The sequence below is a fragment of the Dipodomys merriami genome, unplaced genomic scaffold (genome assembly GCF_024711535.1).
Source record: "Dipodomys merriami isolate MVZ:Mamm:240054 unplaced genomic scaffold, mDipMer1.0.p SCAF_40, whole genome shotgun sequence".
Classification (NCBI taxonomy): Eukaryota; Metazoa; Chordata; class Mammalia; order Rodentia; family Heteromyidae; genus Dipodomys; species Dipodomys merriami.
Window position 1 is genome coordinate 2432162 of NW_027205604.1, and position 66502 is coordinate 2498663.

The window sequence follows — 66502 nt, forward strand, 5'->3', positions numbered from 1 at the left end:
GGTTAGGGTTAGGGTGAGGGATCGGGTGAGGGGTACATTTAGGGTTAGGTTTAGGCTGAGGGTAAAGGTTAGGATGAGTTTTAGGGTGAGGATGAGGTTTAGGGAGAGGAATAGGGTTAGGTTGAAGGTTAGGGTTAGGATTAGGGTGAGGGTATGTTTTAGGGTGAGGGTTAGGGTGAGGGTGAGGGTTAGGGTGAGGGTTAGGAATACGGTTAGGGTTATGGTTAGAGTGACAGTGAGAGTGAGGGTTAGTTTTAAGGTTAGGGTTAGGATTAGGGTTAGGGTGAGGGATACGGTTAGGTTTAGGGTTAGGGTGACAGTGAGGGTTAGGGTTAGGGTTAGGGTTATGGTGAGGGTAAGGTCTAGGGTGAGGTTTAGGGTGAGGGTGAGGTTTAGGGTGAAGGTTAGGGTGAGGGTTAAGGTGAGGGTGTGTTTATGTGTTAGATTGAGGGTTAGGTTGAGGGTTAGGGTTAGGGTGAGGTTTAGTGATAGATTTACGGTTAGGGTTAGGGTGAGGGTGAGTGTCAGTGTTAGGGTTAGGGTTAGGTTCAGGGTGAGGGTGAGGTTCAGGGTTAGGATTAGGGTTAGGTTTAGGGTTAGGCTGAAGGTGAGGGTGTGAGTGAGGGTTAGGGTTCGGGTGAGGGTGAGGATTAGGGTGAGTTGTAGTGTGTGGGTTAGTGTTAGGGTTAGTGTGAGGATTAGGGTTAGGGTTATGGTGAGGGTAAGGGTTAGGTTTAGGTTTAGGGTAAGGTTTAGTGTTAGGGTTATGGTGAGAGTGAGGGTTAAGTTTAGTGTGAGTGTTAGGGTGAGGGTTAGGTTTAGCGTTAGCTTTAGGGTGAGAGTGAGGGTTAGGTTGAGTGTGAGGGTTAGGGTTTGGGTGAGGGTTAGGGTGAAGGTGAAGGTTAGGGTGAGGGTGAGACTTAGAGTTTGGGTTAGGGTTAGGGTGAGGGTTAGTGTGAGGATAAGGGTTAGGGTTAGGTTTAGGTTTAGTGTGAGGATTAGGTTTAGGGTGAGAGAGTTATGGTGAGGGTGAGGGTTAAGTTTAAGGTTGTGTGAGGGTTAGGGTTAGGGTCAGGTTTAGGGTTAGGTTTTGGGTTAGGGTGAGGGTGAAGGTGAGGGTGAGGATGAAGTTGAGGGTGATGGTGAGGGTTAGGGTTAGGGTTAGGTTGAGTTTTAGGCTTAGTGTGAGGGTTGGGTGAGGGTTAAGTTGAGGGTGAGAGTTAAGGTTAGGGTTAGGGTTAGGTTGAGGGTTCGTGTGAGGGTTAGGGTTAGGGTTAGGTTTAGGGTTAGTGTGAGGTTTAGGGTTAGGGTGAGGGTAAGTGTTAGGGTGAGGGTTAGGATTAGGGTGAGGGTTATGGTTAGGGTGAGGGTTTGGGTCAGGGTTATTGTTAGGGTTAGGTTTAGGTTTACAGTTAAGGTGAGTGTGAGGGTGAGAGTTAGGGTTAGGGTTAGGGTGAAGTTTAGTGTTAGGGTTAAGATTAGAGTTAGGGTTAAGATGAGGGTGAGGTTTAGGGGTAGAGTTAGGATTAGGGTGAGGATTAGGGTGAGGGTTAGTGTTAGGTTGCGGGTTAGGGTGGGGTTGAAGGTAAGGGTAAATTTGAGGGTTAGGCTGAGGGTGAGGGTTACAGTTAGGTTGAGGGTTAGGGTTAGGGTGAGCGTTAGTGTTAGCATTAGGGTTTATGTTAGGGTGAGGGTAAGTGTTAGGGTGAGGGTTAGGGTTAGGGTGAGGGTTATGGTTAGGGTGAGTGTGAGGGTTAGGGTTATATTATTGTTAGGGTTAGGGTTAAGGTTAGGGTTATGCTTAAGGTTAGGGTTAGGGTTAGGGTTAGGATGAAGTTTAGTTTTAGGGTTAGGATTAGAGTTAAGGTTAGAGTGAGGGTGAGATTTAGGGTTAGAGTTAGGGTTAGTGTTAGTGTTAGGGTGAGGGTTAGGTTTAAGCTTAGGCTTAGGCTTAGGCTTAGGCTGAGCATGAGGATGAGTTTTAGGGTTCGGGGTAAGGTTCGGGTTAGTCCGAAGGTTAGATTGAGGTTTAAGGTTAGGATTAGGGTAAGGGTGAGGGCTAGGGTTAAGGTTAGGGTGAGGGCTAGGATAAGGGATAGCGTTAGGTTTAGGATTAGGGTTAGGGTGAGGGTGAGTGTGAGGTTTAGTGTTAGGGTTAGGCTTAGAGTTAGGGTGAGGGTTAGGGTTAGAGTTTGGGTTCATGTGAGGGTGAGGCTGAGGATTAGGGTTAGGTTTAGGGTTAGGTTTAGCGATAGGGTTAGTTTTAGTGTTAGGGATAGGTTTAGGGTTAGGATTACGGTGAGGGTATGATTTAGGGTGAGGTTTAGGGTGAGGGTTAGGGATACGGTTAGGGTTATGTTTAGAGTGACGATGAGAGTGAGTGTTAGTTTTAAGTTTAGGGTTAGGGTTAGGGCTAGGGTTAAGGATACGTTTAGGGTTAGGGTTAGGGTGATGGTGAGGTTTAGGGTTAGGGTTAGGGTTAGGGTGAGGGTAAGGTTTAGGGTGAGGTTTAGGGTGAGGGTGAGGTTTAGGGTGAGGGTTAAGGTGAGGGTTAGGTTGAGGGTGAGGGTATGTGTTAGATTGAGGTTTAGGTTGAGGGTTAGGGTTAGGGTGAGGTTAGTGATAGGTTTACGGTAAGGGTTAGGGTGAGGGTGAGGGTGAGGTTTAGGGTTAGGGTTAGGTTCAGAGTGAGGGTGAGGTTCAGGGTTAGGATTAGGGTTAGAGTTAGGGTTCGGCTGAAGGTGAGGGTGTGGGTGAGGGTTAGGGTTAGGGTGAGGGTGAGGGTTAGGGTGAGTTTCAGTGTGTGGGTTAGTTTAGGGTTAGTGTGAGGATTAGGGTTAGGGTTATGGTGAGGGTAAGGGTTAGGGTAAGGCTTAGGGTAAGGTTTAGTGTTAGGGTTATGGTGAGAGTGAGGGTTAGGTTTAGTGTGAGTGTTAGGGTGAGGTTTAGGTTTAGTGTTAGCTTTAGGGTGAGGGTGAGGTTTAGGGTGAGTGTGAGGGTTAGGGTTTGGGTGAGAGTTAGGGTGAAGGTGAAGGCTAGGGTGAGCGTGAGACTTAGAGTTAGGGTGAGGGTTAGTGTGAGGATAAGGGTTAGGGTTAGGTTTAGGGTTAGTGTGAGGATTAGGGTTAGGGTGAGGGTTAGAGTTAGGGTGAGGGTGAGGGTTAAGTTTAAGGTTGTGTGAGGGTTAGGGTTAGGGTCAGGGTTAGGGTTAGGTTTTGGTTTAGGGTGAGGGTGAGGGTGAGGTGGAGGGTTAGGGTGAGGGTGAAGTTGAGTGTGATTGTGAGGGTTAGGGTTAGGGTTAGGTTGAGTTTTAGGCTTAGTGTGAGGGTTGGGTGAGCATGAGGTTAAGGGATAGGGTGATGGTTAGGGTTAGGGTGAGGGTTATGGTTAGGGTGAGTGTGAGTTTTAGGGTTATTGTTAGCGTTAGGGTTAGTGTTAGGGTTATGGTTATGGTTAGGGTGAGGGTTACGGTTAGAATGAAGTTTAGTTTTAGGGTTTGGGTTAGAGTTAAGGTTAGGGTGAGGGTGAGATTTAGGGTTAGAGTTAGGGTTAGTGCTAGTGTTAGGGTTAGGGTGAGGGTTAGGGTTAGGCTTAGGCTTAGGCGTAGGCTTAGGCAGAGCATGTGGGTGAGTGGTAGGGTTCTGGTTAGGGTTTGGGTTAGGGTAAAGGTTAGATTGAGTTTTAGGGTTAGGGTTAGGGTTAGGGTGAGGGCTAGGGTTAGGGATAGGTTTAGGTTTAGGATTAGGGTTAGGGTGAGGGTGAGTGTGAGGTTTAGGCTTAGAATTAGGGTGAGGGTTAGGGTTAGATTTTGGGTTAGTGTGAGGGTGAGGCTGAGGATTAGGATTATTTTTAGGGTTACGTTTATTGTTAGGGTTAGTGTAGGGTTAGGGTTAGGGTTATGGTGAGAGGGTTAGAGTTAGGACTAGGCTTAGGGTTAGGATGAGGGTGAGGGTGGGTTGGAGGATTAGAGTTAGGATTAGGGTTAGGCATAGGGTTAGGCTTATTGTTTGTGTTATGCTTAGGGTTAAGTTTGCGGTGAGCATGACGCTGAAGGTGAGGGTTATGCTTATGGTTAGGTTTAGGGTTAGTGTTATTCTTAGGGTTAGGGTTAGAGATACGGTGAGGCTGAGGTTGAGGTTGAGGGTTAGGGTTAGGGTGCGGTTTAGGGATAGGTTTAGAGTAAGGGTTAGGGTGAGGGTGAGGTTTAGAATTAGAGTTATTGTTAGGGGGAGGGTTAGGGTTAGGGTTTGGGTTAGGGTTAGGGTGGGGGTGAGGATTAGGGTTAGGTTTAGGGTTAGAGTTAGGGTTAGGTTTTTAAGATAGGGTTAGGGTTAGGGTTACGGTGAGGGTTAGGGTTAGGGTTAGGCTTAGGGTTAGGCTGAGGGTGAGAGTGGGTGTGAGGATTAGGGTTAGGGTTAGGGTTAGTGTTAGGGTTATTGTTAGTGTTATGGTTAGGGTTAGGTTTGCTGTGAGGGTGAGTCTGAGGGCGAGGGTTTTGGTTATGGTTATGGTTAGGGTTAGGGTTAGAGGTATTGTTAGGGTTAGGGTTAGAGTTACCGTGAGGGTGAGGGTGAGGGTGAGGTTTAGGGTTCAGATTAGGGTTCGGGTTAGAGTGAAGGTTAGATTGAGGTTTAGGGTTAGGATTAGGGTAAGTGTGAGGGCTAGGGTTAGGGTTAGGGTGAGGGCTAGGGTTAGGGATAGGGTTTTGTTTTGGATTACTGTTAGGGTGAGGGTGAGTGTGAGGTTTAGGGTTAGGGTTAGGCTTAGAGTTAGGATGAGGGTTAGGGTTTGGGTTTGGGTTAGTGTGAGGGTGAGGCTGAGGATTAGGGTTAGGTTTAGGGTTAGGTTCAGGGTTAGGGTTAGTGTTAGGTTTAGGGTTAGGTTTAGGGTTATGGTGAGGTTTAGGGTTAGAGTTAGGATTAGGCTTAGGGTTAGGATGAGGGTGAGGGTGGGTTTGAGGATTAGAGTTAGGGTTAGGGTTAGGCTTAGTGTTAGGCTTATTTTTAGTGTTATGCTTAGGGTTAAGTGAACATGAGGTGAGCATGAGCCTGAAGGTGAGGGTTATGGTAAGGGTTATGGTTAGGGTTAGGGTTAGTGTTATTCTTAGAGTTAAGGTTAGAGATATGGTGAGGATGAGGTTGAGGGTGAGGGTTAGGGTTAGGGTGCGGTTTAGGGATAGGTTTAGGCTAAGGGTTAGGGTGAGGGTGAGGTTTAGAATTAGAGTTATTGTTAGGGGGAGGGTTAGGGTTAGGGTTTGTGTTAGGGTGAGGGTGGGGCTGAGGATTAGGGTTAGGTTTAGGGTTAGGGTTAGGGTTAGGTTTTTAGGTTAGGGTTAGGGTTAGGGTTACGGTGAGGGTTAGGGTTAGGGTTAGGCTTAGGGTTAGGCTGAGGGTGAGGGTGGGTGTGAGGATTAGGTTTAGCGTAAGGGTAAGTGTTAGGGTTATTGTTAGTGTTATGGTTAGGGTTAAGTTTGCTGTGAGGGTGAGTCTGAGGTTGAGGGTTATGGTTATGGTTAGGGTTATTGTTAGAGTTATTGTTAGGGTTAGGTTTAGAGTTATGGTGAGGGTGAGGGTGAGGGTGAGGGTTAGGGTTCGGGTTACGGTGAAAGTTAACTTGCGGTTTAGGGTTAGGATTAGGGTAAGGGTGAGGGCTAGGGTTAGGGTTAGAGTTAGGGTTATGGGGAGGGATAGGGTTAGGTTTAGGGTTAGGGTTAGGATTACGGTGAGGGTTAGGGTTAGGATTAGGCTTAGGCTTACAGTTAGGCTGAGGTTGAGGCTGAGGGTGAGGGTTATGGTGATGGTTAGGGTTAGGATTAGGGTTAGGGTAAGTGTTATTGTTAGGGTTAGGGTTAGAGTTATTGTGAGGTTCAGGGTGAGGTTGAGGGTTAGGGTTAGGTTGAGGTTTAGGGTTAGGTTTAGTGTTAGGGATAGTGTTAGGGTGAGGGTATCGGTAAGGTTAAAGTTGAGTGTTAGGCTGAGCATGAGGGTTACGGTAAGGGTGAGGGTTAGGCTTAGGGTGATGGTTAGGGTTAGGGTTGGGGTGAGAGTTAGGGTTCGGGTTCAATTTAGGGTTAGGTTGAGGGTTAGGGTAAGGGTTACGGTGACGGTGAGGGTTAGGTTTAGGTTGAGGGTTAGTGTTAGGATTAGGGTTAGTGTGAGGTGAAGGTTAAGTTTAGTGTTAGGGTGAGGGTCAGGATGAGGGTTAGGGATAGGATTAGGATTAGGGTGAGGGCTAGTTTGAGGTTGAGGTTTAGGGTTAGCGTTAGGGTGAGGTTTAGGGTTAGGGTTAGGGTTCGGGTTAGGGTGAGGGTGAGGTTTACGATTAGAGTTATGGTTAGGGTGAGACTGAAATTGAGGGTTAGGGTTAGGGTTAGTGTTAGAGTTAGGGTTAGGGTGAGGGTTAGGTTGAGGGTGAGGGTTAGGCTAAAGGTTAGGATTAGGATTAGCATAAGGGTTAGGGTGAGTGTGAGGGTTAGAGTTAGGCTTATGCTTAGGGTTAGGCTGAGGGTGAGGTTGAGAGTGAGGGTTTGGGTTAGGTTTACTGTGAGAGTTAGGGTTCGGGTAAATTTAGAGTTAGGGTGAGGGTTAGGGTTAGGTTTATGGTGAGCTTGAGTTTTAGGGTAAGGTTGAGGCTTAGGGTTAGGATTATGGTTAGGGAAAGGGTTAAGGTTAGGCTTAGGGTGAGGTTAAGAATGAAGTTTAGGAATAGGGTGAGGGCTAGGTTGAGGGTGAGCTTTAGGGTTAGTGTTAGATTAAGGTTTAGGGTTAGAGTTAGGGTTAGGGTGAGGGTTAGGTTGAGGGTTAGATTTACGGTGAGGGTGAGGGTTAGGGTTAGGGTGAGGATGATGGTAAGGGTAAAGGTGAGGTTTAGGCTGAGGTTGAGTGTTAGGGTGAAGGTTAGGGTTAGGTTTAGGGTTAGGGTAAGGGATAGGGTTAGGTTCAGGGTGAGTGTTAGATTGAGGATTAGGGTTACGGTTAGTGTGAGGTTTAGGGTGAGGATGTGGGTTAGGGTTAGGGTGAAGGTGAGTGTTAAAATTAGGGTTATGTTGAGGGCTAGGGTGCGGGTGAGTGTTAGGGTTAGGGTTAGGGTTATGGTGAGGTTTAGGATTAGGTTGAGGGTTAGCGTTAGTGTGAGGGTTAGTGTTCGGGTTAGGGTCAGTGTTAGGGTGAGGGTAAGTGTTAGGGTGAGGGTTAGGTTTAGGGTGAGGGTTAGGGTTAGGGTTATTGTTAGGGTAAGGGTTAGGGATACGGTTACGGTGAGTGTGAGTGTGAGAGTTAGGGTTAGGTTTAGGGTGAAGTTTAGTGTTAGGGTTAGGGTTAGGGTTAAGGTGAGGGTGAGGTTTAGGGGAAGAGTTAGGTTTAGGGTGAGGGTTAGGGTCAAGGTTAGGGTTAGGGTGCGGGTTAGGGTGGGGTTGAAGGTAAGGGTAAATTTGAGGGTTAGGCTGAGGGTGAGGGTTACAGTAATGGTGAGGGTTAGGGTTAGGGTGAGGGTTAGTGTTAGGGTTAGAATGAGGGTAAGGGTTAGATTGAGGATTAGTGTTAGGGTTAGTGTGAGGTTTAGGGTGAGCTTGAGGGTTAGGGTTAGTGTTAGGATGAGTTTTATGGTTAGGGTGATGCTTAGGGTTAGTGTGAGCATTGGTGTTAGCGTTAGGGTTTATGTTAGGGTGAGGGTAAGTGTTAGGGTGAGGGTTAGGTTTAGGGTGAGAGTTATGGTTAGGGTGAGTGTGAGGGTTAGGGTTAGGGTTATTGTTAGGGTTAGGGTTAGGATGAGGTTTAGTTTTAGTCTTAGGATTAGAGTTAAGGTTAGGGTGAGAGTGAGATTTAGGGTTAGAGATAGGTTTAGTGCTAGTGTTAGTGTTAGGGTGAGGGTTAGGGTTAGGTTTAGGCTTAAGCTTAGGCTTGGGCTAGGCCCAGCATGAGGGTGAGGGTTAGGGTTCGGGTTAGGGTTCGGGTTAGTGTGAAGTTTAGATTGAGGTTTAGGGTTAGGATTAGGGTAAGGGTGAGGGCCAGGGTTAGGGTTAGGGTATGGGCTAGGGTTAGGGATAGGGTTTGGTTTAGTATTAGGGTTAGGGTGAGGGTGAGTGTGAAGTTTAGGGTTAGGGTTAGGCTTAGAATTAGGGTGAGGGTTAGGGTTAGGGTTTGGATTAGTGTGAGGGTGAGGCTGAGGATTAGGCTTAGTTTTAGGGTTAGGTTTAGGGTTAGAGTTAGGGTTAGGATTAGGCTTAGGATGAGGGTGAAGGTGGGGTTGAGGATTAGAGTTAGGGTTTGGGTTAGGCTTAGGGTTAGGTTTATTGTTAGTGTTATGATTAGGGTTAAGTTTGCGGTGAGCATGAGGCTGAAGGTGAGGGTTATGGGTAGGGTTAGGGTTAGGGGGAGGGATAGGGTGAGGTTTAGGGTTAGGGTTAGTGTTAGGGTAAGTGTGAGGGTGAGGGTTAGGTTGAGCTTTAGGGATAGGGTTAGGTTTAGGATTAGGGTTAGGGTGAGACTGAGTTTGAGGTTTAGGGTGAGGATTAGGCTTAGGCTTATGGTTAGGCTAAGAGTGAGGGTGGGGTGAGGATTAGGGTTAGGGCTAGGCTATGGCTTAGGCTGAGGGTGAGGATGGATGTGAGGATTAGGGTTAGTGTGATCGTTAGGATTAGGGTAAGGGTGAGGGCTCGGGTGAGGGTAAATGTTAGGGTCAGGCTTTGGCTTAGTCTTCCAGTTAGACTGAGGGTGAGTTTGAGGGTGAGGGTTAGGGTTAGCGTGATGGTTAGGTTTATTGTTAGGGTGAGGGTTAGAATGAGGTTCGGTGAGGTTAGGGTGAGGATGATGGTAAGGGTAAAGGTGAGGTTTACGCTGAGGGTAAGGGTTAAGACGAGGGTGAGGGTTAAGGTAAGGGTGAGGGTTAGGGTTAGGGTGAGGCTGAGTGTGAGGTTTAGGGTGAGGATTAGGCTTAGGTTTACAGTTAGGCTAAGGGTGAGGGTGGGGGTGAGGGTGGGGGTGAGGATTAGTGTTATGGTGATGGTTAGGGTTAGGGTTAGTGTTATTGTTAGGGTTAGGGTTAGAGTTATGTTGAGTGTGAGGGTGCGGGTGAGGGTTAGGGTTAGATATAGTGTTAGGGGTAGGGTTAGGGTGAGGGTCAGGGATAGGGTTATTGTTACTGTTAGGGTGAGTGTGAGGGTTAGGTTGAGGTTTAGGGTTATGGTTAGGATTAGGGTTAGTGTGAGGGTTAATGTTATGGTTAGGGTTAGTTTTAGGGTGAGGGTTGTTGTTAGGGTTTGGGTTATTGTGAGGGTTATCGTTGGGATGAGGGTTAGGATAAGGGTTAGGGTTATTGTTAGGGTTAGGTTTAGTGTTTCGGTTACGGTGAGGGTGAGGGTTAGGGTTAGGTTTAGGGCGAGGTTTAGGGTTTGGTTTAGGGTTAGAGTGAGGGTTAGGGTGAGTGTGAGGATTAGGGTTAGAGTTAGGATTAGGGTGAAGGTTAGGTTGACCTTTAGGGTTAGGGTTAGTGTTAGGGTTAGGGTTAGGCTGAGAGTTAGGGGGAGGGTTAGGATTACAGTTAGGGTTAGGTTTATGGTTAGGGTTATCCTTAGTGATAGGGTGAGGGTGAGGTTTAGAGTTAGAATTAGGGTTAGGGTGAGGCTGAGGCTGAGGGTGAGGGTTAGGATTACGGTTAGCATTAGGATTAGGGTTTGGGTTAGGGTGAGTGTGAGGGTTAGGGTTAGGGTTAGGGTTAGCCTTAGGTTTAGGCTGAGGGTGAGGGTGAGGGTGAGGGTTAGGGTTAGTTTAAGGGTTAGGGTTAGGGTTAGGGTGAGGTTTAGTGTTAGGGTTAGTGTTAGAGTTAGGGTTAGAGTGAGGGTGAGGTTTAGGGGTAAAGTTAGGGTTAGGGTGAAGGTTAGGTTGAGAGTTAGGGTTAGGGTGAGGGTTAGGATGGGGGTGAAGGTAAGGGTAAACGTGACAGTTAGGCTGAGTGTGAGGGTTATGGCAAGGGTGGGGATTAGGGTTAGGGTGAGATTTAGGGTTAGGGTTAGTGTGAGAGTTAGGGTTCGGGTTAAGTTTAGGGTTAGGGTTAGGCTAAGAGTTTCGGTGAGGGTGAGGGTTAGTGTCAGTTTGAGAGTTAGGGTTAGGATTAGGGATAGGGTGAGGGTTAGTGTTAGGGTTAGTGTTACGGTGAGGGTTAGGATGAGGGTTAGGGTTAGGATTAGGGTTAGGGTGAGGGCTAGTGGCAGGTGAGGTTTACGGTTAGTGTTAGGGTGAGGTTTACGGTTAGGGTTAGGGTTAAGGTTAGGGTGAAGTTGAGTTTAGGGTTAGAGTTAGGGTTAGGGTGAGGCTGAGGTTGAGGGTTAGGGTTAGGGTGAGGTTTAGTGTTAGGATTAGTGTTAGAGTTAGGGTTAGAGCAAGGGTTAGGTTGGGGGTGAGGGTTAGGCTTAGCGTTAGGATTAGGTTTAGGCTGAGGGTGAGGGTGAGTTTGAGGGTTATGGTTAGGTTGAGGGTTCGGGTTAGGTTGAGGGTTAGGTTTAGGATTAGGGTTAGGGTGAGGGTTAAGTTTAGGGTTAGGGTGAGGGTAAGAATGAGGATTAGGGTTAGGATTAGGGTTATGGTGAGGGCTAGGGTGAGTGTGAGGGTTAGGGTTAGTGTTAGATTAAGGTTTAGGGTTAGGGATAGCTTTAGGGTGAGGGTTCAGTTGTGGTTAGGGTTACAGTGAGTGTGAGGGTTAGTGTTAGGGTGAGGGTTAGGGTTAGGATTAGGGTTAGGTGAGAGTGAATGTTAGGATTAGGGTTAGGTTTAGGGTTAGGGTTAGGTTTAGGGTTAGGGTGAGGGTTAGGGTTAGGATGATGGTAAGGGTAAAGGTGAGGTTTAGGGTTAGGCTGAAGGTTAAGATAAGGGTGAGGGTTAGGTTTAGGCTTAGGTTTAGAGTAAGGGGTAGGATTAGGGTCAGGGTGATTGTTAGATTGAGGATTAGGGTTAGGGTTAGTGTGAACTTTAGGGTGAGGATGAGGGTTAGGGTTAGGGTGAGGGTGAGGGTTAGAATTAGGTTTAGGGTGAGGGCTAGGGTGAGGGTGAGGGTTAGGGTAAGGGTTAGGCTTAGGATTAGGATTAGGCTGACCGTGAGATTGAGGGTGAGGGTTAGGGTTAGTGTGATGGTTAAGTTTACAGTTAGGGTTAAAATGAGGTTTAGGGTTAGGGTGAGGGTTAGGATGAGGTTTAGTGTTAGGGTTAGGGTTAGACTTAGGGTTATGGTGAGGGTGAGGTTCTGGGGTACAGTTAGGGTTAGGATGAGGGTTACGGTTAGGGTGCAGGTTAGCCTGAGGGTGACGGTTAGGGTAAAGGTGAGGGTTAGGCTGAGGGTGAGGGTTCCGGTAAGGGTGAAGGTTAGGGTTAGGGTGAGGGTTAGTGTTAACATTAGGGTGAGGGTGAGGGTTAGATTGAGGATTAGTGTTAGGGTTAGTGTGAGGTTTAGGGTGAGGATGAGGGTTAGGGTTAGGGTGAAGGCTAGGGCAAGTATGAGGGTTCGGGTTAGGGTTAGGGTGAGGGTAAGTGTTAGGGTGAGGGTTAAGGTTAGAGTGAGGGTTATGGATAGGGTGAGGGTTAGGGTTAGGTTTAGGTTTATTGTTAGGTTTAGGGGTAGGGTTACTGTTACTGTGAGGGTGAGCATGAGGATTATGGTTAGGGTTAGGATGAGGTTTAGGTTTAGGGTTAGGGTTAGAGTCAGGGTTAGGGTGAGGGTTAGGCTTAGGCTTAGGCTTAGCCTTAGGTTTTGGTCGAGCATGAGGTTGAAGGTTCAGGTTTTAGTTCGGGTTTGGTTTAGGGTTAGGTTTAGGGTTAGGTTGAGAATTAGGTTGAGGTTTAGGGTTAGGATAAGTTTAAGGGTGAGGGCTAGGCTGAGGTTTAGGGTGAGGGTTAGGGTTAGGGATAGGGTTATGTTTAGGATTAGGGTTTGGGTGAGGATGAGTGTGAGGGTTAGGATTAGGGTTAGGATTAGGGTTAGGGTTAGGCTTAGAGTTAGGATGAGTGTTAAGGTTAGGGTTTGGGTTAGGGTGAGGTTGAGGCTGAGGATTAGGGTTAGGTTTAGGCTTACTGTTAGTGTTAGGGTTAGGTTTAGGGTGAGGGTGAGGTTTAGATATAGGGTTAGGGGGTGGGTTAGGGTGAGGGTTAGGGTTAGGGGTAGTGTTTGGTTTAGGTTGAGGGTGAGTGTTAGATTGAGGTTTAGGGTTAGGGTTAGGGTTAGGGTCAGTGTGAGGGTTAGTGTTAGTGTTAGGGTTAGTGTTAGGGTGAGGGTAAGTGTTCGGGTGAGGTTATGGGTTAGGTTGACGGTTATGGATAGGATGAGGTTTAGAGTTAGGGTTAGAGTTATTGTTAGGTTTAGGTTTAGGGTTACGGTTACGGTGAGGGTGAGTGTGAGGGTTAGGGTTAGTGTTAGGTTGAGGTTTAGGGTTTGGGTTAGGGTTAGAGTTAGGGTTAGGGTGAGGGTGAGGTTTAGTGTAAGAGTTAAGGTTAGGGTGACGGTTAGGGTTAGGTTAGGGTGAGAGTTAAGGGGAGGGTAAGGCTTAGTGTTAGGTTTAGGGATAGGATTAGGGTTAGGGTTAGGGTGAGGGTCCGTGTGTTTGTTAGGGTTAGTTCTGGGGTTAGGCTTAGATTTAGGCTGAAGGTGAGGGTGTTGGTTAGGGTGAGGGTTAGGGTTAGTGTTAGGGTTAGGGGGAGGGTTAGGATGAGGGTTAAGGTTAGGATTAGGGTTAGGGCAAGGGCTAGGGTGAGGTTGAGGTTTAGGGTTAGAGTTAGGGTGAGGTTTATGGTTAGGGTAAGGTTTAAGGTGAGGGTGAGGTTTAGGGTTAAAGTTAGGGTTAGGGTCAGGCTGAGGGTGAGGGTTAGGGTTAGGGTTAGTGTTAGGGTTAGGGTTAGGGTTAGGGTGAGGGTTAGGGTGAGTGTTAGGGTTAGGTTTAGGGTTAGGTTTAGGCTGAGGGTGAGGATGAGGGTGAGGGTTTGGGTGAGGATAAGGATTAGGGTTAGGATGAGGGCTAGGGTTGGATGAGGGTTAGGGATAGGGTTATCGTGAGGTTTAGGGTTAGGGTGATGGCTAGGGTTAGTGTGAGGGTTAGTGTTAGGGTTAGGGTTATTGTTAGGGTTGGGCTAAGTGTTAGGGTGAGGTTTAGGGTTAGGGTGAGGGTTATAGTTAGGGTGAGGGTTAGGATTATGGTTAAGGTTATTGTTAGGGTTAGGGTTAGGATTATGGTGAGCGTGAGGGTGAGGGTTACGGTTAGGGTTAGGATGAGGTTTAGGTTTAGGGTTAAGGATAGAATTAGGGTTCGGGGGACAGTGAGGTTTAGGGTTAGAGTTAGGGTTTTTGATAGGTTTAGGATTAGGGTGAGGGTTATGGTTAGGCTTAGGCTTAGGCTTAGGCTGAGCATGAGGGTGAGGGTGAGGGTTAGGTTTAGGGTGATGGTTCTGGTTTGGATTATTGTTATTGTTAGAGTTAGGGTTAGAGTTACAGTGAGGGTGAGGTGCAGGTGAGGGTTAGGGTTAGGGTTAGGGTGGGGTTTACCGTTAGGGTTAGGGTTAGGGTTAGGTTGAGGGTGAGGTTTAGGGTTAGATTTAGGGTTAGTGTTAGGGTGAGGTTTAGTGTTAGAGTTAGGGTTAGGGTGAGGCTGAGGGTGAGGGTTACTGTTCGGATTAGGTGTTGGGTTAGGTTGACGGTGAGCGTTAAGTTTAGTGTTAGGGTGAAGGTTAGGATGAGGGTTAGGGTTAGGATTAGGGTTACGGTGAGGGCTAGGGTGAGGGTGAGGTTTAGGGTTAGAGTTATGGTGAGGTTTAGGATTAGGGTTAATGTTAGGGTTAGGGTGAGTGTAAGGTTTAGGGTTAGTGTTAGGTTTAGGGTGAGGCTGAGTTTGAGGGTTAGGGTTAGTGTTAGTGTTAGATTTAGGGTTAGGGTGAGGGTTAAGTTGAATGTGAGGGTTAGGCTTAGGGATAGGATTAGGTTTAGGGTAAGTGTTAGGGTGAGTGTGAGCGATATGGTTAGGGTTAGGGTTAGGCTTAGGGTTAGACTGAGGGTGAGGGCTGGGGTGAGGGTTAGGTTAAGGGTGAGTGTGAGGGTTAGGGTTAGGGTGAGGGTTAGGGTTAGGGTTACTGTGAGAGTGAGGGTTAGGGTAGGTTGAGAGTTAGGGTTAGTGTTAGAGTTAGGGTGAGGGTTCAGGTTAGGGTTAGGGTGAGGGTAAGGATGAGGATTAGGGTTAGGATTAGGGTTAGGGTGAGGGCTAGGGTGAGGTTGAGGGTTAGGGTTCGTGTAAGATTAAGGTTTAGGTTTAGGGTTAGGGTTAGGGTGAGGATTAGGTTGAGGATTAGGGTTACAGTGAGGGTGAGGATAAGGGTTAGGGTTAGGGTTAGGGTTAGGATTAAGGTTAGCTTGAGGGTGAGTATTAGCATTAGTGTTAGGGTTAGGTTTAGGGTTAGGATTAGTGTTATTGGTAGGGTTAGGGTTAGAGTTATTGTGAGGGTGAGGGTGTGGGTGAGGGTTAGGGTTAATGTTAGGTTGAGGTTTAGGGTTAGAGATTAGGATTAGGGTAAGTGTGAGGGTGAGGTTTAGGGTTAGATTTAGGGTTAGTTGGAGGATTAGGTCGAGGGTTATGGTTAGGTTTAATTTTAGTATTAAGGTTAGGGTTAGGGTTAGGTTGAGGTTTAGGCTTACCGTTAGGGTTAGGGTTAGGATTAGGGTTAGGGTGAGGGTGAGTGTGAGCGTTAGGGTTAGGGTTAGGCTTAGGCTTAGAGTTAGGCTGAGAGTGAGGGTGGGGGTGAGGATTAGGTTTAGGGTGATGGTTAGGGTTAGGGTTAGGGTGAGGGTTAGGATGAGGGTTAGGATTAGTATTAGGGTGAGGGTGAGGGTTAGGGTGAGGGTGAGGGTTAGTGTAAGGGTTAGGCTTAGGATAAGGATTAGGCTCAGCTTGAGGTTGAGGGTGAAGGTTATGGTTAGTATGATGATTAGGTTTACAGTTAGGGTGATGTTTAGGATGAGGCTTAGGGTTAAGGTGTGGGTTAGGGTGAGGTTTAGTGTTTGGGTTAGGGTTAGACTTAGGGTTATGGTGAGGGTGAGGTTCTGGGGTACAGTTAGGGTTAGGATGAGGGTTAGGGATAGGGTGCAAGTTAGCCTGGGGTTGACGGTAAGGGTAAAGGTGAGGGTTAGGATGAGGGTGAGGGTTTCCCTATGGGTGAGGGTTAGGGTTAGGGTGAGGGTTAGTGTTAGCATTAGATTGAGGGTGAGGGTTAGATTGAGGATTAGTGTTAGGGTTAGTGTGAGGTTTAGGGTGATGATGAGGGTTAGGGTTAGGATGAAGGCTAGGGTGAGTGTGAGGGTTAGGGTTAGGGTTAGGGTGAGGGTAAGTGTTAGGGTGAGGGTTATGGTTAGGGTGAGGGTTAGGGTTAGGGTTAGGTTTATTGTTAGGTTTAGGGGTAGGGTTGCGGTTACTGTGAGGGTGAGGGTGAGGATTAGGGTTAGGGTAAGGTTGAGGTTTAGGTTTACGGTTAGGGTTAGAGTTAGGGTTAGGGTGAGGGTTAGGCTTAGGCTTAGGCTTAGGCTTATGCTTAGGCCGAGCATGAGGTTGAGGGTTCGGGTTCGTGTTGGGATGAGGGTTAGGTTTAGGTTTAGGCGTAGGTTGGGAGTTAGGTTGAGGTTAAGGGTTAGGATAAGTTTAAGGGTGAGAGCTAGGCTGAGGGTTAGGGTGAGGGTTAGGGTTAGGGATAGGGTTAGGTTTAGGATTAGGGTTAGGGTGAGGGTGAGTGTGAGGGTTAGGATTAGGGTTAGGGTTAGGCTTAGAGTTAGGATGAGGGTTAGGGTTAGGGTTTGGGTTAGGGTGATGTTGAGGCTGAGGATTAGTGTTAGGTTTAGGGTTAGGTTTAGGGTTAGTGTTAGTGTTAGGGTTAGGTTTAGGGTTAGGGTTAGGGTGAGGGAGAGGTTTAGATATAGGGTTAGGGGGAGGGTTAGGGGGAGGGTTAGGGTTAGTGTTAGGTTTAGGTTGAGTGTGAGGGTTAGGTTGAGGTTTAGGGTTAGGGTTAGGTTTAGGGTCAGTGTGAGGGTTAGTGTTAGTGTTAGGGTTAGTGTTAGGGTGAGTGTAATTATTAGGGTGAGGTTATGGGTTAGGGTGATGGTTATGTTTAGGGTGAGGGTTAGGGTTAGGGTTATTGTTAGGTTTAAGTTTAGGGTTACGGTTACAGTGAGTGTGAGTGTGAGGGTTAGGGTTAGGGTTAGGTTGAGGTTTAGGGTTTGGGTTAGGGTTAGAGTTAGGGTAAGGGTGAGGGTGAAGTTCAGGGTTAGAGTTAGGGTTAGGGTGACGGTTAGGGTTAGGGTTAGGGTGAGAGTTAGGGGGAGGGTAAGGGTTAGTGTTAGGGTTAGGGATAGGATTAGGGTTAGGGTTAGGGTGAGGGTCAGTGTGTTTGTTAGGGTTAGGTCTAGGGTTAGGCTTAGATTTAGGCTGAGGGGGAGGTTGATGGTTAGGTTAGGGTTAGGGTTAGGGGAGGGTTAGGATGAGGGTTAGGGTTAGGATTAGGGTTAGGGCAAGGCCTAGGGTGAGGGTGAGGTTTAGCGTTAGAGTTAAGGTGAGATTTATGGTTAGGGTTAGGGTTAGGGTGAGGGTGAGGTTTAGGGTTAGAGTTAGGGTTAGCGTGAGGCTGAGGGTGAGGGTTAGGGTTAGGCTTAGTGTTAGGTTTAGTGTTAGGGTTAGGGTGAGGGTTAGGGTGAGGGTTATGGTTAGATTAAGGATTAGGGTTAGGCTGAAGGTTAGGGTGAGGGAGAGGGTTAGGGTGAGGATAAGGGTTAGGTTTAGGGTGAGGGCTAGGGTTGGGTGAGGTTTAGGAACAGGGTTAGCGTGAGGTTTAGGGTTAGGTTTATTTTTAGGGTTAGGCTAAGTGTTAGGGTTAGTGTTAGGTTGAGGGTGAGGTTTAGGGTTAGATTTAGGGTGAGGTTTAATGTTAGCGTTAGGTTCAGTTTTAGGGTGAGGCTAAGGGTTATGGTGAGGTTTTGGGTTAGGGTGAGGTTTATGGTTAAGCTGAGGGTTAGGAATCGGTTTAGAGTTATTGTTAGGGTTCGGTTTAAGTTTACGGTTACAGTGAGGGTGAGGATGAGGGTTAGGGTTAGGCTTAGGGTGAGGTTTAGTGTGAGGGTGAGGTTTAGGGTTAGAGTCAGTGTGAGGGATAGGTTGAGGGTTTGGGTTAGGGTTAGTGTCAGTGTTAGGGTTAGGGTGAGAGTTAGGGGGAGGTTTAGGGTTAGGGTTAAGTTTAAGATTAGATTAAGAATGAGGGTGAGTGTGTGTGTTAGGGTTTGGTTTAGGGTTAGGCTTAGGGTTAGGCTGAGGGTGAGGTTGAGGGTGAGGGTTAGGGTTAGGGTTAGGGTTAAGATTAGGGTTAGGGGGAGGGTTAGGATGAGGGTTAAGGTTAGAATTAGGGTTAGGGTGAGGGCTAGGGTGAGGGTAAGGTTTAGGGTTAGGGTTAGGGTGAGGGTTAGGGTTTTGTTTAGGGTGAGCGTTAGGGTTTGGGTTAAGTTTAGGTTTAGGGTGAGCGTTAGGGTAAGGGTTACTTTGAAGGTGAGGTTTAGGGTTAGGTTGAGGGTTAAGGTTAGGATTAGGGATAGTGTGAGGGTGTGGGTGAGGGTTGGGGTTTGAGTTAGGGTGAGATTTAAGATGAGGGTTAGGGTTAAGATTAGGGTAAAGGTGAGGGCTAGGGTGAGGGTGAGGGTTAGGGTAAATGTAAGGCTTAGTCTTAGTGTTAGGTTGAGTGTGAGGTTGAGGGTGAGAGTTAGAATTAGGGTGATGGTTAAGTTTACACTTAGTGTTAGAGTTAGTATGAGGTTTAGGGTTAGGGGGATTTTTAGGGTGAGGATGATGGTAAGGGTAATGGTGAGGTTTAGGCTGAGGGTGAGGGTTAAGATAAGGGTGAGCGTTAGGGTTAGGTTTAGGGTTAGATTAAGGGCTAGGGTTAGGGTTAGGGTGAGGGTTAGATTGAGGATTAGGGTTAGGGTTAGTGTGAGGTTTAGAGTAAGGATGAGGGTTAGGGTGAGGGTTAGGGTTAGGGTGAGAGTTATGGTTAGGTTGAGGGTTAGGGTTAGCATTAGGGTGAGGTTTAGTGTTAGGGTTAGGGTTAGAGTTAGGGTTAGGGTGAGGGTGAGGTTTAGGGTGGAGTTAGGGTTAGGGTGAGGGTTAGGATGAGGGTTAGTGTTAGTGTTAGGGTTAGGGTGAGAGTTAGGGGCAGGGTTAGGGTTAGGGTTAAGTTTAAGATTAGGGTTAGGATGAGGGTGAGTGTGTGTGTTAGGGTTTGGTTTAGGGTTAGGCTTAGGGTTAGGCTGAGGGTGAGGTTGAGGTTGAGGGTTAGGGTTAGGATTAGGGTTAGGGGGATGGTTAGGATGAGGGTTAAGGTTAGGATTAGGGTTAGGGTGAGGGCTATGGTGAGGGTAAGATTTAGGGTTAGGGTTAGGGTGAGGGTTAGGGTTTTGTTTAGGGTGAGCGTTAGGGTTCGGGTTAAGTTTAGGGTTAGGGCGAGCGTTAGTGTTCGGGTGAAAGTGAGGGTGAGGTTTAGGGTTAGGTTGAGGGTTAGGGTTAGGATTAGGGTTAGTGTGAGTGTGTGGGTGAGGGTTAGGGTTAGGGTTAGGGTGAGGGTTAGGGTTAAGATTAGGGTTAGGGTGAGGGCTAGTGTGAGGGTGAGAGTTAGGGTAAGTGTAAGGCTTAGTCTTAGTGTTAGGCTGAGTGTGAGGTTGAGGGTGAGGGTTAGGGTTAGTGTGATGGTTAAGTTTACAGTTAGTGTTAGAGTTAGTATGAGGTTTAGGGTTAGGCGGATTTTTATGGTGAGGACGATGGTAAGGATAATGGTGAGGTTTAGGCTGAGGGTGAGGGTTAAGATAAGGGTGAGCGTTAGGGTTAGGTTTAGGGTTAGATTAAGGGCTAGGGTTAGGGTTAGGGTGAGGGTTAGATTGAGGATTAGGGTTAGGGTTAGTGTGAGGTTTAGAGTGAGGATGAGGGTTAGGGTGAGGGTTAGGGTTAGCGTGAGAGTTATGGTTAGGTTGAGGGTTAGGGTTAAGGTTAGGGTGAGGTTTAGTGTTAGTGTTAGGGTTAGAGTTAGGGTTAGGGTGAGGGTGAGGTTTAGGGTGGAGTTAGGGTTAGGGTGAGGGTTAGGATGAGGGTTAGTTTTAGAGTTAGGGTTACCGTGAGGTTTAGGGTTAGGGTTAATGTTAGGGTTAGGTTGATAGTTAGGGGGAGGTTAGGGTTAGGGTTAGGGTTAGGGTTAGGTTTAGGGTTTCGGTTATGGTGTGGGTCAGGGTTAGGATTAGGGTTAGGGTAAAGATGAGGTTTAGGGTTAGAATTAGGGTTAGGGTGAGGCTGAGGGTGAGGGTTAGGGTTAGGGTTAGGATTAGGATTAGGGTAAGGGTTAGGGTGAGTGTGAGGGTTAAGTTTAGGGTTAGGGTTAGCATTAGGTTTAGGCTGAGGGTTTGGTTGAGGGTGAAGGTTAGGGTTAGTTTGAGGGTTAGGGTTAGGGTTAGGGTGAGGTTTAGTGTTTAGCTTAGGGTTAGAGTTATGTTTAGGGTGAGGGTGAGGTTTAGGCGTACAGTTAGTTTTAGGGTGAGGGTTAGGGTGAGTGTTTGGGTTATGGTGAGGGTTAGGGTAGGGGTGACGTTAAGGGTAAAAGTGAGGGTTTGGCTGAGGGTGAGGGTTACGGTAAGGTTGAAGGTTAGGGTTAGGGTGTGGGTTAATGTTAGGGTTAGGGTTAGAGTTAGGGTTCGGGTTAAGTTTAGGGTTAGGGTGAGGGTTAGAGTAAGGGTTACGGTGAGGGTGACGGTTAGGTTTAGGTTGAGGGTTAGGGTTAGGATTATGGTTAGGGTGAGGGTGAGGTTTAGGGTTAGCGTTAGGGTGAGGGCTAGGAAGAGGTTTAGGGTTAGGATTAGAGTTAGGGTGAGGGTTAGAGTAAGGGTTACAGTGAGGGTGATGGTTAGGTTTAGGTTGTGGGTTAGGGTTAGGATTATGGTTAGGGTGAGGGTGAGGTTTAGTTTTAGTGTTAGGGTGAGGGCTAGGAAGAGGTTTAGGGTTAGGATTAGGGTTAGGGTGAGGGTGAGGTTTAGGGTTAGGATTAGCGTGAGGTTTAGGGTTAGGGTTAGGGTTAGGTTGAGGTTTAGGGTTAGGGTTAGCGTTAGGGTGAGGGTGAGTGGGAGGTTTAGGGTTAGGGTTAGGCTTAGGCTTAGGGTTAGGCTGAGGGTGAGGGTGGGGGTGAGGATTAGGGTTAGGGTGATTGTTAGGGTTAGGGTTATGGTGAGGGTTATTGTTAGGGTTAATGTTAGACTTAGGGTTAGGGTGAGGGTGAGGTTGTGAGGGTTAGGGTGGGGGGGACGGTAAGGGTAAATATCAGGGTTAGGCTGAGTGTGAGGGTTACAGTAAGGGTGAGGGTTAGGTTAGGGTGAGGGTTAGGGTTAGGGTTAGGGTGAGGGTGAGTATTAGATTGAGGATTAGTGTTAGGTTTTGTGTGAAGTTTAGGGTGAGGATGGGCTTTCGGGTTGAGGGCGAGGTCTAGGGAGAGTTTGAGGTTTAGGGTTAGTGTTAGGGTGAGGTTTATGGTTAGGGTGATGGTTAGGGTTAGTGTGAGATTTAGTGTTAGGGCTAGGGTTAGTGTTAGGGTGAGGGTAAGGTTTAGGGTGAGGGTTAGGGTTAGGGTGAGGGTTATGTTTAGGGTGAAGTTTAGGGTTAGTGTTAGGGTTATTGTTAGTGTTAGGTTTAGGGTTAAGGTTATGGTGAGGGTGAGGTTAAGGGTTAGGGTTAGGTCTAGGATGAGGTTTAGGGATAGGGTTTGGGTTAGGGTTAGGGTCAGGGTGAGGTTCAGTGTTAGATTTAGGGTTAAGGTGAGGCTGAGGGTGAGGGTTAGGGTTAGGATTAATGTTAGGGTTAGGCTTAAGGTGAGGGTTAGGTTGAGGGTGAGGGTTAGGGTTAGGATTAGGAGTAGGATTAGGGTTAATGTTAGGGTGAGCCTGAGGGTTAGGGTTAGGGACAGGCTTAGGGTTAAGCTGAGGTTGAGGGTGAGGGTTAGGGTTAGGGTGAGGTTTAGGGTTAGGGTTAGGGTGAGTGTGAGGGTTATTGTTAGGTTTAGGTTTAGGATTAGGCTGAGAGTTAGGGTGTGGATTAGGGTTAGGGTTAGTGTTAGGGTTAGGGTTAGGGTTAGGGATAGGATTAGGGTTAGAGTGAGGGGGAGTTGTGTGTTAGGTTTAGGTTTAGGGATAGGCTTAGGGTTAGGCTGAGGATGAGGTTGAGGGTGATGGTTAGGGTTAGGGGGAGGGTTAGGATGAGGGTTAGGGTTAGGATTAGGGTTAGGGTAAGGTCTAGGGTGAGTGTGAGGGTGAGGTTTAAGGTTATGGTTAGGGTTAGCGTTAGGGTGAGGGTGAGGTTTAGGGTTAGATTTAGGGTTAGGCTGAGGCTGAGGGTGAGGGTTAGAGTTAGGGTTAGGATTAGGTTTAGGGTAAGGGTTAGGGTGAGTGTGAGGGTTACGGTTATGCTTAGGGTCAGGCTGAAGATGAGGGTGAGGGTGAGGGTTAGGGTTAGGGTTAGTGTGAGAGTTAGGGTTCATTTATGTTTAGGGTTAGGGTGAGAGTTAGAGTTACGGGGAGCGTGAGGTTTAGGGTTTTGTTGAGGGTTATGGTTAGGGTTAGGGAGAGGGTTAAGGTTAGGGTTAGGGTGAGGGTAAGGATGAGGATTAGGTTTAGCATTAGGGTTAGGGTGAGGGCTAGGTTGAGGGTGAGGGTTAGGGTTAGTGTTAGGTTAAGGTTTAGGGTTAGGGTAAGGGTTAGTTTGAGAGTTAGTTTGAGGGTTAGGGTTACAGTGAGGGTGAGGATTAGGGTTAGGGTGAGGGTTAGGGTTAGGATTAGGGTTAGCCTGAGGGTGAGTGTTAGGATTACAGTTAGGGTTAGGTTTAGGGTTGGGTTTAGGGTTAGGATTAGTGTTATTGTTAGGGTTAGGCTTAGAGTTATGGTGAGGGTGAGGGTGAGGTTGAGGGTGAGGGTTAGGGTTAGTGTTAGGGTGAGGTTTAGGGTTAGGGTTGGGGTGAGGTTTAGGTTTAAGGTGAGGGTGAGGTTTAGGGTTAGATTTAGTGTTAGTTGGAGGGTTAGGTCGAGGGTTATGGTTAGGGTTAGTTTTAGGCTTAAGGTTAGAATGAGGGTTAGGTTGAGGTTTAGGGTTAGGGTTAGGATTAGGGTGAGGGTGAGGGTGAGGTTGAGGGTTAGGGTTAGGCTTAGGCTTAGGCTTAGGGTTAGGCTGAGTGTGAGGTTGAGGGTGAGGGTTAGGGTTAGGGTGATGGTTAGGTTTACGGTTAGGGTGAGGGTTAGGATGAGGTTTAGCGTGAGGGTGAGGGTTAGGGTGATGATGATGGTAAGGGTAAAGATGAGGTTTAGGCTGAGGTTGATGGTTAAGATAAGGGTGAGGGTTAGGGTTAGGTTTAGGGTTAGGGTAAGGATTAGGGTTAGGTTAGGGTTAGGGTGAGGGTTAGATTGAGGATTAGGGTTAGGGTTAGTGTGAGGTTTAGGGTGAGGATCAGGGTTAGGGTTAGGGTTAGGGTGAAGTTTAGGGTTTGGATTAGGGTTAGAGTTAGGGTTAGGGTGAGGGTGAGGTTTAGGGTTAGAGTTAGGGTTAAGGTGAGGTTTAGGTTGAGGGTTATGATAAGGGTTAGTTTTAGGGTTAGGGTTAGGGTGAGATTTAGGGGAAGGGTTAAGATTAGGGTTAGGGTTAGGTATAGGATTAAGGTTAGATTGAGGGGGAGTGTGTGTGTTAGGTTTAGGTTTAGGGATAGGCTTAGGGTTAGGCTGAGGGTGAGGATGAGGGTGAGGGTTAGGGTTAGGGTGAGGGTTAGGATGAGGATTAGGTTTAGTTTTAGGGTGAGGTTTATGGTTAGGGTTAAGGTTATGGTGAGGGTGAGGTTAAGGGTTAGGGTTAGGTCTAGGATGAGGTTTAGGGATAGGGTTAGGGTTAGGGTTAGGGTCAGGGTGAGGTTCAGTGTTAGAGTTAGGGTTAGGGTGAGGCTGAGGTTGAGGGTTAGGGTTAGGATTAATGTTAGGGTTAGGCTTAAGGTGAGGGTTAGGTTGAGGGTGAGGGTTAGGGTTAGGGTTAGGACTAGGATTAGGGTTAATGTTAGGGTGAGCCTGAGGGTTAGGGTTAGGGACAGGCTTAGGGTTGAGGGTGAGGTTGAGGGTGAGGGTTAGGGTTAGGGTGAGGTTTAGGTTTAGGGTGAGGATTAGGATGAGTTTAGCGTTAGGGTGAGGGTTAGGGTGCTGATGATGGTAAGGGTAAAGATGAGGTTTAGGCTGAGGTTGAGGGTTAAGATAAGGGTGAGGGTTAGGGTTAGGTTTAGGGTTAGGGTAAGGATTAGGGTTAGGTTAGGGTTAGGGTGAGGGTTAGATTGAGGATTAGGGTTAGGGTTAGTGTGAGGTTTAGGGTGAGGATCAGGGTTAGGGTTAGGGTTAGAGTGAGGTTTAGGGTTTGGATTAGGGTTAGAGTTAGGGTTAGGGTGAGGGTGAGGTTTAAAGTTAGAGTTAGGGTTAAGGTGAGGTTTAGGTTGAGGGTTATGGTAAGGGTTAGTTTTAGGGTTAGGGTTAGGGTGAGATTTAGGGGAAGGGTTAGGATTAGGGTTAGGGTTTGGTATAGGATTAAGGTTAGAGTGAGGGGGAGTGTGTGTGTTAGGTTTAGGTTTAGGGATAGGCTTAGGGTTAGGCTGAGGGTGAGGGTGAGGGTGAGGGTTAGGGTTAGGGGGAGGGTTAAGATGAGGGTTAGGGTTAGGAATAGGGTTAGGGTAAGGTCTAGGGTGAGTGTGAGGGTGAGGTTTGAGGTTATGATTAGGGTTAGGTTTAGGGTGAGCGTGAGGTTTAGGTTAGAGTTAGGGTTACGGTGAGGCTGAGGGTGAGGGTCAGAGTTAGGGTTAGGTTTAGGTTTAGGGTAAGGGTTAGGGTGAGTGTGAGGGTTATGGTTACGCTTAGGGTCAGGCTGAGGGTGAGGGTGAGGGTGAGGCTTAGGGTTAGGAGAGGGTTAGGGTTAGGGTTAGGGTGAGAGTTAGGGTTCGTTTATGTTTAGGGTTAGGGTGAGGGTTAGAGTTATGGTGAGCGTGAGGTTTAGGGTTTGGTTGAGGGTCAGGTTTAGTGTTAGGGTTAGGGTGAGGGTTAAGGTTAGGGTTAGGGTGAGGGTAAGGATGAGGATTAGGTTTAGCATTAGGGTTAGGGTAAGGGCTAGTTTGAGGGTGACGGTTAGGGTTAGTGTTAGGTTAAGGTTTAGGGTTAGGGTTAGGGATAGGTTGAGGGTTAGGTTGAGGGTTAGGATTACAGTGAGGGTGAGGATTAGGGTTAAGTTGAGGATTAGGGTTAAGATTAGTGTTAACATGAGGGTGAGTGTTAGGATTACAGTTATGGTTAGGGTTAGGTTTAGGTTGAGGTTTAGGATTAGTGTTATTGTTAGGGTTAGGATTAAAGTTATGGTGAGGGTGAGGGTGAGGGTGAGGGTTAGGTTTACGGTTAGGGTGAGGTTTAGGGTTATGGTTAGGATTAGGGTTAGGGTGAGGGTGAGGTTTAGGGTTAGATTTAGTGTTAGTTGGAGGGTTAGTTCGAGGGATAGGTTTAGGGTTAGTTTTAGGGTTAAGGTTAGAGTGAGTTTGAGGTTGAGGTTTAGGGTTATGATTATGGTTAGGGTTAGGATTAGGGTGAGGGTGAGGGTGAGGTTGAGGGTTAGGCTTAGGCTTAGGCTTAGGCTTAGGGTTAGGCTGAGCATGAGGTTGAGGGTGAGGGTTAGGGTTAGGGTGATGGTTAGGTTTATGGTTAGGGTGAGTGTTAGGATGAGGTTTAGCATTAGGGTGAGGGTTAGGGTGATGATGATGGTAAGGGTAAAGATGAGGTTTAGGCTGAGGTTGAGGGTTAAGATAAGGGTGAGGGTTAGGGTTAGTTTTAGGGTTAGGGTAAGGGTTAAGGTTATGTTTAGAGTTAGGGTGAGGTTTAGATTGAGGATTAGGGTAGGTTTATTGTGAGGTTTAGGGTGAGGATGAGGGTTAGGGTTAGGGTCAGGATGAGGTTTAGGATTAGGGTGAGGGTTAGGGTTAGTGTGAGGGTTAGTGTTAGGGTTATGGTTAGTGTTAGGGTGAGGGTAAATGTTAGGTTGAGTGTTAGGTTTAGGGTGAGGGTTATGGTTAGTGTGAGGCTGAGGGTTAGGATTAGGGTTAGAGTAAGGTTTAGTGTTAGGGTTAGGGTAAGTGTTAGGGTTAGGGAGAGGGTGAGGTATAGGGGTACATTTAGGGTTAGGGTGAGGGTTAGGGTTAGGGTGCGGGTTAACGTGGGGGTGACGGTAAAAGTAAAGGTGAGGGTTAGGCTGAGGCTGAGGGTTACGTTAAGGGTGAGTGTTAGGGTAAGGTTGAGGGTTAGTGCTAGCGTTAGGGTGAGGTTGGGGGTTCGATTGAGGATTAGTGTTAGGGTTAGTGTGAGATTTATGGTGAAGATGAGGGTTGGGGTTACCCTGAAGTCTAGTGTGAGGGTGAGGGTTAGGGTTAGTGTTAGGGTGAGGTTTAGGGTGAGGGTGATGTTTAGGGTTATTTTGAGAGTTATTGATAGGATTAGGTTTAGTGTTAGGGTGAGGGTAAGTGTTAGGGTGAGGTTTAGGGTTAGGGTGAGGGTTATGGTTAGGGTGAGGGTTAGGGTTAGGATTAGATTAAGGGTGAGGACTAGGTTAAGGGTTAGGCTGATGGTTAGGGTTAGGGATAGGGATAGGTTTAGGATTAGGGTTAGGGTGAGGGTTAGGACTAGGGTTATGGTTAAGCTTAGAGTTAGGATGAGGTTTAGGGTTAGGGTTTGGGTTAGGGTGAGGGTGAGGCTGAGGATTAGGGTTAGGTTTAGGTTTAGGTTTGGGTTAGGTTTAGCATTAGTGTTAGTGTTAGGGTTAGTGTTAGGGATCCAGTGAGGGTTGGTGTTAGGGTTAGGGTTAGGTTTAGGCTTAAAGTTAGGGTGAAGGTTAGAATGAAGATTAGGTTTACGATTAGGGTTAGGGTCAGGGCTAGGGTGAAGGTGAGGATTAGGGTTAGTGTTACGGTAAGATTTAGGGTTAGTGTTAGAGTTAGGGTGAGGGTTAGGATGAGCGTTAGGGTTACAGTGAGGATGAGGGTTAGGGTGAGGGTGAGGATTAGGGTTAAGTTTAGTGTTAGGGTGAGGTTGAGTGTTAGCATTAGGGTTAGGGTTATGGTTAGGGTTAGGTTTAGGGTTAGCATTACTGTTATTGTTAGGGTTAGGATTAGAGTTACGGTGAGGGTGAGGGTGAGGGTGAGTGTTAGGGTTAGGGTGAGGTTTAGGGTTAGGGTTAGGATTAGGGTTAGGGTGAGGGTGAGGTTTATGGTTAGATTTAGGATTAGTTGGAGGCTTAGGTGGAGGGTTAGGTTTATGGTAAGTGTTAGGGTTAAGTTTAGGTTGAGGGTTGGGTTGAGGTTTAGGGTTAAGGTTAGGATTAGGTTTAGAATTAGGGTAAGGGTGAGGGTGAGGGTGAGGTTTAGCGTTAGGCTTAGGCTTAGGCTTAGGGTTAGGCTGAGGGTGAGGTTGGGGGTGAGGATTAGGGTTAGGGTGATGGTTAGTGTTAGGGTTAGTTTTAGAGTTAGGGTTAGGGTGAGGGTTAGGGTTAGGATTAGGGTTAGGGTGAGGTTGAGTGTTAGCCTTAGGGTTACGGTTAGGGATAGGGTTAAGTTTAGGTTTAGGATTAGTGTTATTGTTAGGGTTAGGGTTAGAGTTATGGTGAGGGTGAGGGTTGGGGTGAGGGTTAGGGTTAGGGTTAGGGTGAGGTTTAGGGTTAGGGTTAGGATTAGGGTGAGGGTGAGGGTGAGGTTTAGGTTAGATTTAGGTTTAGTTGGAGGGTTAGGTCGAGGGTTAGGGTTAGGGTTATTGTTAGGTTTTAAGTTAGAGTCAGGATTAGGTTGAGGTTTAGGGTTAGGGTTAGGGTTAGGTTTGGAATTAGTGTTAGGGTGAGGATGACTGTGAGTTTTAGGGTTAGGGTTAGGCTTAGGCTTAGGGTTAGGCTGGGGTTGAGGGTTGGGGTGAGGATTAGGGTTAGGGTAATGGTTAGGGTTAGGGTTATGGTGAGGGTTAGTGTTAGGGTTAGGGTTAGAGTTAGGGTTAGGGTGAGGGTGAGTTTTAGGGTTAGAGTTAGGGTTAGGGTGAGGGTTAGCGTTAGAGTGAGGGTTAGTGTGGGGATGACGGTAAGGGTAAAGGTGAGGGTTAGGCTGAGGGTGAGGGTTACAGTAAGGGTGAGGGTGAGGGTGAGGGTGAGCGTTAGGGTGAGGGTTAGGGTGAGGGTGAGGGTTAGATTGAGGGTTACTGTTAGGGTAGTGTGAAGTTTAGGGTGAGTATGAGGGTGAGGGCTAGGGAGAGGGTGAGGTTTAGGGTTAAGGTTAGAGTGAGGTTTAGGGTTATGTTGATGGTTAGGGTTAGTGTTAGGGTTAGGGTTAGTGTAAGGGTGAGGGTAAGTGTTCAGGTGAGGGTTAGCGTTAGGGTGAGGGTAAGTGTTAGGGTGAGGGTTTGGGTTAGGGTGAGGGTTATGCTTAGGGTGAGGGTTAGGGTTATGTTTAGGATTATTGATAGCATTAGGGTTAGGGTTAAGATTATGGTGAGGGTGAGGGTGAAGGTTAGGTTTAGGGCTAGGAAGAGGTTTAGGGATAGGCTTCTGGTTAGGGTTAGGGTCAGGGTGAGGTTTAGTGTTAGAGTTAGGGGTAGGGTGAGGCTGAGGGTGAGGGTTAAGGTTAGGATTAATGGTAGGGTTAGGCTTAAGGTGAGGGTTAGGTTGAGGGTGAGGGTTAGGGTTAGGGTGAGGAATAGGATTAGGGTTGGGGTTAGGGTGAGTGTGAGGGTTAGGGATAGGGTTAGGGATAGGCTTAGGGTTAGGCTAAGGTTGAGGGTTAGGGTTAGGTTAGGGTGAGATTTACGGTTGGGTTAGGTTGAGTGAGAGGGTTAGGGTTAGGCTTAGGCTTAGGATTAGCGTGAGGGTGAGGGTGTGGGATAGGATTAGGGTGAGGGTGAGGGTTAGTGTGACAGTTAGGGTTAGGGTTAGGGTGAGGTTTAGGGTTAGGTTTAGGATTAAGGTTAGGGTGAGGGTGAGGTTTATGATTAGTTTTAGGTTTAGTTGGAGGCTTAGGTCGAGGGTTAGGGTTAGGATTAGTGTTAGGGTGAGGTTTAGGATTTGGGTTAGGGTTAGATTTAGGGTTAGGGTGAGGGTGAGGTTTAGGGTTAGAGTTAGTGTTAGGATGAGGTTTAGGTTGAGGGTTATGATAAGGGATAATTTTAGGGTTAGTGTTACGGTTAGAGTTAGGGGGAGGGTTAGGATTAGGGTTAGGTTTAGGGATAGGAATAGGGCTAGAGTGAGGGGGAGTGTGTGTGTTAGGTTTAAGTTTAGGGTTAGGCTTAGGATTAGGCAGAGGTTGAGGTTGAAGGTGAGCCTTAGGGTTATGGGGAGGGTTAGGATGAGGGTTAGGGTTAGGATTAGGGTAAGGGTAATGGCTAGGGTGAGTGTGAGGGTGAGTTTAAGTTTATGGTTAGGGTTAGGGTTAGGGAGATTGTGAGGTTTAGGGTTAGAGTTAGGGTTAGGGTGAAGCTGAGGTTGAGGGTTAGGGTTAGGGTTAGGATTAGGATTAGGGTAAGGTTTAGGGTGAGTGTGAGGGTCACAGTTAGGCTTAGGGTTAGGCTGAGGGTGAGGGTGAGGGTGAGGGTGAGGGTGAGGGTTAGGGTTAGGTTAAGGGTTAGGTTTAGGGTTAGGGTTAGGGTGAGGGTTAAGGTTAGGGATAGGGTGAGGGTAAGCATAAGGATTAGGGTAAGGCTTAGGGTTAAGGTGAGGGCTAGGTTGAGGGTGAGGGTTAGGGTTAGTGTTATATTAAGGTTTAGGGTTAGGGTTAGGGTTAGGGTGAGGGTTAGGTTGAGGGTTAGGGTTACGGTGAGGGTGAGGATTAGGGTTAGGGTGAGGGTTAGGGTTAGGATTAGGGTTAGCATGAGCGTGAGTGTTAGCATTACAGTTAGGGTTAGGGTTAGGGTTAGATTTAGGGTTAGGATTAGTGTTATTGTTAGGGATAGGGTTAGAGTTATGATGAGGGTGAAGGTGAGGGTTAGGCTTAGGGTTAGGGTGAGGTTTAGTTTAGGATTAGGATTAGGGTTATGGTGAGGGTGAAGTTTAGGTTAGATTTAGGGTTAGTTGGAGGGTTAGGTTGAGGGTTAGGGTTAGGGTTAGTTTTAGGGTTAAGGTTAGGGTGAGGGTTAGGTTGAGGTTTAGGGTTATGGTTAGGGTTAGGGTTAAGAGTAGGGTGAGGGTGAGGGTGAAGGTGAGTGTGCGGGTTATGCTTAAGCTTAGGCTTAGGTTTAGGCTGAGGGTGACAATGGGGTTGAAGATTAGGTTTAGGGTGATGGTTAGGGTTGGGGCTAGGTTGAGGGTTAGGATGAGGGTTAGGTTTAGGTTTAGGGTTAGGGTGAGGGCTAGGGTGAGGGTGAGGGTTAGGATAAGGATTAGGCTTAGTTTTAGGGTTAGGCGGAGCATGAGGTTGAGGGTGAGCGTTAGGGTTAGGGTGATGGTTAGGTTTACAGTTAGGGTGAGGATTAGGATGAGGTTTAGGGTTAGGGTGAGTGTTAGGGTGAGGATGTTGGTAAGGGTAAAGGTTAGGTTTAGGCTGAGGGTGAGGGTTAAGATAAAGGTGAGGGTTAGGGTTAGGGTTAGGGTAAGTGTTAGGGTTAGGGTTAGGGAGAGGGTGAGGGTTAGATTGAGGATTAGGGTTAGGGTTAGTGTGAGGTTTAGGGTGAGGATGAGGGTTAGGGTTAGAGTGAGGGTGAGGGTTAGAATTAAGGTTAGGGTGAGGTCTAGTGTGAGGATGAGGATTACGGTTAGGCTTATAGTTAGGGTGAGGTTTAGGATTAGGGTGAGGTTTAGGATGAGGGTTAGGGTTAGGATTAGTGTTAGGGTGAGGGCTAGGGTGAGGGTGAGGTTTAGGGTTAGGGTTAGGATTAGGGTTAGGGTGAGGGTGAGGTTTATGGTTACATTTAGGTTTAGTTGGAAGGTTAAGTCGAGGGTTAGGGTTAGGGTAAGTGTTAGGTTTAAGGTTAGGTTGAGGGTTAGGTTGAGGTTTAGGGTTAGGTTTAGGGTTAGGTTTAGGGTTAGGGTGAGGGTGAGAGTGAGGTTTAGGGTTAGGGTTAGGCTTAGGCTTAGGCTTAGGCTGAGGGTGAGGGTGAGGTGAGGATAAGGGTTAGGGTGATGGGTAAGGTTAGGGTTAGGGTGAAGGATAGTGTTAGGGTTAGGTTTAGAGTTAGGGTTAGTGTGAGGGTGAGGCTTAGGGGTAGATTTAGGGTTAGAGTCAGGGTTAGGGTTAGAGTGAGGGTTAGGGTGGGGGTGACGGTAAGGGTAAATGTGAGGGTTAGGCTGAGTGTGAGGGTTACGGTTAGGGTGAGGGTTAGGGTGAGGATTATGTGTAGGGTGAGGGTTAGGGTTAGGGTTAGGGTTATTGTTAGCGTTAGGTTTAGGGTTAAGGTTATGGTGAGGGTGAGGGTGAGGATTAGGTTTAGGGCTAGGATGAGGTTTAGGGATAGGGTTAGGGTCAGGGTGAGGTTTAGTGTTAGAGTTAGGGTTAGGGTCAGGCTGAAGGTGAGGGTTCGTGTTAGGATTAATGTTAGGGTTAGGCTTAAGGTGAGGGTTAGTTTGAGGGTGAGGGTTAGGGTTAGGGTTAAGAGTAGGATTAGGGTTAGTGTTAGGGTGAGTGTGGGAGTTATTGTTAGGGTTAGGGATAGGCTTAGTGTTAGGCTGAGGTTGATGGTGAGGGTTAGGGTTAGGGTGAGGTTGAGGGTTAGGGTTATGGGGAGGGTTAGGATGAAGTTTCGCGTTAGGATTAGGGTTAGGGTGAGGGTGAGTGTGTGTGTTAGGGTTATGTTTAGGGTTAGCCTTAGGGTTAGGCTGAGGGAGAGGTTGATAATGAGGGCTAGGGTAAGGGTGAGGTTTAGGGTTAGGTTTAGGGTGAGGGTTAGGGTTAGGTTAAGGGTGAGAGTTAGGGTTCGGTTTAAGTTTAGGGTTAGGTTGAGGGTTTGGGTTCAGATTAGGGTTAGGGTGAGGGTGAGGGTGAGGGTTAGGTTTAGTGTTAGGGTGACGGTGTGGGTTAGGTTTAGTGTTAGGGTGAGCTTTAGGATTAGGATTAGGGTTAGGGTTAGGGTTATTGTGAGGGTGAGGTTTAGAGTTAGGGTTAGGGTGAGGTTTAGGGTTAGGGTTAGGGTTAGTGTTAGATTTAGGGTTAAGTTGAGGGTTAGGGTTAGGCTTAGGGTAAGGATTAGTTTTAGGGTAAGGGTTAGGGTGGGTGTGAGCGTTAGTATTAGGGTTAGGCTTAGTGTTAGGCTGAGCTTGAGGTTTAGGGTTAGGTTGAGAGTTAGAGTTAGGGTTAGGGTTTGGGTGAGGTTTAAGGTTAGGGTTAGAGTGAGGGTAAGGATGATGATTAGGGTTACGATTACGGTTAGGGTGAGGGCTAGGATGAGGCTGAGGGTTACGGTTAGTGTTAGATTAAGGTTTAGGGTTAGGGTTACTGTTAGGGTGAGGGTTAGGTTGAGGATTAGGGTTACAGTGAGGGTGAGGATTAGGGTTAAGGTGAGGGTTAGGGTTAGGATTAGGGTTAGCATGAGGGTGTGTGCTAGGATTAGGGTTAGAGTTAGGGTTAGGTTTCGGGTTAGGGTTAGTGTTATTGTTAGGGTTATCGTTAGAGTTATGGTGAGGGTGAGGGTGAGGGTTAGGGTTAGGATTGGGGTGAGGTTTAGGGTTAGGGTTAGGATTAGGGTTAGGGTGAGGGTGAGGATTAGGGTTAGATTTAGGTTAGTTGGATGGTTAGGTCGAGGGTTAGGGTTAGGGTTAGTTTTAGGGTTAAGGATAGCGTGAGGGTTAGGGTGAGGTTTAGGGTTATGGTTAGGATTAGGGTTAGGATTAGGGTGAGGGTGAGTGTGAGGGTTAGGATTAGGGTTAGGCTTAGGTTTAGGGTAAGGCTGTGGGTGAGGGTGGGGGTGAGGATTACGTTTAAGGTGATGGTTAGGGTTAGGGTTAGTTTGAGTTTAGGATGAAGGTTAGGATTAGGATTAGGGTTAGGGTGAGGGCTAGGGTGAGGGTGAGATCTAGGGTTAGGGTGATGGTTAGGTTTACGGTTAGGGTGTGGGTTATGATGAGGTTTAGGGTTAGGGTGACGGTTAAGTTGAGGATGATGGTAAGGGCAATTGTGAGGTTTAGGCTGAGTGTGAGGATTAAGATAAGGGTGAGTGTTAGGGTTAGGTTTAGGGTTAGGGTAAAGGTTAGGGTTAGGATTAGGGTGAGGGTTAGATTGAGGATTAGGTTTAGGGTTAGTCTGAGGTATACGGTAAGGATGAGGGTTAGGATTAGGGTGAAGGTGAGGGTTAGAATTAGGGTTAGGGTGAGGGTTAGGATGAGGGTGAGGATTAGGGTTAGGGTTAGGTTTAGGGTGACTTTTAGGATTAGTGTGAGGTTTAAGGTTAGTGTGAGGATTAGTGTTAGGGTTAGGGTTAGTGTTGGGGTGAGGGTAAGTGTTAGGGTGAGGGTTAGGTTTAGAGTGAGTGTTATGTTTAGGGTGAGGGTTTGGGTTAGTTTTAGGGTTACTGTTAGGTTTAGGGTTAGGGTTACGGTTACGGTGAGGGTGAGCGTTAAGGTTAGGGTTACAGTGAGGTTTAGTGTTAGGGTTAGGGTTAGAGTAAGGGTTAGGTTGAGGGTGAGGTTTAGGGGTACAGTTTTAGTTAGGGTGAGGGTTAGGTTTAGGGTGCGGGTTAGCGTGGGGGTGACGGTAACGGTAAAGGTGACGGTTAGGCTGAGGGTGAGGGTTACGGTAAGGGTGAGGGTAAGGGTTAGGGTGAGGGTTAGGGTTAGGGTGAGGGTTAGAGTTAGCGTTAGGGTGAGATTGAGGGTTAGACTGAGGATTAGTGTTAGGGTTAGTGTGAGGTTTATGGTGAGGATGAGGGTTAGGGTTAGGCTGAAGGCTAGGGTGAGGTTGAGGGTTAGGGTTAGTGTTAGGGTGAGGTTTAGGGTTAGGGTGATGTTTAGGGTTAGTGTTAGGGTTAGTGTTAGGATTAGGGTTAGTGTTAGGTTGAGGGTAAGTGTTAGGGTGAGGTTTAGGGTTAGGGTGAGGGTTATGGTTAGGGTGAGGGTTAGGGTTAGGATAAGTGTAAGGGTGAGGGCTAGGCTAAGAGTTAGGGTGAAGGTTAGGGTTAAGGATAGGGTGAGGTTTAGGATTCGGTTTAGGGTGAGGGTGAGTGTGAGGGTTAGGATTCGGGTTAGCATTAGGCTTAGAGTTAGGATGAGGGTTAGGGTTAGGGTTTGGGTTAGGGTGGGGCTGAGGCTGAGGATTAGGGTTAGGTTAAGGTTTAGTGTTAGGGTTAGTGTTAGCGTTACAGTGAGGGTTGGGGTTAGGGTTAGGGTTAGGGTTAGGCTTAGAGTTAGGGACAGGGTTAGAATGAGGATTAGGTTTACGATTAGGGTTAAGGTGAGGGCTAGGGTGAAGATGAGGATTAGGGTTAGTGTTAGGGTAAGGTTTAGGGTTAGGTTTAGGGTTAGGGTGAGGGTTAGGTTGAGGGTTAGGGTTATGGTGAGGGTGATGGTTAGGGTTAGGGTGAGGGTTAGGGTTAGGATTAGGGTTAGGGTGAGGTTGAGTGTTAGGTTTATGGTTAGGGTTAGGGTTAGGTTTAGGGTTAGGATTACTGTTATTGTTAGGGTTAGGGTTAGAGTTATGGTGAGGGTGAGGGTGAGGGTGAGTGTTAGGGTTAGGGTGAGGTTTAGGTTTAGGGTTAGGTTTAGGGTTAGGGTGAGGGTGAGGTTTATGGTTAGATTTAGGTTATTTGGAGGGTTAGGTCGAGAGTTAGGGTTAGGGTAAGTGTTAGGGTTAAGGTTAGAGTGAGGGTTAGGTTGTGGTTTAGGGTTATGGTTAGGTTTAGGCTTAGGGTGAGGGTGAGGTTTATGGTTAAATTTAGGTTTTTTGGAGGGTTAGGTCGAGACTTAGGGTTTGGGTAAATGTAATGGTTAAGGTTAGGGTGAGGGTTAGATTGAGGTTTAGGTTTTGAGTTAGGTTTAGGGTTAGGATTAGGGTAGGGTGAGGGTGAGTATGAGGTTTAGTGTTAGGGTTAGGCTTAGGCTTAGGGTTAGGCTGAGGGTGAGGGTGGGGGTGAGGATTAGGGTTAGGGTGATGGTTAATGTTAGGATTAGGTTGAGGGTTAGTGTTAGTGTTAGAGGTTTAGGTTTTGGGTTAGGTTTAGGGTTAGGATTAGGGTAGGGTGAGGGTGAGTATGAGGTTTAGTGTTAGGGTTAGGCTTAGGCTTAGGGTTAGGCTGAGGGTGAGGGTGGGGGTGAGGATTAGGGTTAGGGTGATGTTTAGGGTTAGGGTTAGGTTGAGGGTTAGTGTTAGGGTTAGGGTTAGAGTTAGGGTTAGGGTGAGGGTGAGGTTTCAGGGTACAGTTAGGGTTAGGGTGAGAGTTTGGGTTACAGTGAGGGTTATCGTGGGGGTGACGGTAAGGGTAAAGTTGAGGTTTAGGCTGAGGGTGAGGGTTACGGTAAGGGTGATTGTAAGGGTTAGGGTGAGGGTTAGTGTTAGTGTTAGGGTGAGGTTGAGGGTTAAATTGAGGATTAGTGTTAGGGTTAGTGTGAGGTTTATGGTGAGGATGAGAATTAGGGTTAGGGTGAAGGCTAGGGTGAGGGTGAGGTTTAGGTTTAGTGTTAGGATGAGGTTTAGGGTTAGGGTGAGGGTGAGGTTTATGGTTAAATTTAGGTTATTTGGAGGGTTAGGTCGAGACTTAGGGTTTGGGTAAATGTAATGGTTAAGGTTAGGGTGAGGGTTAGGTTGAGGTTTAGGTTTGGGGTTAGGTTTAGGGTTAGGATTAGGGTAGGGTGAGGGTGAGTATGAGGTTTAGTGTTAGGGTTAGGCTTAGGCTTAGGGTTAGGCTGAGGGTGAGGGTGGGGGTGAGGATTAGGGTTAGGGTGATGGTTAGGTTTAGGGTTAAGTTGAGGGTTAGTGTTAGGGTTAGGGTTAGAGTTAGGGTTAGGGTGAGGGTGAGGTTTCGGGGTACAGTTAGGGTTAGAGTGAGAGTTTGGGTTACAGTGAGGGTTATCATGGGAGTGACGGTAGGGTAAAGTTGAGGTTTAGGCTGAGGGTGAGGGTTACGGTAAGGGTGATGGTAAGGGTTAGGGTGAGGGTTAGTGTTAGTGTTAGGGTGAGGTTGAGGGTTAAATTGAGGATTAGTGTTAGGGTTAGTGTGAGGTTTATGGTGAGGATGAGAATTAGGGTTAGGGTGAAGGCTAGGGTGAGGGTGAGGTTTAGTTTTAGTGTTAGGGTGAGGTTTAGGGTTAGGGTGATGTTTAGGGTTAGTGTTACAGTTAGGGTTAGTGTTAGGTTGAGGGTAATCGTTAGGGTGAGGGTCAGTGTTAGGGTAAAGTTTATGGTTAGGGTGAGGGTTAGGGTTAGGATAAGTGTAAGGCTGAGGTCTAGGCTGAGGGTTAGGGTGAGTGTTAGGGTTAGGGATAGGCTTAAATTTAGGATTAGGTTTAGGTTGACGGTGAGTGTGAGGGTTAGGATTAGGGTTAGAGTTAGGCTTAAAGTTAGGAGGAGGGTTAGGGTTAGGGTTTGGGTTAGGGTGAGCGTGTGGCTGAGGATTAGGGTAAGGTTTAATGTTAGGTTTAGGGTTAGTGTTAGTGTTAGGGTTAGGGTTAGTGTTACAGTGAGGGTTGGGCTTAGGGTTAGGGTTAGGGTTAGGCTTAGAGTTAGGGTGAGTGTTAGGATGAGAATTAGGTTACAATTAGGGTTAGGGTGAGGGCTAGGGTGAAGGTGAGCTTTAGGGTGTTAGGCTAAGGTTTAGGGTTAGGGTTAGAGTGAGGGTGATGGTTAGGGTTAGGATTAGGGTTAGGGTTAGGATTAGGGTTAGGGTGAGGTTGAGTGTTAGCATTAGGTTTAGGGTTAGTGTTAGGGTTTGGTTTAGGGTTAGGATTACTGTTATTGTTAGGGTTAGGGTTAGAGTTATGGTGAGGGTGAGGGTGAGGCTGAGTGTTATGGTTAGGGTGAGGTTGAGGGTTAGGGTTAGGGTTAGGATTAGGATTAGGGTAAGTGTAAGGGTGAGTGTGAGGATTAGGGTTAGGCTTACGGTTAGGCAGAGGTTGAGGGTGAGGGTTAGGGTTAGGGTGAGGTTTAGGGTTAGGGATTGGGTGAGTGTGAGGGTTAGGTTTAGGGTTAGGCTGAGGGTGAAGGTGTGGGTTAGGTTTAGTGTTAGTGTTAGCGTGAGGTTTAGGTTTTTGGTTAGGGTTAGAGTTAGGGTTCGGGTGAGGGTGAGGTTTAGCGTTAGAGTTAGGGTTAGGGCGAGGTTTAGGTTGAGGGTTAGGGTAAGGGTTAGTTTTAGGGTTGGGGTTGGGGTGAGAGTTAGGGGGAGGGTTAGGGTTAGAGTTAGGTTTAGGGATAGGATTATGGTTAGAGTGAGCGTGAATGTGTGTGTTAGGTTTAGGTTTAGGGTTAGGCTGAGGGTTAGGCTGAGGGTGAGGTTGAGGGTGAGGGTTAGGGTTAGGGGGAGTGTTAGGGTGAGGGTTAGGTTTAGGGTAAGGGCTAGGGTGAGTGTGAGGGCGAAGTTTAAGGTTAGGCTTAGGGTTAGGGTTAGGGTGAGGGTGAGCTTTAGGGTTAGAGTTAGGGTTAGGGTGAGGCTGAGGGTGAGGTTTAGCGTTAGGGTTATTGTTAGGTTTAGGGTTCGGTTTAGGGTGAGGGTTAGGGTGAGGGTGAGGGTTAGGATTAGGATTAGGGTTAGGGTTAGGGTGAGTGTGAGGGTTAGGGTTAGGTTTAGGGTTAGACTAAGCGTTAGGCTGAGGTTGAGGGTGAGGGTGAGTGTTAGGGTTAGGGTGAAGGCTAGGGTGAGGGTGAGGGTTAGGGTTAGTTTTAGGGTGAGTGTTAGGGTTAGGGTGATGTTTAGGGTTAGTGTGAGAGTTAGTGTTAGGGGTAGGCTTAGTGATAGTGTGAGGGTAAGTGTTAGGGTGAGGGTTAGGGTTAGGGTGAGGTTTATGGTTAGGGTGAGGGTAAGGGTTAGGATAAGTGTAAGTGTGAGGGCTAGGCTGAGGGTTAGGGTGAGGTTTAGGGTTATTTATAGGGTTAGGTTTAGGATTAGGGTTAGGGTGAGGGTGAGTGTGAGGGTTAGGATTAGAGTTAGGGTTAATCTTAGAGTTAGGATGAGGGTTAGGGTTACGGTTTGTATTTAGGGTCAGGGTGAGGCTGAGGATTAGGATTAGGTTTAGCGTTAAATTTAAGGTTAGGTTTAGGGTTAGGGTTAGTGTTAGGGTTAGTGTTATGGTTACAGTGAGCGTTGTGGTTAGGATTAGGGTTAGGCTTAGAGTTAGGGTGAGGGTTAGGATAAGGATTAGGTTTACAACTAGGGGTTTGGGTGAGGGCTATGGTGAAGTTGAGGATTAGGGTTAGTGTTACGGTAAGGTTTAGCTTTAGGGTTAGGTTTAGGATGAGGGTTAGGATGAGGGTTAGGGTTACGGTGAGAGTTAGGGTTAGGGTTAGGGTGAGGTTGAGTGTTAGCATTAGGTTTAGGTTAGGGTTAGGGTTAAGTTTAGGGTTAGGATTACTGTTATTGTTAGGGTTAGGGTTAGAGTTATGGTGAGGGTGAGGGTGAGTGTGAGTGTTAGGATTGTGGTGAGGTTTAGGGTTAGGGTTAGGATTAGCGTTAGGTTGAGCTTGAGGTTTAGGGTTAGACTTAGGTTTAGTTGGAGGGTTGCGTCGAGGGTTAGGGTTAGGGTAAGTGTTAGATTTAAGGTTAGGTTGAGGGTTAGGTTGAGGTTTAGGGTTAGGTTTAGGGTTAGGATTAGGTTAGGGTGAGGGTGAGTGTGAGGTTTAGGGTTAGGTTTAGGCTTAGGCTTAGGGTTAGGCTGAGGGTGACCGTGGGGGTGAGGATTAGGGTTAGGGTGATGGTTACAGTTAGGGTTAGGGTGAGGGTTAGTTATAGGCTCAGGGTTAGAGTTAGGGTTAGGGTGAGGGTGAGGTTTAGGGGTAGAGTTAGGGTTAGGGTGTGGGTTAGGGTTAGAGTGAGGGTTAGGGTGGGGGTGACGGTAAGGGTAAAGGTGAGGGTTAGGCTGAGGGTGAGGGTTATGGGAAGAGTGACGTTTAGGTTTAGGGTGAGGGTTAGGGTTAGGGATAGGGTGAGGGTGAGGGTTAGATTGAGGATTCGTGTTAGGGTTAGTGTGAAGTTTAGGGTGAGGATGAGGATTAGGGTTAGGGCGAGGTCTAGCGAGAGGGTGAGGTTTAGGGTTAGTGTTAGGGTGAAGTTTATGGTTAGGGTAATGGTTAGGGTTAGTGTGAGGTTTAGTGTTAGGGTTAGGGTTAGTATTAGGGTGAGGGTAAGCGTTATGGTGATAGTTAGGGTTAGGGTGAGGGTTAGGGTTAGGGTTAGGTTTATTGTTAGTGTTATGGTTAGGGTAAAGGTTATGGTGAGGGTGAGGGTGAGGGTTAGGGATAGGACTAAGATGAGGTTTAGGGATAGGGTTAGGGTTAGGGTTAGGGTCAGGGTGAGGTTTAGTGTTAGAATTAGGGTTAGGGTGAGGCTGAGGGTGAGAGTTTGGGTTAGAATTAATGTTAGGGTCAGGCTTAAGGTGAGGGTTAGGATTAGGGTTAGTGTTAGGGTTAGGGTTAGGGTGAGTGCTAGGGTGAGGATGAGGTTTAGGTTTAGGGTCAGGGTGAGGTTTAGTGGTATAGTTAGTGTTAGGGTTAGGCTGAAGGTGAGGGTTACGGTTAGGATTAATGTTAGGCTTAGCCTTAAGTGGAGGTTTAGGTTGAGGGTGAGGTTTAGGATTAGGGTTAGTAGTAGGATTAGGGTTAGGGATACGCTTAGGGTTAGGCTGAGGTTGAGGGTGAGGGTTAGGGTTAGGGTGAGGTTTAGGGTTAGGTTTTGGGTGAGTGTGAGGGTTAGGGTTAGGGCTAGGCTTAGGATTATGCTGGGGGTGAGGGTGTGGGTTAGTGTTAGGGTTAGGGTTAGGGTTATGGGGAGGGTTAGGATGAGGGTTAGGGTTAGGGTGAGGTTTAGGGTGAGGGTGAGTGTGTGTGTTAGGGTTAGGCTTAGGGTTAGGCTGAGGGTGAGGTTAGAGTTAGGGTTAGGCTTAGGCTTAGGCTTAGGGTAAGGCTGAGACTGAGGGTGAGGCTGAGGGTTAGTGTTAGGGTGAGGGTTAGGGTAAGGGTTAGGGGGAGGGTTAGGAAAAGGGATAGGGTTAGGATTAAGGTTGGGTGTGGTTAGTGTGAGAATGAGGTTTAGGGTTAGGGTTAGCTTGAGGGTTAGGATTATGGTAAGGATGATAGTTAGTGTTCGGGTTAAGTTTAGGGTTAGGTTAAGGGTTAAGGTAAGGGTTACAGTGAGGGTGAGGGTTAGGGTTAGAATGAGGGTGAGGGTTCGGATTAGGGTTAAGGTTAGCGTGAGGGTTATGGTTAGTGTTAGGGTGAGGGTTAGGATGAGGGTTGGGGTTAGGATTAGTGTTAGGGTGAGGGCTACGGTGAGGGTGAGGTTTAGGGTTAGGGTTAGGGTTAGGGTGGGGTTTAGGTTTAGAGGTAGGGTTAGTGTTAGGGTGAGGGTGACGTTTAAGGTTAGAGTTAGGGGTAGGATGAGGCTGAGGTTCAGGGTTAGGGTTAGGGTTAGTGTTAGATTTAGGGTTAGGGTGAGGGTGAGGGTTAGGCTTAGGGTTAGGATTAGGTTTAGGGTAAGGGTTAGGGTGAGTGTGAGCATTAGGGCTAGGGTTAGGGTTTGGCTTAGGGTTAGGCTGAGGGTGAGGGTGAGGGTTAGGGTTAGTGTTAGATTAAGGTTTAGGGTTAGGGTTAAGGTTAGGGTGAGAGTTAGGGTTTGGTTATGTTTATGGTTAGGGTGAGGGTTAGGGTTAGCGTTAAGGTGAGCATGAGGTTTATGGTTACTTTGAGGATTACCCTTAGGGTTAGGGCTAGGGTGAGGGTTAAGGTTATGGTGATGGTGAGGGTAAAGATGAGGATTAGGGTTAGGATTAGGGTTAGGGTGAGGGCTAGGGTGAGTGTGAAGGTTAGGGTTAGTGTTAGATTAAGGTTTAGGGTTTGGGTTAGGGTGAGCGTAAGTTTGAGGGTTAGGGTTCCGGTCAGGGTGATGATTAGGGTTAGGGTGAGGGTTAGGTTTAGGATTAAGGTTAGTGTAATGGTGAGTGTTAGGATTAGGGTTATGGTTAGGGTTAGGGTTTCGGTGAGTGTGAGGTTTAGGGTTACAATGAGAATTAGGATTAGGTTTAGGGCTAGGGTGAGGGTTAAGGTTAGGGTAGGGTGAAGGTAAGGATGAGGATTAGGGTTAGGATTAGGGTTAGGGTGAGGGCTAGGGTGAGGTTCAGGGTTAGGGTTAGTGTTAGATTAAGGTTTAGGGTTATGGTTAGGGTTAGGGTGAGGGTTAGGGTTAGGTTGAGGGTTATGGTTATGGTCAGGGTAATGATTAGTGTTAGGTTGAGGGTTTAGTTTAGGATAAGGGTTAGCTTGAGGGTGAGTGTTAGGATTAGGGTTAGGGTTAGTGTTAGCGTTTGGATTAGGGTTAGGGTGAGGGTGAGGGTTAGGGTTAGGGTGAGTGTTAGGGTTAGGGTTAGGGTGAGAGTTAGGGTTCGGTTATGTTTAGGGTTAGGGTGAGGGTTAGGATTAGGGTTAATGTGAGCATGAGGTTTAGGGTTACATTGAGGATTAGACTTAGGGTTAGGGCTAGGATGAGGGTTAAGGTTACAGTTAGGGTGAGAGTAAGGATGAGGATTAGGTTTAGGATTAGGGTTAGGGTGAGGGCTAGGCTGAGGGTGAGGGTTAGGGTTAGTGTTAGATTAAGGTTTAGGGTTAGGGTTAGGGTTAGGGTAAGGGTTAGGTTTAGGGTTACGGTGAGGTTGAGGATTACGGTTAGAGTGAGGGTTAGGGTTAGGATTAGGGTTAGCATGAGAGTGAGTGTTAGGATTACAATTAGGGTTAGTATTAGGATTAGTATTAGTGTTATTGTTAGGTTTTGGGTTTTAGTTATGGTGAGGGGGAGAGTGAGGGTGAGGGTTAGGATTAGGTTTAGGGTGAGGTTTAGGGTTAGGGGTAGGATTAGAGTTAGGGTGAGGGTGAGGATGAGGGTTATTGTTAGGGTGAGGGTTAGGGTTAGGGTTAGGGGCAGGGTTAGGATGAGTGTTAGGGAAAGGATTAGGGTTAGGGTGATGGCTAGGGTGAGGGTGAGGTTTAGGGTTAGGGTTAGGGTGAGGTTTAGGGTTAGGGTTAGAGTTAGGGTGAGATTTAGTGTTAGAGTTAGGGTTAAGCTGAGGCTGAGGGTGAGGGTCAGGGTTAGGTTTAGGATTAGGATTAGTGTAAGGGTTAGGGTGAGTGTGAGGTTAGCGTTAGGGTTATGGTTAGGCTTAGGGTTACACTGAGGATGAGGGTGAGGGTGAGGTTTAGGGTCAGGATTAGGGTTATGGTGAGGTGAGTGTGTGTGTTAGAGTTAGGTTTAGGGTTAGGCTTAGGGTTAGGCTGAGGTTGAGGTTGAGGGAAAGGGTTAGGGTTAGGGTGAGGGTTAGGGTAAGGGTTAGGGGGAGGGTTAAGATGAGGTTTAGTGTTAGGGTTAATGTTAGGGTGAGGGCTAGGGTGAGGGTCAGGTTTAGGTTTAGGGTCAGGGTGAGGTTTAGTGTTAGAGTTAGTGTTAGGGTGAGGCTGACGGTGAGGGTTAGGGTTAGGATTAATTTTAGGGTTATCCTTAAGGTGAGGTTTAGGTTGAGGGTTAGGATTAGGGTTAGGAGTAGTATTAGGGTTAGGGTGAGGGTGAGGATTAGGGTTAGGGTTAGGGAAAAGCTTAGGGTTAGGCTGAGGTTGAGGGTGAGGGTTAGGGTTAGAGTGAGGTTGAGGGTTAGGGTTAGGGTGAGGATTAGGGTTAAGGTTAGGGGGAGGGTTAGGATGAGGGTTAGGATTAGGATTAGGGTTAGGGTATGGGTGAGGTTTAGGGTTAAGGTTAGGGTGAGTTTTTGGGTTAGGATTAGTGTTAGGGTTAGGGTGAGGCTGAGGTTTAGGGTTAGAGTTAGGGTTAAGGTGAGGCTGAGGGTGAGGGTTAGGGTTAGGTTTAGGATTAGGATTAGGGTAAGGGTTAGGGTGAGTGTGAGAGTTAGGGTTAGGGTTAGGGTTAGGGTTAAGGTGAGCTTGAGATTTAGGGTTAGGTTGAGGATTAGGGTTATGGTTAGGGCTAGTGTGAGGGTTAAGGTTAGGGTTAGGGTGAGGGTAAGGATGAGGATTAGGGTTAGGATTAGGGTTAGGGTGAGGGCTAGCATGAGTTTGAGGGTTAGGGTTAGTGTTAGATTAAGGTTTAGGTTTATGGTTAGGGTTAGGGTGAGGGTTAGGGTTACTGTGATGGTGATGATTAGGGTTAGGGTGAGGGTTTGGTTTAGGATTAGGGTTAGGGTGAGGGTGAGTGTTAGCATTAGGGTTAGGGTTAGGGTTAGGGTTAGATTTCGGGTTAGGATTAGTGTTATTGTTAGGGTTAGGGTTAGAGTTATGGTGAGGGTGAGGGTGAGGGTGAGGTTTACGGTTCGGGTGAGGTTTAGGTTGAGGGTTAGGATTAGGGTGCGTTTGAGGGTGAGGGTTAGGGTTAGGGTGAGGGTTAGGGTATGGGTTAGGGTGAGAGTTAGTGTTCGATTATGTTTAGGGATAGGGTGAGGGTTAGGGTTAAGGTTATGTTGAGCATGAGGTTTAGGGTTATGTTGAGGATTAGGCTTAGAGTTAGGGCTAGGGTGAGGGTTCAGGTTAGGGTTAGGGTGAGGGTGAGGATGAAGATTAGGGTTAGGATTAGGGTTAGGGTGAGGGCTAGTGTGAGGGTGAGGGTTAGGTTTAGAGTTAGATTAAGTTTTAGAGTTAGGGTTACAGTTAGGGTGAGGGTTAGGTTGAGGGTTAGGGTTACGGTGAGGGTGAGGATTAGGGTTAGGGTGAGGGTTAGGGTTAGGATTAGGGTTAGCATGAGAGTGAGTGTTAGGTTTAGGGTTAGGATTTGGGTTAGGTTTAGGGTTAGGATTAGTGTTATTGTTAGGGTTAGGGTTAGAATTGTGGTGAGGGTGAGGTTGAGGGTGAGGCTTACGGATAGGGATAGGGTGAGGTTTAGGATTAGGTTTAGGATTAGGGTTAGAGTGAGGGTGAGGTTTAGGGTTAGATTTAGGGTTAGTTGGAGGGTTAGGTCGAGGGTTAGGGTTAGTGTTAATTTTAGGGTTAAGATTACGGAGAAGGTTAGGTTGAGGTTTAGGGTTATGGTTAAGGTTAGGGTTAGGATTAGGGTGAGGGTGAAGGTGAGTGTGAGGGTTAGGGTTAGGGTTAGTCTTAGGCTTAAGGTTAGGCTGAGTGTGAGGGTGGGGTGAAGATTAGGTTTAGGGTGATGTTTAGGATTAAGGCTAGGATGAATTTTAAGATTAGGGTTCAGATTACTATTATGGTTAGTGCGAGGTCTAGGGTTCCGGTGAGGGTTAGGGTAAGGTTTAGGCTTAGGCTTAGGGTTAGGCTGAGCATGAGGTTGAGGGTGAGGGTTAGGGTTAGGGTGATGGTTAGGTTTACAGTTAGGGTGAGTGTTGGGATGAGGTTTAGGGTTAGGGTGAGGGTTAGGGTGAGGATGATGGTATGGGTAAGGGTGATGTTTAGGTTGAGGTTGAGTGTTAAGGTAAGGGTGAGGGTTAGGGTAAAGTTTAGGGTTAGGGTTAGGGTTAGGGTTAGGGTGAGGGTTAGATTTAGGATTAGGATTAGGGTTAGTGTGAGGTTTAGGGTGAGGATGAAGGTTAGGGTTAGGGTGAGGGTGATGGTTAGAATTAGGGTTAGGGTGAGGGCTAGGGTCAGGGTGAGGTTTAGGGTTAGGGTTAGGGTTAGGGTGAGCTTTAGGGTTAGGGTGAGCTTTAGGATTAGGGTGAGGGTTAGGGTTAGTGTGAGGGTTAGTGTTAGGGTTAGCATTAGTGTTAGGGTGAGGGTATGTGTTAGGGTGAGGTTTAGGGTTAGGGTGCGGGTTATGGTTCGTGTGAGGGTTAGGGTTAGGGTTAGGGTTATTGTTAGATTTAGGGTTAGGTTTACGGTTATGGTGAGGGTGAGGGTTAGCGTTAGGGTTTGTGTCAGGTTTAGTGTTAGGGTTAGCGTTAGAGTTAGGGTTATGTTGAGGTTGAAGTTTAGGGGTACAGTTAGGGTTAGGGTGAGGGTTAGGTTTAGGGAGCGCGTTAGCGTGGGGGTGACAGTAAGGGTAAAGGTGAGGGTTAGGCTGAGGTTGAGGGTTATGTTAAGGGTGAGGGTTAGGGTTAGGGTGAGGGTTAGTGTTAGCTTTAGGGTGAGGTTGAGGATTAGATTGAGGATTAGTGTTAGGGTTAGTGTGAGGTTTAGGATGAGGATGAGGGTTAGGGTTAGGGTGAAGTCTAGGTTGAAGGTGAGGGTTGGGGTTAGTGTTAGGCTGATGTTTAGGGTTTGGGTGATGTTTAGGGTCAGTGTGAGGGTTAGGCTTAGGGTGAGGTTTAGGGTTAGGGTTAGGGTTAGGGTTAGGGTTAGGGTGAGGTTGAGGTTTAGGGTTAGATTTAGGGTTAGTGTTAGTGTGAGGTTAGTGTTATCGTTAGGGTTAGTGTTACGGTGAGCGTAAGTCTTTGGGTGAGGGTTTGGGTCAGGGTGACGGTTATGGTTATTGTGAGCGTTAGGATTAGGGTTAGGGTTATTGTTAGGGTTTGGTTTAAGGTTATGGTTATGGTGCGAGTGAGGGTGAGGGTTAGGGTTAGTGTTAGGGTGAGGTTTAGGGTGAGGGTGAGGTTTAGGGTTAGAGTTAGGGTTAGGGTGAGGATTGGGGTTAGGCTTAGGCTTAGGCTTAGACTTAGGCCGAGCATGAGGGTGAGTGTTAGTGTTCGTGTTTGGGTGAGGGTTAGGGTTAGGTTTAGTTTTAGGGTGAATGTTAGGATGAGGTTTAGGGTTAGGATAAGTGTAAGGGTGAGGGCTAGGCTGAGGGTTAGGGTGAGGCTTAGGGTTAGGGATAGGGTGAGGTTTAGGATTAGAGTTAGGGTAAGGGTGAGTGTGAGGGTTAGGATTAGGGTTAGGGTTAGGCTTAGAGTTAGGATGAGGGTTAGGTTTTGGGTTAGGGTGAGGGTGAGGCTGAGGATTAGGGTTAGGTTTAGGGTTAGTGATAGGGTTAGGGTTAGGGTTAGGGTTATAGTGTGGGGTGGGGTTAGGGTTAGGGTTAGGCTTATACTTAGGGTGAAGGTTAGGATGAGGATTAGGTTTAAGATTAGGGTTAGGGTGAGGGCTAGGGTGAAGGTGAGGATTAGGGTTAGTGATAGGGTAACGTTTAGGGTTAGGGTTAGGGTTAGGGTGAGGGTTAGGATGAGCGTTAGGGTTATGGTGAGGTGAGGGTTAGGGTTAGGGTTTGGGTTAGGGTTAGGTTTAGGGTTAGGATTACTGTTATTGTTAGGGTTAGGGTTAGAGTTATGTTGAGAGTGAGGGTGAGGGTGAGGATTAGGTTTAGAGTTAGGGTGAGGTTTAGGGTTAGGGTTAGTGTTAGGGTGAGGGTGAAGTTTATGGTTAGATTTAGGTTTAGTTGGAGGGTTAGGTCTAGGGTTAGGATTAGGGTAAGTGTTAGGTTTAAGGTTAGTTTCATGGTTAGGTTGAGGTTTAGGGTTAGGGTTAGTGTGAATTTTAGGGTGAGGATGATTGTTAGGGTTAGGGCAAGGTCTAGGGAGAGGATGAGGTTTAGGGTTAGTGTTAGGGTGAGGTTTATGGTTAGGGTGATGTTTAGGGTTAGTGTGAGGTTTAGTGTTAGGGTTAGGGTTAGTGTTAGGGTGAGGGTAAATGTTAGGGTGAGGGTTAGGGTTAGGGTGAGGGTTATGGTTAAAGTGAGGGTTAGGGTTAGGGTTAGGGTTATTGTTAGCGTTAAGGTTAGTGTTAAGGTTATGGTGAGGGTGAGGGTTAGGTCTAGGATGAGTTTTAGGGTTAGGGTTAGGGTGAGGTTTAGTGTTAGAGTTAGGGTTAGGGTGAGACTGAGGGTGAGGGTTAGGGTTAGGATTAATGTTAGGGTTAGGCTTAAGGTGAGGATTAGGTTGAGGGTGAGGGTTAGTGTTAGGGTTAGGAGTAGGATTAGGGTTAGTGTTAGGGTGAATGTGAGGGTTAGGGTTAGGATTAGGGATAGGCTTAGGGTTAGGCTGAGGTTGAGGGTGAGGGTTAGGGTTAGGGTGAGGTTTAGGGTTAGGGTTAGGGTGAGTGTGAGGGTTAGGGTTAGGGTTAGGCTTAGGAATAGGCTGAGGGTGAGGGTGTGGGTTAGGGTTAGGATTAGTTTTAGGGTGAGGTTTAGGTTTTGGGTTAGGGTTAGATTTAGGGTTAGGGTAAGGTTGATGTTTATGGTTAGTGTTAGGGTTAGGGTGATGTTTAGGTATAGGGTTAGGCTAAGGGTTAGTTTTAGGTTTAGTGTTAGGGTGAGAATTAAGGGGAGGGTTAGGGTTAGGGTTAGTGTTAGACATAGGATTTGGGTTAGAGTGAGGGTGAGTGTGTGTGTTAGGTTTAGGTTTAGGGTTAGGCTTACGGTTAGGCTGAGAGTGAGGTTGAGGTTGACGGTTAGGGTTAGGGGGAGGTTTAGGATGAGGGTTAGGGTTAGGATTAGGGTTAGGGTAAGGGCTAGGGTGAGTGTGAGGGTGAGGTTTAAGGTTAGGGTTAGGGTTAGGGTGAGGTTTAGTGTTAGGGTTATGGTTAGAGTTAGGATTAGGGTGAGGGTGAGGTTTAGGGGTACAGCTAGGTTTAGGGTGTGGGTTAGCTTGGAGGTTACGGCAAGGGTAAACTTGAGGGTTAGGCTGAGGTTGATAGTTACGGTAAGGGTTAAGGTCAGGGTGAGCGTGAGGGTTAGTGTTAGCATTAGGGTGAGGGTGAGGGTTAGATTGAGAATTAGTGTTAGGTTTACTGTGAAGTTTATGGTGAGGATGAGGGTTAGGGTTAGGGTGAGGGCTAGGAAGAGGGTGAGGTTTAGGGTTAGTGTTAGGGTGAGGCTTAGGGTTAGGGTGATCATTAGGGTTAGTGTGAGGGTTAGTGTTAGGGTTAGAGTTAGTGTTAGGATGAAGGTAAGTGTTAGGGTGAGGGTTAGGTTTCAGGTGAGGATTATGGTTAGGGTGATGGTTGGAGTTAGGGTGAGCGTTATGGTTAGGGTGAGGGTTAGGGTTAGGATTATTGTTAGCATTAGGGTTAGGATTATGGTTATCGTAAGGGTGAGGGTGAGGGTTAGGTTTAGGCCTAGGATGAGGTTTAGTTATAGGGTTAGGGTTAGGGTTAGGGTCAGGGTGAGGTTTAGTGTTAGTTAGGGTTAGGATGAGGCTGAGGTTGAGAGTTAGGTTTAGGATTAATGTTAGGGTTAGGCTTAAGGTGAGGGTTAGGTTGAGGGTGAGTGTTAGAGTTAGGGTTAGGAGTAGGATTAGGGTTAGCGTTAGGGTGAGTGTGAGGGTTAGGGTTAGGGTTAGGGATAGGCTTAGGGTTAGGCTGAGGATGAGGGTGAGGGTGAGGGTTAGGGTTAGGGTGAGAGTTAGGGTTAGTGTTATGTGGAGGGTTAGTATGAGAGTTAGGGTTAGGATTAGGGTTAGAATGAGGGCTAGGAAGAGGTTGAGTTTTAGGGTTAGGGTTAGGGTGATGTTCAGGGTTAGGATTAGGGTTAGGGTTAGGGTGAGTGTAAGGTATAGGGTTAGAGTTAGGGTTAAGCTGAGGCTGAGGGTGAGGCTTTGGGTCAGGGTTTGGATTAGGATTAGGGTAAGGGTTAGGGTGAGTGTGAGAGTTAAGGTTCTGGTTAGGGTTAGGCTTAGGGTTACACTGCGGGTGAGGTTTAGGGTTAGGGTTATGATTAGGGTTAAGGTGAGGGTGAGTGAGTGTGTTAGGTTAGGTTTAGGTTTAGGTTAAGGGTTTGGCTAAAGGTGAGGTTGAAGGTGAGGTCAGGGTTAGGGTGAGGTTTAGGGTAAGTGTTAGGGGGAGGATTAGGATGAGGTTTAGTATTAGGTTTATCATGAGGGCTAGGGTGAGGGTGAGTTTTAGGATTAGGGTTAGGTTTAGGATTAGGAATAGGGTTAGGGTTAGGGTGAGGGTGAGGTTTAGGGTTAGAGTTAGTGTAAGCGTGAAGCTGAGGTTGAGGTTTAGGTTTAGGGGTAGTTTTCGAGTTAGGGTTAGGGTGACGGTTAGGGTGAGAGTGAGGCTTAGGGTTAGGGTTAGGATTAGGATTAGAGTAAGGTTTAGGGTGAATTTGAGGGTTAGGGTTAGAGTTAGGTTTAGGCTTAGGGTTAGGCTGAGGCTGAGGGTGAGGGTGAGGGTTAGGGGTAGGGTTAGGGTGGGGTTTAGGGATAGGGTTAGTGTTAGTTTGGGGATTACTGTGAGGGTTAGGTTTAGGGTTAGTATTACGGTTATGGAGATGGTTAGGGTGAGTGTGATGGTTAGGGTTAGGGTGAGAATTAGGGTTCGGTTAAGTTTAGGGGTAGGTGGAGGGTTAGGGTTATGGTTAGGGTGAGAGTAAGTGTTAGGATTAGGTTGAGGGTTAGGGTTAGGGTAAGAATGAGGGTTAGTGTTAGGGTTTGTGTGAGGGTTAGGGTGAGGATTAGGGTTACGATTAGGGTTAGGGTGAGGACTAGGGTGAGCGTGAGGATTAGGGTTTGATTTAGGGTAAGGTTTAGGGTTAGGGTTGGGGTTAGGGTGAGGGTTAGGATGAGGGTAAGGGTTACGGTGAGGGTGAAGGTTAGGGTTAGGGTGAGGGTTAGGGTTAGGATTAGGGTTAGGGTGAGGTTGAGTGTTAGCATTAGGGTTAGTGTTAGGGTTAGGGTTAGGTTTAGGGTTAGGATTTGTCTTCTTGTTAGGGTTAGGGTTAGAGTTATGGTGAGGGTGAGGGTTAGGCTGAGGGTGAGATTTATGTGTAGATTTAGGTTCAGTTGGAGGGTTAGGTCGAGGGTTAGGGTTAGTGTTAGGGTGAGGGTAAGATTTAGAGTGAGGGTTAGGGTTAGGGTGAGTGTGAGTGTGCGTTTTAGTGTTAGGGTTAGGCTTGGGCTTAGGGTTAGGCTGAGGGTGAGGGTGGGGGTGAGGATTAAGGTTAGGGTGATGGTTAGGGTTAGGGTTATGGTGAAGGATAGTGTTAGGGTTAGGATTAGGGTTAGGGTGAGGGTGAGTGTGAGTTTTAGTGTTAGGGTTAGGCTTAGGCTTAGGGTTAGGCTGAGGGTGAGGGTGGGGGTGAGGATTAAGGTTAGGGTGATGGTTAGGGTTAGGTTTATGGTGAAGGATAGTGTTAGGGTTAGGGTTAGAGTTAGGATTAGGTTGAGGATGAGGTTTAGGTGTAGAGTTAGAGTTAGGGTGAAGGTTAGCATTAGAGTGAGGGTTAGGGTGGCGTTGATGGTAAGGATAAAGGTGAGGGTTAGGCTGAGGGTGAGTGTTACAGTAAGGGTGAGGGTTAGGGTTAGGGTGAGGGTTAAGGTGAGGGTTAGGGTGAGGGTTCAGGTGAGGGTGAGGGTTAGATTGAGGATTAGTGTTAGGGTTAGTGTGAAGTTTAGGGTGAGGATGAGGGTTAGGGTTAGGGTGAGGGCTAGGCAGAGGGTCAGGTTTAGGGTTAGTGTTAGGGTGAGGTTTAGGGTTAGGATGATGGTTAGGGTTAGTGTGAGGGTTAGTGTTAGGGTTAGGGTTAGTGTTAGGTTGAGGGTAAGTGTTAGAGCGAGGGTTAGGGTTAGGGTGAGTTTTATGGTTAGGGTGAGGGTTAGGGTTAGGGTTAGGATTATTGTTATCATTAGGGTTAGGGTTTTGGTTATGGTGAGTATGAGGATTAGATTTAGGGCTAGGATGAGTTTAAGGGATAGGGTTATGGTTAGGGTTAGGGTCAGGTTGAGGTTTAGTGTTAGAGTTACGGTTAGGGTGAGGCTGAGGGTGAGGGTTAGGGTTAGGATTAATGTTAGGGATAGGCTTAAGGTGAGGGTTAAGTTGAGGGTGAGAGTTAGAGTTAGGGTTAGGAGTAGGATTAGGGTTACAGTTAGGGTGAGTGTGAAGGTTAGTGTTAGGCTTAGGGATAGGCTTAGGGTTAGGCTGAGGTTGAGGGTAAAGTTTAGGGTTAGGGTTAGGTTTAGGATGAGTGTGGGGGTTATTGTTAAGATTAGGGTTAGGGTGAGGGTGAGTGTGTGTGTTAGTGTTAGGTTTAGGTTTAGGCTTAGGTTTAGGCTGAGTGTGAGGTTTAGTGTTAAGGTGAGGGTTAGGGTTAGGTTTAGGTTTAGGTTTGAGGTTTGGTTTAGGGTTAGAGTTAGGTTTAGGGTGAGGGTGAGGTTTAGGGTTAGGCTGAGGGTGAGTGTGGGTGTGAGGATTAGAGTTAGGGTTAGGATTAGGCTTAGGGTTAGGGTTATTGTTAGTGTTATGTTTAGGGTTAATTTTGTGGTGAGGGTGAGGCTGAAGGTGCAGGTGAGTGTGAGGGTTAGGGTTAGAGTTAGGGTGAGGTTTAGAGTGAGGGTGAGGTTTAGGGTTAGAGTTAGGGTTAGGGTGAGGTTTAGGTTGAGGTTTAGGGTTAGTGTTAGTGTTGGGGTTAGGGTTAGCCTGAGAGTTAGGGGGAGGTTTAGGGTTAGGGTTTGGGTGAGGGATAGGATTAGGGTGAGGGTGCGGGTGAGTGTGTGTGTTAGGGTTAGGTTTAGGGTTAGGCTTAGGGTTAGGCTGATGGTGAGGTTGAGGGTGAGGGTTAGGGTTCGGGTTGGGGTGAGGGTTAGTGTTAGGGTTTGGGTAGGTTGAGGGTTAGGATGAGGTTTAGGGTTAGGATTTGGGTAAGGCTGAGGGCTAGGCTGAGGGTTAGGGTTAGGGATAGGTTTAGGTTTAGGATTAGGGTTAGGGTGAGGTTGAGTGTGAGGGTTAGTGTTAAGGTTAGGGTTAGGCTTATAATTAGGGTGAGGGTTAGGGTTAGGTTTTGGGTTAGGGTGAAGGTGAGGCTGAAGATTAGGTTTAGGGTTAGGATTAAGGTTAGGGTTAGTGTTAGGGTTAGGGTTAGTGTTAGGGTTATGTTGAGGGTTAGGATTAGGATTAGGGTTAGGGTTAGACTTAGGGTTAGGCTGAGGGTGAGGGTGGGTGTGATGATTAGGGTTAGGGTTAGGGTTATTGTTAGTGTTATGGTTAGGGTTAAGTTTGCGGTGAGGGTGAGGCTGAGGGTGAGGGTTATGTTTATTGATAGGGTTAGGGTTATGGTTAGTGTTAGGGTTATTATTATTGTTAGGGTTAGAGTTAGATTTACGGTGAGGGTGAGGATGCGGGTGAGGGTTAGGTTTAGGGTTAGGGTGGGGCTTACGGTTAGGGTTAGGATTAGGGTTCGAGTGAGGTTGAGGTTTAGGGATAGATTTAGGGTTAGTGTTAGTGTGAAGGTTAGTGTTAGAGTTAGGGTTAGTGTTACAGTGAGGGTAAGACTTAGGGTGAGGGTTTGGGTTAGGGTGAGGGTTAGCATTAGGTTTAGGGTTGTTGTTAGGTTTCAGTTTAAGTTTACTGTTATGGTGCAGGTGAGGGTGAGGTTTAGGGTTAGGGTTTAGGGTGAGGGTTAGGATTAGGGTTAGCATGCGGGTGAGTGTGTGTGTTAGGGTTAGGTTTAGGGTTAGGCTTAGGATTAGTCTGAAGGTGAGGTTGAGGGTGAGGATTAGGATTAAGGTTAGGGTGAGGGTGAGGTTGAGGGTTAGGATTAGGGTTAGGTTGAGGGTTAGGCTGAGGCTTAGGTTTAGGATTAAGGTTAGGGTGAGGGCTAGGGTGAGGGTTAGGGTTAGGTTAAGTTTTAGGCTTAGGGTTAGTTTTAGGCTGAGCGTGAGATAGAGCTTGAGGGTTAGGGTTAGGGTGATGGTTAGGTTTATGGTAAGGGTGAGGGTTAGGATGAGGTTTAGGGTTAGGGTGAGGTTTAGGATGAGGATGATGGTAAGGGTAAAGGTGAGGTTTAGGCTGAGGGTGAGGGTTAAGATAATGGTGAGTGTTAGGGTTAGGTTTATGGTTAGGGTAAGGGTTAGGATTAGGCTTAGGGTGAGGGTTAAATTGAGGTTTAGGGTTAGGGTTAGTGTAAGGTTTAGGGTGAGGATGAGGGTTAGGGTTAGGGTTAGGATTATTTTTAGGTTTAGGGTGAGGGTGAGGTTTTCTATTGGAAATAGGGTTAGGGTGAGGGTTAGGGTGAAGGTTAAGGTTAGGGTAAGGGTTATCATGGGGGTGATGGTAAGGGTAAATGTGAGGGTTAGGCTGAGGGTGAGGGTTACAGTGGGATGAGTGTTAGGGTTAGGGTGAGGGTTAGGGTTTGGGGAAGGGTGTGGGTTAAGGTTAGATTGAGAATTAGTGTTAAGTTTAGTTTGAGGTTTAGGGTGAGGATGAGGGTTAGTGTTAGGGTGATGGCTAGGGTGAGATGAGGGTTAGGTTTAGCTTTAGGGTGAGGTTTCGGGTTAGGGTGATGATTACGGTTAGTGTGAGGGTTAGTGTTAGGGTAAGGGTTAGTGTTAGGGTGAGAGTAAGTGTTAGGGTGAGTGTTATGTTTCGGGTGAGTGTTATGGTTAGGTTGAGGGTTAGGGTTAGGGTTAGGGTTATTGTTAGGGTTAGGGTTACAGTTATAGTGAGGGTGAGGGTGAGGGTTAGGGTTAGGATTAGGATGAGGTTTAGGTTTAGGGTTAGGGTTAGAGCTAGGTTTAGGGTGAGAGTGAGGCTTATGGTTAGAGTTAGGGTTAATGTTAGGGTTAGGGTTATGGTGATTGTTTGGGTTAGAGTTAGGCTTAGGCTTAGGCTTATGCCAAGCATGAGGGTGAGGGTTAGGGTTATGGTTAGGGTGAGGTTTAGGGTTAGGGTTAGGGTGAGGGTTAGGATGAGGTTTAGGGTTAGGATTAGTGTTAGGGTGAGGGTTAGGGTAAGGGTTAGATTTAGGGATAGGGTTAGGTTTAGGAGGGTTAGGGTTAGACTTAGGATGAGTGTGAGGGTCAGGGTTAGGGTTAGGCTTAGGTTTAGGGTGAGGGTTAAGGTTAGGGGTTTGGCTAGGGTGAGGGTGAGGCTGAGGATTAGGGTTAGGTTTAGGGTTAGGTTTTGGGTTAGGTTTAGGGTTAGGGTTTGGGTTACAATTAGGGTTAGCGTTAGGGTTAGGGTTAGGCTTAGGGTTAGGCTGAGGGTGAGGTTGGGGTTGAGATTTAGAGTTAGGGTTAGGATTACGGTTATTGATAGTGTTATGGTTAGGGTTAAGTTTGCACTGAGGGTGAGGCTGAGGATGAGGGTTATGGTTATAGTTATGGTTAGGGTTAGTGTTATTTTTAGGGTTAGGGTTAGAGTTACGGTGAGATTGAGGGTGAGGGTGAGGGTTAGAGTTAGGGTGAGGTTTAGGGTTAGGGTTAGGGTGAGGGTGAGGTTTAGGGTTAGAGTTAGTGTTAGGGGGAGGGTCAAGGTGAGGTTTATGGTTAGGGTTAGTGTTAATGTTAAGGTCAGGGTGAGGTAAAGTTTGAGGTTTAGGGATAGGCTTAGGTTTAGTATTAGGTTTAGGTTGAGGGTGAGTGTGAGGGTTAGGGTGAGGTTTAGGCTTAGGCTTAGGTTTAGGCTGAGGGTGAGGGTGGGGGTGAGGATTAGGGTTTGGGTGATGGTTCGGGTTAGGGTTAGTGTTATTGTTAGGGTTAGGGTTAGAGTTACGGTGAGGGTGAGGGTGCGGGTGAGGGTTAGGCTTAGGGTTAGGGTGGGATTTAAGGTTAGGGTTAGAGATAGTGTGAGGGTGAGGTTTTGGTTTAGATATAGGGTTAGGGGGAGGGTTAGGGTGAGGGTTAGGCATAGGGTTAGTGTTCCGGTTAGGGTGAGGGTGAGGGTTAGGTTGAGGTTTAGGGTTATGGTTAGGGTTAGTGTGAGGGTTAGTGTTAGGGTTAGGGTTAGTGTTAGGGTGAGGGTATGTTTTAGGGTGAGAGTTTTGGTTAGGGTGAGGGTTATGTTTTGGGTGAGGGATAGGATTAGGTTTAGGGTTATTGTTAGGGTTAGGTTTAGGGTTTTGGTTACGGTGAGGGTGAGGTTGAGGTTTAGGGTTTGGGTTAGGGTTAGAGTGAGGGTTAGGATGAGGGTGAGTTTTACGGTTGGATTTAGGGTTAGGGTGAGGGTTAGGGTGAGGTTTAGGGTTAGGGTTACTGTTAGGGTTAGGGTTATGGTGAAAGTTAGTTGGAGGATTAAGGTTAAGGTTAAGGTTAGGGTTAGGTTTAGGGTTTCAGTTACGGTGAGTGTGAGGGTTAGGATTAGGGTTAGGGTGAGGGTGAGGTTTAGGGTTAGACTTAGGGATAGGGTGAGGCTGAGGATGAGGGTGAGGTTTAGGGTTAGGGTTAGGATGAGGTTTAGGGTTAGGTTTAGGTTGAGTGTGAGGGTTATGGTTATGGTTAGGGTTAGCTGTAAGTTTAGGCTGAGGGTTTGGCTGAGGGTGAGGGTTAGGGTTAGTTTGAGGGTTAGGGTTAGGGTTAGGGTGAGGTTTAGTGTTAGGGTTAGGGTTAGAGTTATGGTTAGGGTGAGGTTGAGATTTAGAGTTAGAGTTAGTTTTAGGATGAGGGTTAGGGTGAGTGTTAGTGTTAGGGTGAGGGTTAGGGTAGGGGTGACGGTAAGGGTAAATGTGAGGGTGAGGCTGAGGGTGATGGTTACGGTAAGGTTGAGTGTTAGGCTTAGGGTGAGGGTTAGAGTTAGGGTTAGGGTGAGAGTTAGGGTTCGGGTCAAGTTTAGGGTTAGAGGAAGGGTTATGGTGAGGGTGAGGGTTAGGGTTAGGTTGAGGTTTAGGGTTAGGATTAGGGTTAGGGTGAGGGTGAGGGTTAGTGTTAGTGTTAGGGTGAGGGTAAGTGTTAAGTTGAGGTTTAGGGTTAGGTTGAGAGTTATGTTTAGGTTGAGGGGTAAAGTTAGGGTTAGGGTTAATGTTAGGATTAGGGTTACCATTATGGTGAGGGTGAGGGTGAGGGTTAGGGTTAGGTTTAGGCTGAGTGTGAGTGTGCAGGTGAGGATTAGAGTTAGGGATAGGGTTAGGGTTATTGTTAGTGTTATGGTTAGGATTAAGTTTGCAGTGAGGGAGAGGCTGAGGGTGAGGGTTATGGTTAGTGTTGGGATTAGGGTTAAGTTAGTGTTATTGTTAGGGTTAGGGTTAGAGTTACAGTGAGGTTGAGGTTGAGGGTTAGGTTTAGGGTGAGGTTTAGGTTTAGAGTTAGGGTTAGGGTGAGGGTGAGGTTTAGTGTTAGAGTTAGGGTTAGGGGGAGGGTTAGGGTGAGGTTTAGGGTTAGTTTTAGGGTTAAGGGGAAGGTGTGTGTTAGGTTGAGTTTTAGGGATAGGCTTAGGGTTAGGATTAGGGGTAGGGTGAGCGTGAGTATGAGGGTTAGGGTGAGGGTTAGGCTTAGGCTTAGGGATAGGCTGAGGGTGAGGGTGGGGGTGAGGATTAAGGTTAGGGTGATAGATAGGGTTAGGGTTAGTGTTATTGTTAGGGTTAAGGTTCATGTTAGGGGGAAGATGAAAGTACGGGTGAGGGTTAGGGTGAGGGTTAGGGTTAGGGTTAGTGTTAGGGTTAGGGTGAGGATGAGGTTTAGGGTTAGATATAGCCTTAGGGGGAGGGTTAGGGTTAGGGATAAGGTTAGGGTGAGGCTTAGGTTTAGGGTTAAGGTTAGGGTTAGAATTACAGTGAGGTTGAGGGTGCAGGTTAGTGTGAGGTTTAGGGTTAGGGTTAGGGTTAGGGTTAGGCTGAGTGTTAGGGTTAGGGTTAGGGTTAGAATTAGAGTTATAGTGAAGGTTAGGGTGAGGGTGAGGGTAAGGCTTAGTGTTAGGTTTAGGATTAGGGTAAGGGTTATTGTGAGTGTGAGGGTTAGGGTTAGGGTTAGTGTTAGGCTTAGGGTTAGGCTGAACATGAGGTTGTGTGTGAGCGTTAGGGTTAGGGATAGGGTGAGGTTTAATTTTAGGGTTAGTGTTAGAGTTAGGGTTAGGTTGAGGGTGAGGCTCAGGGGTAGGGTTAGGGTTAGGGTTAGAGTTATAGTGAAGGTTAGGGTGAGGGTGAGGGTAAGGCTTAGTGTTAGGATTAAGATTAGGGTAAGGGTTATTGTGAGTGTGAGGGTTAAGGTTAGGGTTAGTGTTAGGCTTAGGGTTAGGCTGAACATGAGGTTGAGTGTGAGCGTTAGGGTTAGGGATTGGGTGAGGTTTAATTTTAGGGTTAGGGTTAGAGTTAGGGTTAGGTTGACGGTGAGGTTTAGGGATAGGTTTAGCGTGGGGGTGAGGGTTAGGCTTAGGGTGAGGGTTAGGGTGAGGGTCAGGGTGAATGTTAGGGTTAGGGTGAGAGTTAGGGTTCGGGTTAAGTTTAGGGTTAGGGTGAGGGTTAGGTTAAGGGTTACAATGAAGGTGAGGGTTAGAGTTAGGTTGAGGGTTAGGGGTAGGGTTAATGTTAGGGTGAGGTTTAGGATGAGGGTTAGGGTTAGGATTAGGGTTAGGGTGAGGGCTAGGTTGAGGTTGAGGTTTAGGGTTATGGTTAGGGTGAGGTTTAGGTTTAGGTTTAGGGTTAAAGTTAGCATTAGGGTGAGGGTTCGATTGAGGATTAGTGTATGGGTTAGGGGTAGTGTTAGGTTTAGGGTGAGCATGAGGGTTAGGGTTAGGGTGAGTTTGAGGTTTAGAATTAGGGTTATGGTGAGTGCTAGGGTGAGGGTTAGGATGAGGGTGAGGGTGGGTCTGAGGATTAGGGTTAGGGTTAGGGTTATTGTTAGGGTGAGGGTGAGATTTAGGGTTAGAGTTAGGTTTTGGTGGAAGGTTTGGGTGAGGTTTAAGGTTAGGGTTAGTGTTAGGGTTAGGGTGAGGGTGAGGGTTAGGTTGAGGTTTAGCGATAGGTTTAGGTTTAGAATTAGGGTTAGGGTGAGCATGAGTATGAGGGTTAGGGTGAGGGTTAGGCTTAGGCTTAGGGTTATGCTGAGGGTGAGGGTGGGGGTGAGTATTAGGGTTAGGGTGATGGTTAGGTTTAGGTTTAGTGTTATTGTTAGCGTTAGGGTTTGAGTTACGGTGATGGTGAGGGTGGGGGTGAGGGTTAGGCTTAGGGTTAGGGTGGAGTTTAGAATTAGGGTTAGTTTTAGAATGAGGATGAGGTTTAGGTTTAGATATAGTGTTAGGGGGAGGGTTAGGGGGAGGGTTAGGGTTAGGGTTAGTGTTAGGGTTAGTGTGAGGGTGAGGGTTAGGGTTAGGTTTAGGGTTAGGGTTAGGGTGAGGTTTAGAATTTCGGTGAGGGTAAGGGTGCGGGTGAATGTGAAGGATTAGGGATAGGTTTAGGGTTTGGTTTTGGGTGAGGTTGAGGGTGAGGGTTAAGTTTAGGTTGAGGGTTAGGGTTAAGGTTAGGGGGAGGGTTAGGATGAGGGTTAGGGTTACGATTAGGGTTAAGGTAAGGACTAGGGTGAGGGTAAGGTTTAGGGTGAGGTTGCGCTTTAGGGTTAGGGTTAGGGATAGGGTGAGGTTGATGTTTAGGGTTAGAGTTAGAGTTAGGGTGAGGCTGAGTTTGAGGGTTAGGTTTAGGGTTAGTGTTAGGGTTAGAGTTAGGGTTAGGGTGAGGTTTAGGGTGAGTGTGAGTGTTAGGATTAGGGTTAGGATTACGATTAGGTTTAGGGTTAGGTTTAGGGTTAGGCTTAAGGTTAGGCTGACGGTGAGGGTGAGGGTGAGGGTTAGGGTTAGGGTTAGACTTAGGCTTAGGGTTAGGCTGTGAGTGAGGGTGAGGGTGAGGATTAGGGTTAGGGTGAGGGTTAGAGTTAGGGTTGGGGTGAGAGTTAGGGTGCGGTTAAATTTGTGGTTAGGGTGAGAATTAGGGTTATGGTGAGGGCTAGGTTGAGGGTGAGGTTTAGGGTTAGTGTTAAGGTAAGGTTTAGGTTTAGGGTTAGGGTTAGGGTGAGGGTTAGGATGGGGATTAGGGTTACTGTGAGGGTAAGGGTTAGGGTTAATGTGAGGGTTAGGGTTAGGATTAGGTTTACAGTGAGGGTGAGTATTATTGTTAGGGTTAGGGTTAGGGTTGGGTTTATGGTGAGCTTGAGGGTTAGGGTTAGGGTAAAAGTGAGGTTTAGTGTTAGGGTTAAGGTTAGAGTTATGTTTAGCGTGAGGGCGAGGTTTAGGGTTAGAGTTAGGGTAAAGGTGAGGCTGAGGTTTAGGTTTAGGGTTAGGCTTAGGTTTAGGATTAGGATTAGGTTAAGGGTTGGGATGAGTGTGAGATTTAGGGTTAGGGTTAGGCTTAGGGTTAGGGTTAGTCTGAGAGTGAGGGTGAGGGTGAGTGTTATGGTAAGGTTGAGGTTTAGGGTTAGGGTTCGGATTATGGTTAGGGTTAGGGTTAGGGGGAGTGTGAGGGTTAGGGTTAGGTTTAGGGTTAGGCTTAAGGTGAGGGTGAGGGTGAGGGTTAGGGTTAGGGTGAGGGTTAGGGTTAGAGTTATGGGGAGGGTTAGGATGAGGGTTAGGGTTAGGATTAGGGTTAGGGTGAGGGCTATGGTGAGGGTGAGGTTTAGGGTTAGTGTTAGGGTAAGGTGTAGGGTTAGGGGTAGGGTTTGGGTTAGGGTTAGGATGAGGGTTAGTGTTAAGATTATGGTTAGGGTGAGTGTTAGGATTAGGGTTAAGGTTAGGGTTAGGTTTAGGGATAAGATTAGTGTTATTTTTAGGGTTAGGGTTAGAGTTATGGTAAGGGTGAGGGTGAGGGTGAGGGTGAGGGTTAGGGATAGGGTTAGGGTGAGGTTTAGAGTTAGGTTTAGGATTAGAGTTAAGGTGAGGGTGAGGTTTAGTGATAGATTTAATGTTAGTTGGAGGGTTAGTTCGAGCGTTAATGTTAGGGTTAGTGTTAGGGTTAAGGTTAGGGTTAGGGTTAGGCTGAGGTTTAGGGATAGGTTTAGCTTTAGGCTTAGGGTTAGGATTAGGGTTAGGTTGAGGGTGAGTGTGAGGGTTAGGGTTAGGTTTAGTCTTAGGCTTTGGGTTAGGCTGAGAGCGAGGGTGCTGGTGAGGATTAGGGTTAGGGTGATGGTTATGGTTAGGGTGAGGGTTAGGATGAGGGTTAGGGTTAGGATTAGGGTTAGGGTGAGGGCTAGGATGAGGGTGAAGTTTAGGGTAAGGGATAAGCTTAGGCTTAGGGTTAGGCTGAGCATGAGGTTGAGGGTTAGGGATAGGGTACGGTTTAGTGTTAGGTTTAGGGTTAGAGTTAGGGTTAGGGTGAGGGTGAGGTTTAGGGGTAGGTTTAGGGTCAGAGTGAGGGGTAGGGTTAGGGTGAGGGTTAGGGTGGGGGTGATGGTAAGGGTAAAGGTGAAAGTTAGGCTGAGGGTCAGGGTTATGGTAAGGGTGAGGGTTACCTTTAGGGTGAGGGTTAGTGTTAGGGTGAGGATGAGGGTGAGGGTGAGGGTTAGATTGAGGATTAGTGTTAGGGTTAGTGTGAGGTTTAGGGTGAGGATGAGGGTTAGGGTTAGGGTGAGGGCTAGGGTGAGGGTGAGGTTGAGGGTTAGATTGAGGATTAGTGTTAGGGTTAGTGTGAGGTTTAGGGTGAGATTGAGGTTTAGGGTTAGGGTCAGGGTTAGGATTAATGTTAGGGTTAGTCTTAACGTGAGGGTTAGGGTGAGGGTGAGGTTTAGGGTTAGTGTTAGGATTAGGATTAGGGTTGGGTTTAGGGTGAGTGTGAGTGTTAGGGTTAGGCTTAGGCTTAGGCTTAGTGTTAGGCTGAAGGTGAAGGTGAGTGTGAGGATTAGGGTTAGGATGAGTGTTAGGGTTAGGGTGAGATTTAGGGTTCGGATTAAGTTTAGGGTTAGAGTGAGGGTTAGTGTAAGGGTTACAGTGAGGGTGAGGGTTAGAGTTAGGTTGAGGGTTAGGGTCAGGGTTACTGTTAGGGTGAGGTTTAGGATCAGGGTTCGGGTTAGGATTAGGTTTAGGGTGAGGGCTAAGGTGAGGGTGAGTTTTAGGGTTAGGGTTATGGTGAGGTTTAGTGTTAGGTTTAGGGTTTGGGTTAGGGTGAGCGTGAGGTTTAGGGTTAGAGGTAGCTTTAGGGTGAGGCTGAGGGTGAGAGTTAGGGTTAGGGTTAGTGTTAGAGTTATTGTTACTGTGAGGGTTAGGGTGAGGGTGAGGGTAAGGCTTCGTGTTAGGATTGGGATTAGAGTAAGGGTTTGGGTTAGTGTGAGGGTTAGGGTTAGGGTTAGGGTTAGGCTTAGGGTTAGGCTTAGGGTGAGGGTGAGGGTGAGGGTTAGGGTTAGGGTGAGGGTTAGGTGTAGGGTTAGGGTGAGAGTTAGGGTTCTGGGTAAATTTAGGGTTAGGTTGAGGGTTAGAGTTAAGGTTAAGGTGAGGGTGAGAGTTAGGGTTAGGTTGAGGTTTAGGATTAGGGTGAGGGTTAGGATTAGGGTTAAGGTTAGGGTGAGGGTGAGGGTGAGGTTTAGGGTTAGATATAGGGTTAGGGTGAAGATGAGGGTTAGGGTTAGGGTGGGGGCTAGGGTGAGGTTGAGGTTGAGGTTTAGATTGAGGATTAGTGTTAGGGTTAGTGTGAGTTTTAGTGTGAGGATGAGGTTTAGGGTTAGGGTTAGGGTTAGGATTAATGTTAGGGTTAGTCTTAACGTGAAGGTTAGGGTGAGGGTGAGGTTTAGGATTAGTATTAGGGATGGGTTTAGGGTGAGTGTGAGGGTTAGGGTTAGGGTTAGGCTTAGGCTTAGTGTTAGGCTGAAAGTGAGGGTGAGTGTGAGGGTTAGGGTTAGGATGAGTGTTAGGGTTAGGGTTAGGGTGAGAGTTAGGGTTCAGGTTAAGTTTAGGGTTAGAGTGAAGGTTAGTTTAAGGGTTACATTGAGGGTGAGGGTTAGAGTTAGGTTGATGGTTAGGATTCAGATTAGGGTTAGGGTGAGGGTGAGGGTTAGGTTTAGTGTTAGGATGAGGGTTAGGTTCAGGGTTAGAGTTAGGATTAGGGTTAAGGTGAGGGCTAGGGTGAGGGTGAGGTTTAGGGTTAGGATTAGGGTTTTAGGATTAGGGTTAGGGTTAGGGTGAGGGTGAGGTTTAGATTTAGAGTTAGGGTTAGGGTGAGGATGCGGTTTAGGGTTAGGGTTAGGATTAATGTTAGCGTTAGTCTTAACGTGAGGGTTAGGGTGAGCGTGAGGTTTAGGGTTAGAGGTAGGTTTAGGGTGAGGCTGACGGTGAGGGTTAGGGTTAGGGTTAGTGTTAGAGTTATTGTTACTGTGAGGGTTAGGGTGAGGGTGAGGGTAAGGCTTCGTGTTAGGATTGGGATTAGAGTAAGGGTTAGGGTGAGTGTGAGGGTTAGGGTTAGGGTTAGGGTTAGGCTTAGGGTTAGGCTTAGGGTGAGGGTGAGGGTGAGGGTTAGGGTTAGGGTGAGGGCTAGGTGTAGGGTTAGGGTGAGAGTTAGGGTTCTGGTTAAATTTAGGGTTAGGGTGAGGGTTAGGGTTAGGGTTACAGTGAGGGTAAGGGTTAGGGTTAGTTTGAGGTTTAGGGTTAGGCTTAGGATTAGGGTGAGGGTTAGGGTTAGGGTGAGGGTGCGGTTTAGGGTTAGATATAGGGTTAGGGTGAAGATTAGGGTTAGGGTTAGGGTTAGGGTGAGGTTTAGGGTTAGGTTTAGAGTTAGCGTTAGAATTACAGTGACGGTGAGGATGCAGGTTAGTGTGAGGTTTAGGTTTAGAGTTAGGGTTAGGGTTATGCAGAGTGTTAGGGTTAGGGTTAGTGTTAGAGATAGGGTTATGGTGAGGGAGTAGGGTGAGGGTGAGGATAAGGCTTAGTGTTAGGATTAGCAATAGGGTAAGGGTTAGGGTGAGTGTGAGGGTTAGGTTTAGGGTTAGTGTTAGGCTTAGGGTAAGGCTGAGCATGAGGTTGAGTGTGAGGGTTAGGGTTAGGTATATGGTGAGGTTTAGTGTTCGGGTTAGGGTTAGATTTAGGGTTAGGGTTAGGATGAGGGTGAGGGTGGGTCTGAGGATTAGGTTTAGGCTTAGGGTTATTGTTAGGGTGATGGTGAGTTTTAGGGTTAGAGTTAGGATTAGGGGGAGGGTTGGGGTGAGGTTTAGGTTAGGGTTAGTGTTAGGGTTAGGGTGAGGGTGAGGGTTAGGTTGAGGTTTAGGGATAGGGTTAGGTTTAGGATTAGGATTAGGTTGAGAATGAGTATGAGGCTTAGGGTAAGGGTTAGGCTTAGGCTTAGGGTTATGCTGAGGGTGAGGGTGGGGGAGAGGATGAGGGTTAGGGTGATGGTTAGGGTTAGGGTTAGTGTTATTTTTAGGGTTAGGGTTTGCGTTACGGTGACAGTGAGGGTGCGGGTGAGGGTTCGGTTTAGGGTTAGGGAGGGGTTTAGGGTTAGGGTTAGGTTTAGGGTGAGGGTGAGGTTTAGGGTTAGATATAGGGTTAGGGGGAGGGTTAGGGGGAGCGTTAAGTCTAGGGTTAGTGTTAGGGTTAGGTTCAGGTTGAGGGTTAGGTTTAGGGTTAGGGTTAGGGTGAGGGTGAGTGTGCAGGTGAGTGTGAGGTTTAGGGTTAGGTTTATGCTTACGCTTAGGTTTATGCTTAGGGTTAGGCTGAGGTTGAGTGTTAGGGTTAGGATGAGGGTTAGGGTTAGGTTTATGGGGAGGGTTAGGATGAGGGTTAGGGTTAGGATTAGTGTTAGAGTGAGGGCTAGGGTGAGGGTTAGGTTTAGGCTTAGGGTTAGGGTGAGGTTTAGGGTTAGGGTTAGGGTGAGGGTGAGGTTTAGGGTTAGACTTTGGGTTAAGGTGAGGCTTAGGGTGAGGTTTTGGATTAGGGTTAGGATTAGGATTACAGTAAGGGTTATGTTGAGTGTGAGTGTTAGGGTTACAGTTAGGGTGAAGTTTAGGTTTAGGATTAGGGTTAGCGTGAGGGTTAGGATGAGGTTTAGAGTTACATTGAGGGTAAGGGTTAGGGTTAGGTTGTTGGTTAGGGTTAGGGTTAAGGTGAGGTTTAGGGTTAGGGTTAGTGTGAGGGATAGGATGAGTATTAGGGTTACGATTAGGGTTAGGGTGAGGGCTAGGTTGAGTGTGAGGTTTAGTGTTAGTGTTAGGGTGAGGTTTAGGGTTAGGGTTAGGGTTAAGGTGAGGGTTAGGGTGAGAGATATGGTTAGGGTGAGGGTTAGGGTTAGGGTTAATGTTATTGTTAGGGTTAGGGTTACTGTTATGGTGAGGGTGAGGGTTACGCTTAGGGTTGGGATGAGGTTTAGGTTTAGGGTTAGTGTTAGAGTTAGGTTTAGGGTGAGGGTGAGATTTAGGGTTAGAGTTAGGGATAGTGTTAGGGTTAGGGATAGGGTGAGGGTTAGGGTTAGACGTAAACTTAGGCTTAGGCTTAGGCCGAGCATGAGGGTGAGGTTTAGGGTTAGGGTTAGGGTGAGGGTTAGGTCAGGGTTTGGGTGAGGTTTACGATGAGGTTTAGGGTTAGGATTAGGTTTAGGGTGAGGGCTAGGATGAGGTTTAGGAATAGGTTTAGGTTTAGCATTAGCATTTGGGTTAGGGTGAGGGTGAGTGTGAGGGTTAGGAGTAGTGTTAGGGTTAGGCTTAGGGTTAGGGTGAGGGTTAGTGATAGGATTTGGGTTAGGGTGAGGGTGAGGCTGAGGATTAGGGTTAGGTTTAGGGTTTGGTTTAGGGTTAGGGTTAGGGTTAGGGTTAGTGTTACCTGGAGTGTTAGGGTTAGGGTTAGGGTTAGGCTGAGGGTGAGGGTGGGTGTGAGGATTAGGGTTAGGGTTCGTGTTAGGGTTATTGTTAGTGTTATGGTTAGGGTTAAGTTTGCTGTGAGGGTGAGGATGAGTGTGAGGGTTATGGTTAGGGTTAGGATTAGGGTTAGGTTTAGTTTTATTTTTAGGATTAGGGTTAGAGTTACAGTGAGGTTGAGGTTGAGGGTGAGGGTTAGGTTTAGGGTGAGGTTTAGGGTTAGAGTTAGGGTTAGGGTTAGGGTGAGGGTGAGGTTTCGGGTTCGAGTTAGGGTTAGGGGAAGGGTTATGGTGAGGTTTAGGGTTAGGGTTATGGTTAGGGTGAGGGTGAAGGTGAGGGGTAGGTTGAGGTTTAGCGATAGGGTTAGCGTTAGGATTAGGGTTAGGGTGAGAATGAGTATGAGGGTTAGCCTGAGGGTTAGGCTTAGGCTTAGGGTTAGGCTGAGGGTGGGGGTGGGGGTGAGGATTAGGGTTAGGGTGATGGTTAGGGTTAGGGTTAGTGTTATTGATAGGGGTAAGGTTCGAGTTACGATGAAGTTGAGAGTGCGGGGGAGGGTTAGGGTTAGGGTTAGGCTGGGGTTTAGAGTTAGGGTTAGGGTTAGGGTAAGGGTGAGGGTGAGGTTTACGGTTAGATATAGGGTTAGGATGAGGGTTAGGGTGAGGGTTAGGGTTAGAGTTAGTGTTAGGGTTAGGGTGAGGGTGAGTTTTAGGGTTAGACATAGGGTTGGGGGAGGGTTAGGGTTAGGGTTAGGGTTATGGTTAGGGTGAGGTTTAGGGTTTGGGTTAAGGTTAGGGTTAGAGTTACTGTGAGGATGAGGGTTAGGGTTAGGATTAGAGTTAGGGTGAGGTTTAGGGTTAGTGTTAGGGTTAGGTTTAGAATTACAGTGATGGTGAGGGTGCAGGTGAGTGTGAGGTTTAGGGTTAGAGTTAGGGTAAGGGTTAGGCTGAGTGTTAGGGTTAGGGTTAGTGTTAGGCTTAGGGTTAGGCTGAGCATGAGGTTGAGTGTGAGGGTTAGGGTTAGGGATAGGGTGAGGTTTAGTGTTAGGGTTAGGTTTAGATTTAGGGTTAGGTTGAGGTTGAGGTTTAGGGGTAGGGTTAGGTTCAGGGTGAGGGTTAGGGTTAGGGTGAGGGTGAGGGTTAGATTGAGGATTAGTGTTAGGGTTAGTTTGAGGTTTAGGGTGAGGTTCAGGGATAGGGTTAGGGTGAGGGCTAGGGTGAGTATGAGGGTGAGGGTTAGATTGAGGATTAGTGTTATGGTTAGTGTGAGGTTTAGGGTGAGAATGAGGTTTAGGGTTAGGGTTAGGGTTAGGATTAATGTTAGGGTTAGGCTTAAGGTGAGGGTTATGATGAGGGTGTGATTAGGGTTAGTGTTAGAATTAGGATTAGGGTTAGGTTTAGGGTGAGTATGAGGGTTCGGGTTAAGGTTAGGGTTAGGCTTAGTGTTAGGCTGAAGGTGAGGGTTAGGGTGAAGGTTAGGGTTAGGGTGAGTGTTAGGGTTAGGATTAGGGTGAGAGTTAGTGTTCCGGTTAAATTTAGGGTTAGGGTGAGTGTTAGGGTATGGGTTACAGTGAGGGTGTGGGTTAGGGTTAGGTTGAGGGTTAGGGTTATGGTTAGTGCTAGGGTGAGGGTTAGGATGAGGGTTAGGGTTAGGATTAGGTTTATGGTGAGGACTAGGGGGAGGGTGAGGTTTAGGGTTAGGGTTAGGGTGAGGTTTAGTGTAAGGTTTAGGGTTAGGGTTAGGGTGAGGGTGAGGTTTAGGGTTAGAGTTAGGGTTAGGGTGAGTCTGAGGGTGAGGGTTAGGGTTAAGGTTAGTTTTAGAGTTAGGGTTACGGTGAGGGTTAGGGTGAGGGTAAGGCTTAGCCTTAGCATTAGGATTAGGGTAAGGGTTAGGGTGAGTGTGAGGGTTAGGGTTAGGGTTAGGGTTAGGCTTAGGGTTAGGCTTATGGTGAGGGTGAGGGTGAGGGTTAGGGTTAGGGTGAGAGTTAGGGGTAGGGGTAGGGTGAAAGTTAAGGTTCGGGTTAAGTTTAGGGTTAGGGTGAGTGTTAGGGTTAGGGTTCCAGTGAGGGTGAGGGTTAGGTTGAAAGTTAGGGTTAGGCTTAGGATTGGGGTGAGTGTTAGGGTTAGGTTTATGGTGAGGGTTAGGATGAGGATTAGGGTTAGGATTAGGGTTCGGGTGAGGGCCAGGGTGAGGGTGAGGGTTAGGGTTAGTGTTTGGGTGAGGTTTAGGATTAGGGTTAGGGTTAGCGTTAGGGTTAGGGTTAGGTTGAGGGTCAGGTTGGGGGTGAGTATTAGGGTTAGGCTTAGGGTTATTGTTAGGGTGAGGGTGAATTTTAGGGTTAGAGTTAGGTTTAGGGGGAGTTTTAGGGTGAGGTTTAGGGTTAGGGTTAGTGTTAGGGTTAGGGTGAGGGTGAGGGTTAGGTTGAGATTTAGGGATAGGATTAGGTTTGGGATTATGGTTAGGGTGAGCATGAGTATAAGAGTTAGTTTGAGGGTTAGGATTAGGCTTAGGCTTAGGCTGAGGATGAGGGTGGAGGTGAGGATTATAGTTAGGGTGGTGCTTAGGGTTAGGGTTAGTGTTATTGTTAGGGTTAGGGTATTAGTTTTGGTGAGGGTGAGGGTGCGGGTGAGGGTTAGAGTTAGGGTTAGGTTTAGGGTGAGGGTGAGGTTTAGGGTTAGATATAGGTTTAGGGAGAGGGTTAGGTTGAGGTTGAGGGTGCGGGTGAGTGTGAGGTTTAGGGTTAGGTTTATGCTTAAACTTAGGTTTATGCTTAGGGTTACCTGAGGGTGAGGGTGAGGGTGAGGGTTAGGGTTAGGGTGAGGGTGAGGGTTAGGGTTATGGGGAGGGTTAGGATGAGGGTTAGGGTTACGATTAGGGTTAGGGTGAGGGCTAGGGTGAGGGTTATGTTTAGGGTTAGGGTTAGAGTGAGGTTTAGGGTTAGGGTTAGTGTGAGGG